The sequence below is a fragment of the Dreissena polymorpha genome, chromosome 1 (assembly GCF_020536995.1).
Source record: "Dreissena polymorpha isolate Duluth1 chromosome 1, UMN_Dpol_1.0, whole genome shotgun sequence".
NCBI lineage: Eukaryota > Metazoa > Mollusca > Bivalvia > Myida > Dreissenidae > Dreissena > Dreissena polymorpha.
This window is the reverse complement of record NC_068355.1, coordinates 119,037,881-119,109,969: the sequence shown is the minus strand read 5'-3', so window position 1 is coordinate 119,109,969 and position 72,089 is coordinate 119,037,881. Positions and strand designations below refer to the sequence as shown.

At 36.0% G+C, this 72,089-nt stretch overlaps 4 protein-coding genes and 1 non-coding gene across 6 annotated transcripts; 1 reads left to right on the top strand and 4 right to left on the bottom strand.

The window, feature by feature from the left end:
• Positions 1-1,281: 1,281 nt before the first annotated feature.
• LOC127846899 (peroxidase-like protein) lies at positions 1,282-12,404 on the bottom strand. Its single transcript, XM_052378343.1, has 7 exons — positions 12,363-12,404; positions 8,961-9,217; positions 7,916-7,999; positions 7,179-7,322; positions 2,254-2,420; positions 1,876-1,975; positions 1,282-1,530 (listed from the first exon to the last, which is right to left on the bottom strand). The coding sequence occupies exons 1-7, from the start codon at positions 12,402-12,404 to the stop codon at positions 1,470-1,472; spliced, it is 855 nt and encodes a 284-aa protein (XP_052234303.1). The 3' UTR covers positions 1,282-1,469.
• Positions 12,405-25,305: 12,901 nt separating this feature from the next.
• LOC127846767 (matrilysin-like) lies at positions 25,306-44,907 on the top strand. The gene is made up of 11 exons (XM_052378303.1): positions 25,306-25,482; positions 32,615-32,739; positions 33,126-33,268; positions 33,790-33,865; positions 34,144-34,286; positions 37,844-38,089; positions 38,997-39,200; positions 39,588-39,780; positions 40,004-40,146; positions 41,888-42,036; positions 42,415-44,907. The coding sequence occupies exons 1-8, from the start codon at positions 25,306-25,308 to the stop codon at positions 39,686-39,688; spliced, it is 1,215 nt and encodes a 404-aa protein (XP_052234263.1). The 3' UTR covers positions 39,689-39,780; positions 40,004-40,146; positions 41,888-42,036; positions 42,415-44,907.
• A 7,599-nt stretch (positions 44,908-52,506) lies between these two features.
• LOC127866888 (uncharacterized) lies at positions 52,507-56,055 on the bottom strand. Of its 2 annotated transcripts, none has more exons than XM_052407728.1 (2): positions 55,621-56,055; positions 52,507-53,814 (listed from the first exon to the last, which is right to left on the bottom strand). In XM_052407728.1, exons 1-2 carry the CDS (start codon positions 55,699-55,701, stop codon positions 52,897-52,899), a joined length of 999 nt encoding a protein of 332 aa, XP_052263688.1. In that variant the 5' UTR covers positions 55,702-56,055; the 3' UTR covers positions 52,507-52,896. The 2 variants fall into 2 exon arrangements, with proteins under 2 accessions (XP_052263688.1, XP_052263697.1); XM_052407737.1 differs by lacking the exon at positions 55,621-56,055 and adding an exon at positions 54,296-54,578.
• Positions 56,056-58,131: 2,076 nt separating this feature from the next.
• Positions 58,132-60,968, bottom strand: LOC127846920 (nacrein-like protein P1). The gene is made up of 4 exons (XM_052378328.1): positions 60,892-60,968; positions 60,522-60,610; positions 59,395-59,724; positions 58,132-58,289 (listed from the first exon to the last, which is right to left on the bottom strand). The coding sequence occupies exons 2-4, from the start codon at positions 60,583-60,585 to the stop codon at positions 58,267-58,269; spliced, it is 417 nt and encodes a 138-aa protein (XP_052234288.1). The 5' UTR covers positions 60,586-60,610; positions 60,892-60,968; the 3' UTR covers positions 58,132-58,266.
• An 8,699-nt stretch (positions 60,969-69,667) lies between these two features.
• Trnas-aga (transfer RNA serine (anticodon AGA)) lies at positions 69,668-69,749 on the bottom strand. Its single transcript has one exon. It is a non-coding gene; the product is annotated as a tRNA-Ser (tRNA).
• Positions 69,750-72,089: the final 2,340 nt, after the last annotated feature.

Sequence of the window (72,089 nt, the reverse complement as noted above, 5' to 3'; positions counted from 1 at the left end):
TTTCCGATTGTTATGAATTGTACACCTTAATATCAACCCCTTCCCATCTGAACCATAAGAAGACTGTAGCCATAGATTGATTGGTCCATTGTAAAGATGAAGATAGACCATGTATTGAAAGAGATTGATTGTTTCAATGCGCAGTGATAAATTGTGTTGCGAAAAAAGTGTGACTTCATGATCTAGCTTCCAGACAAACTTCAAACACTGTCGGATCAGATTGCAATTCAAATATCAACTAAAGTGCGTGTTATAGATTTGTCTAGGTCAGGATAAGTTAGTGATGGATACTGTCGGGTCACATTGACATTCAAATATCAACTTAAATGCTTGCACTTTATGTATCTAAGCTTACATAAGTTATGGATGAATATTGTCGGGTAACATTGACATTCAAATACATCACCAAAATGCATGTAATACATGTATCTAAGCTTACATAAGTTATGGATGAATATTGTCGGGTAACATTGACATTCAAATACATCACCAAAATGCATGTAATACATGCATCTCGGTCAAAGGAAGTAATTGATCGACATAATAAATTGTTGAAAAACTTTGTAATGCTTTATTGTTTGGGTTATCGAACGCCCTTCCACTCGCCCGTCCGTCTGCCCGTATGTCTTTCTTCCGCAGACCTTTTAATTCTTCAAAATGGGAAGTGAATATATTGTCGTACTTCTGTGGTCGCAATGCACTAACGTTACTATCTAAGTGACATAGCAATATTTCTGAACATTAAATGGACAAACTAATCATCCACACTTAACAATTAAAGTAACGCAGTAATGTCCCCTCACATCAAAACCGCGGTTATTCAGTTATGGTTTACTATGCGCGGGTGTAAATACGGTCACCCATTACTTAGTGCGCCATGGTAGATAATTCATGATTGATATGAAAGTGTGTGATATCAAATTATATCGTATCATATAATATATCCTATCATAGCATTCCGTATGGATGTTTCTCGTAGATCTGAGCAAATAATGTTATTCTCATAATATCATACAAAGTAATAGTTTATGTCTGTCGTAAATGTATTATCCTTGTTTTGATCACGTTTCAAGTACCTGTCTGTATTTGGACGTTGCAGACAGTCTTTACGACCGCGATTTTTTCTTTGATGAAGGCTATACTCTAACATAAGCATTAATGAAGTACATAGATAAAAAAAATCTTTATAACTTATTGTAATGTTTCTGATATTTTAATGAATATTTCTTGACTTAATTATATTGCGGAATACACCACTTGCATTATGAATGGAGGCAACTATTTGAATATATACTTTATTGCGTGGTTTTCAGCTATCAATACTTAAAAATAAATACACATTTTTAATGTATTTGAAAAAAAAATGAATATAGCACAATACATTCTTAAAATATTATCTTAGCTTTAAGTTAGAAATTGAGATGTCATCGTTCTATATGACTTGTATTAAAGATTGCAATCGATAATTTTCACGCGTGTGTTTTCCAGAGGTCCATGTTTAATTTCGGGTACAGGTCGCAAGGTTTCTTCCTGTAAAAACAAGTATTAAGAATTACATTACATTTCAAACATTAACATGGACAAGTATTTGTAATTAAGCCGTACTCAGCCGAGAGTTTATAATTGTTTACATATTTACTAACTATAAGTAAAGTTATTTGTACGACAATCTGTATTGGTCATTTCGTATATATACATCTTAAAACAGTCTGTTTTCTGATAAAAAAAACACAAACTTAATATTTGTGTATTGTCAACAATAACGACGTAATGTTATATTATTTCATAAAATTTAGTATACTTTTTTACCCAACTTAACAACACCTTTATTGAGCAGGATTTATAACCGTAATAAATGGAAACAAAATTACGTACATCTGGTCAGTCCTGAAAATGTTTTCTTGAATTTCGAGCATGTCAATGGTTGCACAGACCAATGCAGACATTGTTATCTTTCTAATTTCGTGTAGTTGGGCTGAAAAATAAATATTTTGTTTTATTTTGATATGAGACGACTTGTTGAAATGTAAAATATATACCAGTGTAGTAAACAAAAATACAGTATGCCATGCGTTTAAAACTGATCATTTAAGAATTATTTACCTAAGTGACAGTTCCCAATGCCAGACATGAAATTAAATCGGTACACACTATCTACTATAGATGTAGATTTCAAAGTATTTTTATTTTACACCAAGTAAAAATGCGAAAACTGTTATTAAATGTAAAAAATAGAATACAAAAATATATTACAAGGCGTGAAGCCAAATTTTGGGTCCGGTCGCTCAAAGAAGAACCTGTCGCCGTCTCTGAAACGCTTGAACAATTTGGCGATAATACACTGGCCCACAGGTCCCACCCATGCGTCGTCGTACCTTCTCTCTGATATTATGGCTGTGAAAATGTCTATATCGTCTGTGCAACTAAATATTAAAAGAAATTCTGTAGTTCATAGATACAGAGAAAAAATAAAGCAATAATAAAATGACGAAAGGATTCGTAGTCGAAATAGATGCTTTGCGTATTTTCACTGCTTCAGTATAATTGCCTCCCTTAGTTTTACATTTGCCAGGGAAACAATATGAAAATGTAACTTGTTCTTCATAAAGTAAGTTAATTGTATGGCTAAAATTATGTATTAAGCATTTAAAGAGTATTTGATATTTAAGGAATGTTTCTAGTAAACCCTGCGTATATATTCGGCTTGTTCTGTGTTAGTGAAGGAGAAATGCTGATCGGTAATCTCCGTAGAGGGCGGAGGGAATTCGGAAACGTCGGTAGTTTCCGGATCGTGCCTTTCCGTTGGCTAGGTGGCGCTCTGTTCGCCAGTTGATAAAGACGCGCAGATCGGCAAGTTAGAGAGTTCTCTTGCGGATGCTAACGGGACCACATCGTAAGAGAAAGGTACAGTACTCGCATGAACAGTATTCTGGAGCAGTTGGGTATTGACGTTGGCTGCAAGCTTTAAACGGTGCTGCCCGGGCTGCAGAGTTCCTGTTTCTTGTAGAGGGTTTTAAGAGTGTTGGAGACTACGGACGGAGGCTTCACCTAAGGCCTTGGGGTGACGAAGAGTCAGTGGCTTCGCGGAAGACAGTAGCCTCACGGAGGCGGTAGCCAGTAGCTTCACGAAAATCGAAGGGTTCGTTGAAGGCATCGTTTCCCTCTTTGGTCGCATTGTATATATCTGAAGCGACTCGATTAATTTTAGTTCATAATCAGAAGGCAGGTAGCCTAAGGAAAATTATTAATTACACTGTTTATTGTACTGAATGAAATAGTGAGCCTTCCGAGGACTTCGGAAGGCACATCGTGAGTTTGAGGTCGCGCACACAGCGCTCGGTAGCGGCCTCAGGAAGTCGGCGGCGCGCGCTACATATCTAGGTGGCAGCGGTGGGATAGGTTACATAAACCTACCGACAGTTCTATCCTGTCAACCCAAGCCTCAAAATGGCTAAAGGAGGTGATGCAAGTCTTCGCGAAGAATTGGAGGCTTTGAGGCGGAAAAAATGAAGCTCTCGCCGAAAAATGTGACACATTGGCTCTGAAAAGGCATTTAGAGTTATTAAAGCGTGATAACATGCGGACTGGCTTGTGTACTCCTGTTCCTGAACGAGAGACGCCTGTACTTCAATCAAAGCCAAATGATTTTGAAGGAAACTTCACATTGAAGAAGACTCCATTGAATCCTTTGAGTATTGTGAAGGCAGCTACGTATGATGGTCAATCATCGTGGCGAGATTATAGAGCGCACTTTGAGACGTGCGCTGAGATTAAGCAATGGGACTACAAAGACAAGGGATTGCATTTGGCAGTGTCGTTGCGTGGCAAAGCGCAAGGGGTATTGGGAAACCTTGCACACAACTCCAAAGATTATGACTCACTGTTGCAAGCCTTGGGAAGAACGTTTGGAGCCTCCTAACCAGACGGAACTGTACAGAGTGCAGTTACGTGATCGCAGACAAAAAAGCATCGGAGACGTTGGGAGAGCTGGGGCAAGACATTCAAAGATTAACCAACCTGGCATACCCATCTGCAACGGCAGACCTGAAAGAAACATTAGCCAAAGAGCAGGTTTTTTTTATGCTCTTCATAGTGCAGACATGAGACTACGCATCAAACAGGCCCGACCAGTAAGCCTCAATGATGCCATCAGGTACGCTGTGGAGCTCGAAGCTTTTTATCGTGCAGAAAGAACTAAGTCTGACGGCCATGTGTCTGCGGTAGCTACAGAGGGCAATAAGCCAATGAAGCGCATGAATGAGCTTCAAAAGATGATTGACATGCTCATCAAACGGCTTAGTCAATTCATGGATACTGCGGAAACCTCAGAACCCAGATATGGTTCATGGTCAGGCGTCATGGAACGACGATGTTATACATGTGGCTCAAAGTTTCACTGAAAGAGGAAGTGTCCTGATTATGGACGTGAGTCTCGCGGTGAAGAAAGGACGACTTCAGAAAAGCCAAGTGTCTTTGACGCAAATGTCTTTTTGCGGGAAAGGTCGTCATTGAAGGCTTTAAGGGTTGCTGGTGCAGCAGTGTTTGATAGTCATGATTCTCCATCGGCCCATGCAGAATGTTGCTGTTCCTCGTCACAACAGATTAAGAAGCTTGGGATGGTGGTCGAAAGACTTGAGCGAAGATTGGGTGATCTTATGAAGAATTTTGGATGCTCAAGCCCTGCGTATAGGCACAAACGAAATGACAGGGAAAAAGATCGAAAATGCTATCTGTGTGGTTCACAGAAGCATCTGAAAAGACAATGCCCTAATCATCGGCGAAGAAAACAAGGTCAAAAGGTGACGACTTCATCGAAGCCAGAAGAGCTTCATAGAGACATTGTCCATACTGTTGGGGGCATTCGTGTTTTCAGTGGAAGCCAGATGGTGTCAAATCTGGATGCATCAGCACAGGAGAAACGGATCCGAGGGGAAAGTCGGATTGAAGGAACCTTTCAAGAAGGCGGTTCAAATGATAATAAGCTGAGGAAAATGAAAAAACCTATGCGGTTTTGCTGGGTGATTTGAAGGGGAATCAAAGCACTGTGATTCCGAAAACTAAGACCTCAGTACAATCTCCAGCAGACGTTCAATGTATACACTCCTGTGGCATGTCTGAGGAAGTCAGCTTGAGGCCAGATGATCAAAGAGGCTTCATGAACGTTACGACATGCAATGAAACGTCGGTAACGTCTGGTTTGCCGGTCAAGGCAAGAGGTAGAGCGTCCGGAAAAAAGGAGCTCATAGTTAAGGTGCAGGCTGCAACTGAAGCCGACCTTCAGAAACGGAAGATTGTGATAACTAACGAAGGTTATACAGTCTATGCAAGAGAGACCTCTAGTAACTCAGTTACAGGTGAATGGTCAGCATGTCTTGTGCGGAGGCACGGCAAGCCTCGGTGACATTATCATTGGGTATGATAACGGGGGCTTAGTGTTTTCGGTTCAATACGAACCATGTTAACTTGTGCCTAATAGTTTGGCACTGATTCTGATACATGCATTATCTCAGGAAAAGATTCGTTGTTGTATTATGTTCTTTAGTTCTTTTCAAAGTTTGCTTGTATACAGTTTTATGTTTTGTTGTATTGTTTGATTGTATTAGTTGTGTATATTGAAATCATGAGGGGACTCATGTCAAAAGATCTTTGCGTATTTTCACTGCTACAGTATAATTACCTCCCTTAGATTTACATTTGCCAGGGAAACAATATGAAATTGTAACTTGTTCTTCATAAAGTAAGTTAATTGTATGGCTAAAAATAATGTATTAAGCATTTAAAGAGTATTTGATATTTAAGGAATGTTTCTAGTAAAATCCTGCGTATATATTCGGCTTGTTCTGTGTTAGTGAAGGAGAAATGCTGAACGGTAATCTTCGTAGAGTGCGGAGGGAATTCAGAAACGTCGGTAGTTTTCGGATCGTGCCTTTCCGTTGGCTAGGTGGACGCTCTGTTCGCCAGTATATAAAGACGCGCAGATCGGCAAGTTAGAGAGTTCTCTTGCGGATGCTAACGGGACCACATCTTAAGAGAAAGGTACAGTACTCGCACGAACAGTATTCTGGAGCAGTTGGGTATTGACGTTGGCTGCAAGCTTTATACGGTGCTGCCCGGGCTGCAGAGTTCCTGTTTCTTGTAGACGGTTTTCAGAGTGTTGGAGACTATTGACATCGTACAAGGCAGTGACGGAAGCTTCAACTAAGGCCTTGGGGTGACGAAGAGTCAGTGGCTGTGCGGAAGACTGTAGCCTCACGGAGGCGGTAGCCAGTAGCTTCACGAAAGCCGGAGGGTTTGTTGAAGGCATCGTTTCCCTCTTTGGTCGCATTGTATATATCTGAAGCGACTCGATTAATTTTAGGTCATAATCAGAAGGCCTAAGGAAAATTATTAATTACACTGTTTATTGTAACTTCGGAAGGCACATCGTGAGTCGCGCACACAGCGCTTGGTGGCGGCCTCAGGAAGTCGGCGGCGCGCGCTACAATAATATTAAAATGATCAAGGTATTTTGTAAAATATATTATTTTAATATTGAATATCGTTCGATTTTGTTGCCTACAACGAGTTTCCTTTCCCCTAACGTCAACATTGTGTGTACTAAATCTTAAAACAATTTATAACTATGAATGAAAAAACTGATAATATTATAATCCATTAATAGTATAGTTCCATAAATCAAATGTTTTGTAATATCTGATTTATATGTATAACAACCATGATGGTCTTAGCACTACGCCGATACTGACTCGTAAATTCGTTTTGGTTAAAGAACGAAAGAATTGTGTCCATTTGTCGAATTAATAAGTTTCCACATAATATTGGGTGGTCCTAACTTTGTTTGTGTTTTTGCATGAATGACAACGAACATTCGTCGTACGTGTATAAACTCTAATTTCGTGGATGATCTGGCTCCTTGATCCTGATTTTATTATTCCAGTTTTTTATTTATCAACGATGACTCTGAGTTGAAATCCTCTCAGTAAGATAGTAGATACAGATAAAGGTCATTTACGTATATATAATTCAATTCAACAATATGTATATACTATCTATAATTTACACATTAAAATGCGTATTAGTATGTTCTAATACGCTTAAAATCAAAATGATTTGTTTGTTTTGTTCGGTTGATATTTTTATTTATTATATGTGTAGTGGCACATCCGAAAACATGCATTTATTTGTACAATTTTTTCAGAAGCATGGCAGTGTCCGGGTCCATGTCTACAAGGCCTCCAGGTCCTGTACCGAAATGACTTGCGACGCTGAGGCCGCACACGTGACGGTAGGCGTTGTATCCAGGCAACCCGTGATCACGACCTCTGACAATAAATAGTTAAAGTAATAAATATTGATCGACATACTTATTTAAATACAGATCAGATTATCTTTTACTTATTCCATGTGATAAAATAACTAAGCAGCTTTTTTACAACATAAACGTAACCGGTCAGGCTAGCAATGGTGATACAGCGCATAACTACACATACGGGGATCGTACATTCGACAGCCTGCCCTGCCAAATAACTTTTCAGTATTGGTCAGATTCTATTCTTGCACACAATCTTATTCAAGTACAGCAGTAACCAGTCACTGCATTACTTATATACACGAAGTGTTTGTAAACAAACCAGTTAATCAAGAAAACTTTCCATTATGTTTACTAATTGTAATACGCTTCAAATACGCTTGAAAACCGAACACAATCTATCGGTTAAAAACAAAAGCAAAAAGAGCTATTCTTGAGTAGAATATATCGTGTATTTTTTATTCTGAGTAACAAATATTGCATAAAAAATGCTATCATAAATATTTCAATCGAATGATATATAGTTACTTCTGATTTTAACATGTTTGTGGGTTTTTTTATTTGTGGATGCCCTTTCTTCATATTTGACTATTGATATGCTCTAACCTTTGAATATTTAAAGATGCAAGATCCAACACCTCGTCTGTTTCGTCTTTGTACAAAATCTGTTGCACGCTCGGTTCTAGATATCTGTAATAGCAAGACGATTAAAATAAAATTCGATTTTTACAAAAGTCCTCCCATCTGCATACATATTTCGGAATACATAAGAGTTTATCAATCCTACTCGCTCTCAAAAAAAATCTTTTCAAAGTGTTTACTTTTATCTTTGTTTGTTTCCGATAGTATGATTGACATGTACAAGTGCAGCAATTTATAATGAAATGCCCCTTTGACTAAACAAATTGTTTTGAACAAACGAGTTATTAAAGCATAACATATGTTAACATTCAGCGTAGTCGATAAAAATGTTCAATTATGGTTATATATTTAATTGTTCATATCTTGACATGAGTCGTGTTTTGAGAAAACTGGGCTTAATGCATGTGCGTATGAAGTGTCGTCCCAGATTGGCCTGTGCAGTCCGCACGGGCTAATCAAGGACGACACTTTCCGCCTAAACTTGATTTTCGGTAAGGAGGGACTTCCTTGAAACTATAAATAGCATAAAAGCGAAAAGTGTCGTCCCTGATTAGCCTGTGCGGGCTGCACAGGCTAATCTGGGACGACACTTTACGCACATGCATTATGACCAGTTTTCTCAGAACACGACTCATGTGTATAAAATACTGACACAGAATAAATATCAGACGCTTCTTGGGTCTACAGTTAACCCATTTATGCCTAGTGGACTCTCCCATCCTTCTAAATTGGATCAATTTCTTTCCAAAATTAGGGATGTCTAGTATATTTATTTCTATATTTACAATATTTCTTACAGAAATTCTTTTAAGCAAACAGCGAAGACCCAGATGAAACGCCGCATCATGCGGCGTCTCATCTGGGTCTACGCTGTTTGCCAAGGCCTTTTTTCTAGACGCTAGGCATAAATGGGTTAATTACATTGGGATAACATTGTTTTGGAATGTACGATTGATTAGGGATAATAATATAAAATGTAAACATTAAACATTTTTAATTGCGATCAAACCTGTCTAATCCGGAACACTTAGCATTAGAAGTCCAGCGCAATATATCGTCTATTGCCTGACCATTGAATGCATGGTACAGAGGAACCTTGAAGAAGTGATTATACAAAGGTTCCGGTGGGATTGGATTCTTGTAGTGTTTATCTAGAAGGGCTATATCTCGCCGAACGGTCGAATGACCCCATCTGAAGGCCAGGCCACCAACGTTCAGTGTTGTAGCGTCTACAAGTGGGTTATACGTGTCCTTGTAACCTTTCGGCTGAAAATAGTGGGTATTGTATTAGCTCAGTGTGGTTCCGACAAATTCGTTCAAACTACGCAATATAAATTGTTCAAACAATACGAGTAAACATGTTAGCATACGCTATGACTTTCTCGTTAGAAATTGCACTGAAGTAAACTCTATTTGATTGATAGTACCGTCTAAAAAAGTAATGATTTTATTAATATATGATATGCATTTGTTGCTTAAAGATACATACTTCAAAGTAGGTCATTTAGGGAAACTAAAATTTAAAAAAGATTTTTAAATCGTTAAACAGAAAATCATGTAATGTGTTTGCATGCAAATGGCTATTTCACATTACTTGAACAAATCTGAGTTAACGTTTCAATAAATATGACATTCGACGGATGTGTTTTACACATCTAATATAGTCTAGCAACAATTATGTTCTCAAATTGATGGTAGGCATGTTTACCTTGTTTTGAAACATACACAAAACTTCTGATGATCCAAGATGGGGACGTCTTTTTCCTTTCAAACACGCAACATAATTAACGGACTGTACCACCTTACCACTGTTTTAAGTGTTACCACCACTTGTCAGTGCCCGTTACGATTAACCGATGAAACGAACACAGCCTTCAGGTATTTTTCAGTGTTAATCAATTCAAAAAAATTAACCACATACCGCAAGCTGGATGTTATTGCTGACCATCGCAGCCAGTCCAATAGTTTGAGGAAGGTACTCCCCATAAACGATATTCTGTCAAACACCAATCAGGATCTTTCTGGCAATCTGATAAAGCATCTCGTCTTCCCAATGAGGATTGACTTTGGACAAGCCAGTCGCAATACTATTATGTCCTCGCATAAATATTGTGTGGAAGGATGACATGATCGGCTGTTCATTTACTCTCGGATCACCTTTACAAAAAGCATAATAAAATAAGAACATGTTGCCTGAAAATAAGCAGTATTCGTATGACAACATAGACATCGATTTAAAAAAAAATCAATTTTTCAAATGCATTTTTAATTCATCCCACCTGATAAAGGACAATAATTCTTCGTGGGATGAAGCATTCCTTTGAGTTCGCACGTACTATCAGTCGGGTCAACGTCAAGCTTAGTGTGGATAGACTTCAGCTGACCTAAACACAAGTATAGGTTGTTTAAAAAGTGAAAGAGTATAAAAGTTGTAGCTGCCTATAAGAACACAAGCAGCCGAAATGTGTGTGATGTATACATATTCGAACAGGGGCGAACTTATATGTTCAAACTATTATGTCAATGATTCCATAAGTAATTAAATTAAAACAAATAATAGGACAAGTTTGTTGCTGTTAGTAAGTCTTTTTCGAATAAATTTGCGTTATTGTTATATCTTATTTAGTATAAACATAGCATTTAACCTGAACATGCACACACTATTGCTTGCTTCGAATGTACTATTTTGCTGATGTATAAACGTTCGCCTCACAAAGCATGTGTGTAAAAACATGTCCAACAAAAAAGGTAATATGCAGTCAATAAAAATGTGTCATTTAGTGATGTTTATGCAACTTCTGAATGACAGACAGAAAAAAGTGTAACAAAAAAAAATAATATAATTTATTTATGATATTTTTTTATTTGTTGTTCTTAAATATATCGCAAACTCTTTACGTATATATTGTTTTGCCTACCACCAACAAATGTCCTAAGGTCACGTGCCGTTTCTTCCCTCGCTCCATACAAAGTTGACAAGTCCACATATGATGTAGCGAAATTAATCTGCTGACGAACCTCTACAAAAAAAAACATTTGATTGATTTAACTTATTTAAATATATAATACATCCATATGCTAAACATTGTTTACACATTAAATACTGTAAGGTGTATATCCTCAAATGTATGTAACCGTGGAGCACACGAAAAACAGTTCTATCTGGGCGTTAGTTTACAGATAAAGAACAGTCTAAAACATTAACTGTGACTGATCGTCTTTATGTCATCTTTAGTTTTATTAATAGTGAAATAATTTGAATGAACAACGTTCAGAAAGAAAACATCGGCCCCGTATGTCGTTGTTCTCTTGTTTCTTTAGTTAATTCCCTCCATTTGCTTTGAAGGACTTGTTCACAATTTCGAAAAATTACGTTTTTAAAAAATGTCAAATATTGAAATACTTAATATATGTTCTCTTTTTTAAACTAATGGAACAATCCTGGTAATGACATATGTTGGGAATTCGTTAATGGATTATCAACATTTAAAATCGTTAATATAAAAAAGATATGAAAGCTGTTTATACCAAGGCTTCATTGTTAGATCCCAAGGAGGGTTAACTGTTTTATTTACAATTATATAATCACTTTCAGAATAGTTTAAAACTACCCGGTAATCCGAATTATACAGTATTGTGACGCGGAATTGTTCGAGTTAATCCATTTTATTGTAAAAATTTTGTACTTTTGCTCAAATGACATTGTCTATACCAAACTTAAATGTAAAACAAGAGCGTGCTATTAAAAGTTAGTGTGGAAAAAATTCTTACTTGAGCAATCATATTTGGCATTTGATCTGGAAAATGACATGCACGGCTTCTTCATCGCATCAAGCATTGGTAGAGAAATAGGGAAACATTCAGGGCTACAATTAAATGACGTTAGAAAACAAATATATTTAATGGCCAATACATAGAAAATAACAGGTTACTGCTTGTTAGCCGGAGTGACTTACTTATGCCTAAGTGGAATGAAGAGTTCAAATAATTTTTGTCAAATGTCTTCAAAATTATATTCACTTTGGTTAGATTCAGTGGAAACGATAATGAAACGGACAGTTTGACTGACTTCCGGGCACAACTGCGATCAAAGGGAATGCATATAACCTGCTGACTTTTCGCAGATTTGTATGTGCTCGATGTGACAACGCATTATAATGTATCTTTAAAAAATGGACGTAATTTGAATATTAGAATATAGTTGGAGCTTGAATGGTTATTTTCAGCGACACGACACTATAAACAATTAAATTAACTAAAAACCTTATAATATTATGAACATACAATTTCGCCTATGCTTTTTCAGTAAAGAGTCTCAGAATAGTTACATCTCTGGTATTCCCTCTCAAGCACATGTTTGCTACACGCATTTTGAACAAAAATGTTCGATGTCTTATAATGTAAGTCTTACCATTTGAGTCTTGGTGACAGCACTCCAGGAGTTCATCGTCATCCCCTAAACATTTTAAATAATAGATGTTTTTATTTTAAAGAAACAAGGCAAATCATTTGTTATCATGCATAATGGTAAGTTGGATACTAGTTTATTTGATTTCAATGTAAAACCTCACGTACAAGTTTTGATCTTGGTTTTTACAACTGCTTTCCTGTCATTTTTAAAACAGAACATTTGTTTTACATCGGCAAAATCAAGTGAAAATCAAAGTAATTGATGGGCTCCATCTGTTTATAACATATCTCTAAAATAAATAACAGCAAAACGAATATCATATGAACTAATCGCAAACAGTCACGATAGCAAGAAGATCTCGTTTCGTATGAAGAAAACATTGCAAAGAATGCTCGTTTTGTTTGGTTAGCGCAGCTTGAACAATGTTAATACGAATACAAGCTTTTACAAATCAATTTTATCTCTTCAAACGATTTGGCTGTGTAGATTATTCAGGTTACATACGTTCCTATGTAGACATTTAAGACAACATGGCGAGAACTCACAGACTGCAAAACGCCTAAGTTATTAGAGCAATATTGGAGCTGCGTTAGATGATGAATCACGTGATCCGACCCATCCTCGACAGTATTGGGCCATGGTACGCACTAAGTCAAGTGCAAGAGAATTTTCCTTGTTCATGAACATGTTTTTACTCGTGCTTTCGTATTAAAAACTGACAAAAATAGTGTTAATACAATGGTACACTATTAAATTCAAGTGTTACTTGAACGAACCCCGTCAGAATAACACTTTTTAACAACTGTTTATCGGCAATGATGATTTAAAACCATACTTAACAAGGCATAAACTTACGTGTAAACGTCTTGGTACGTATAAAATCATGTGCAAGAAACTGCCCCGTTTGCATGACCATATAGGACAAGTTCATCTCGATCCTCATCACTGGGCCTGCCGCGTGGACCTTGTTACTAATTACACGGGCTGGTGGCAGCTTGCGCCCCGAGCAAGATGAGTACACACGAGGAATTGAATGGCCTGAATGTGAAATGCGTGATTGTGTATATATTTTCAGCTTTTATTAAATTACAGAACACATTTCGATTGCACACAATACATTTAACATAAATCTAAGATTTATATAGGATTCAAATTTAAGATCAATGCATACTTAAAATATAAAGTGAAGCCGCTATCGAAATACAATTTGTGGTTTTTCAAAAAAAATATCAATAAAATGCTTAGTTTAGTCGTTCATTAAAAGTATATGACACGTGACTTTTTAAACATTCACCTCAGTTGCCATATATTGTAAATACAGTTGCTTTATGAATTCAACTTACTGTGTGTTATAATCAAACAAAAATAAAGACGCAAAGCCAATGTTATTTAACTAAATACTTACTTAAAATTAATAAGCAAAACTAGTTTATAATAAACGCATCTTAAAGACATATACATATATTAACAAAATACTTACCGTCATGGTAGGCATTTAGAACTATACGCCTCTGCATTGCACCATAGGTTCCCCATTCCGGGTGTAAGAGATTGTTGCAAACGCCGGTTGTCGTCCGAAAAGGATACTTTGGATCACATTTCGCTTTCCTGGGTATACAGCCATTTTTGAGAACTTGTACACGGGGACAGCCTATGGCTGCTGTAAATGGACGACCAGCAAACCGTCGACAGCTGTACATTAAACATCGCGGTCTGAAAGCAAAATTTCGTCTTGCGGAAGAGGCATAACCGCCTAGTTATGTTAAGGAAAAAGTTGAATGTTTTTTTTCTGCCCATGGACACAGTAAAATGTTTTTTTCAACCGGCATACAATTTATATGTTGTATTGAACTTACGTGTTATTTCCTCTCATCAACTGCATCATACTATAACATGGTCGTGCGCGGAAGTGTCCAGTCCCAATCATGTGCATCTGATTTGTTCTTATACCAATTCTTCCACCTAAAAAGCCATGATAAGACAAATGAACGTTCCCAAAGAAAGCATCTTAGTTTTCCAAATGTTAAAAAAGATAATGCTTGGAGGCTATGTACGCCTTTTTATATCCCGCCCAAAGTTGGTGGTGCTGTGATTTCGTCATACTAGTATTTGACTGGTTCAATGCGACGAAAGAACCACATCCCCCATATACATTATTTAATAAGCATAGCAGTCTATGCATGGCAAACAACAACAAGTACCAGAGGATAGCGCGTTTGACTTTGACATTATCCGTAAGAAGTTAAGAAATGTTTACAATAATAACTTGGTCATAATGTATGATAGGAAATGTGCATACAATAATATTTAATATAAAACACTAGTTATACAATTAAAAGGTGTAGCTTTAGAAACCAATTACTGTCGTTTAATAGCTAGCAAAACCCTTGAAAGTTTAATATAACATCAAACAAAATATGAGAGGGCGCCGACTGCTTCAATAAATAAACTTATGTCTATGCGCTAGCTATTTATAAAAACAATCATATTAGCAAAACTGATAAACGAAGGCCGTTATATCATCTAGAATATGAGAAAGTTGACATGAATGTTTCTATATTTTTATTTCAAAATCAGAAACTAAATATAAATGATACATGTACGGCGTTCAATAAATTTTGCAACAAATTAAAATTATAATTGCTTTAAACTGATTAACCATTAAATTAGTAGCAAATCGTTTCTTTTTACATGATTGAAAGTTCCCAATGGAAAGAAAAACAACACACTAATGTAAATGGTACAAACATCACATTTGAAAAAGTCCAAACTTAAAATACTGGTATGTTTTCACTCTCAAACACATTTAATAGTAACATGTTAGTTGTTGCTTAACTAATGACACGTATAATCTTTATAGTTCATATCGACAACAGTGTTACGATTAAAACTCCTTACGCATCATGCTCAAGTAAGCCGCTTGTGGTTCATTTACACAGCTACGTTGAATGCCAGGTGATGCGCATGCGCAGTCCAGTACTAACGCAAATGCGAAGAAACCACTTAATGAAAACATGAGTCCATCCATGTTGTGGTGGCTGAAAATTTACAGAAAATAGATATGAGCCGCGCTCTGTGAAAAGGGGGTTAAATGCATGTGCGTCAAGTTTCGTCCCAGTTTAGCCTGTGCAGTCGCCTAGACTTGATTTTTGCTAAGTATAGACTTTCTTTAAACGAAATATATCATAAACTCGGAAAGTGTGGTCCCTGATTAGCCTGTGCGGACTTAACAGTCTAATCTTTTATCCTGGGTAAACAGTTTTTTTGCAAACGACAACAACAAAAAATAACCATGTATTGACTTGTGGTTGGTAAATTGCCTTATTTGCAACGACATTTTCTCTTTTAAAGAAATTGCTCGCGAGGTACTGTCACGTGAATACAAAACAAGAAATATCATTTAAAGATATACGGCGTTTATTGTGGTTGGATTTGGTGAAAGGTAAAGAGTTCAATGAATGAGATCAAATATAGCGAATGTCTTTTTCTGTGCAGTTCTTAGCTGCATCACACGCAGTACGGGATGTTACGCGGAGTTTTCGCGGCTTATTTTACATTATTACATATTGCTGGTCAAAAACCTATAGATACAAAACAGAAAACCAAAAGAAGAATGGAAGTGAAACATTAAGTCAACCGGCCACACGCGAAGTATCCGTACATATTTTAAATAGTTATACGCGCGTTCTTCGAACAAACCTTTTTTAGTGGTTTGTCGATAATTTACAGTATCGAGAATCATCGCGCTCATGCTTAATACATTAGTCGATATGGTGGAATAATTCTTGTTAAATGAATCAAAAATATTATTTATCATGGTATTGTTGAAAACACATTAAGAATCTAGTATTGACATACTATAATTATATCGCTGAATATTTTCATTAAACATATTTCTGGTCTAAAGAAAATTCCTCAGTCCAGGGTATATGCCAGATTCTTGAGTCAGATAGACTTCAGCCCTTATCAGCAATACAATAATGGTCTGTAGCTGTTAATGAGATAACATGCTGAGATTGGCCCTTTGAGAAGGTTAATCCGAGAACGTGATTTATTGCTGCTGACCACAAGTCTTCCAGATAACCCAAACACTATACCTAGTTCACGCGATAGCGTCTATATTATTTAACGATTATTTCACTGGCCGCGAACTGTACCTGATACTGGCGCTGGCAATCCTCTGAAAATAAAAGGTGCACGCACAAACTGCTTGATGTCGAGAGTTGAGTGTAAAACTGTTCTATCTATCAAGCCTTTTCATTAGAGATAAAATTGTTTCATGCAATAAAACAGTGTTACAAAGACGCGTCCATGTTTCCAATTTTCTGGTTGTATGTTCAAATCAGCCAATTGAATAAATGAAGTGTATTCATTCGTACCTAGCCGCGGGAAATTTTATTTGAATTTTATTGGACACTTACAAAAGGTCAGGTAAGGTGAAAAGCTGGCTTATACAGCTATGCCGAAAAAAAACTTATGCAACCAATGAAACAATATATCTTATCAGGACACATATTGATCTCACTGAGAAACCACAATACACCAGTAGTTAGAATGCTGATGTGTTTCTTCAGTACCAAATACGGGCCTGTTCAAGTTACCCTCTTTCACAGGGTTGCATGTCGTGTCTGCAGCTATTCAACTTGTCAGAAACAAAGACAGCAAATAAAACGAGAGCGCCGATGGCGTTAAAAGCATAGGTGCACGATACAGGGAAGAATGGCGTCACGTGGTATAATGTAGTTCGATATCGCCATCCGCGAATTTCTCAAATCAATATTTTCAAACAATTACCGACTATTTAAATAGATAATCTTTCCATTTACATCAGTGTTTGAAACACTTATGAAAAATAATTACCCAAGCCTTTCAAAATTTAAGCACTGACAGAGCTGTATCGAGCTATTCTTTTCACAAATGAAAATAGACGCTACCCTATTCGTCTGCGTCAAGAATTTGTCGTAAAACTTGTGGTAAGCGTTAGATGCAGACGTGCACAACAGATTGAGTTCTGAATACAGATTTCTGAATGCAGATTTTTATAGAAACTCCTCACAGCAGTTACTTCCCTTGCTTCGCCCGATCAGTAACTTCTAGTGTAAGGGAGGCCACTGCGTAGGAGATTGAGATTTATAGTGCAGATAGAATTGTTTTACGAACGAAATTTGTTTAAGAAGATTTTTTGACATAAAACGGTCTTAGAAAAATTCACTAAAAACGGTGTCAGCAATATTCTTGGAAGAAAACGTTAGAAAAACGTTTCCAAAAAAAATTGTAAGAATGACCATATACTAAATTAAATAGATATTTCGTCTGATTTTTGATCAGGTAAGGCTTCATAATGGGCAACCGATCGATGTGGATTTCGAAATGTGGTATATACCATAAGCATAGGTGCGTAAACGCACCTATGCTAAAAATGAAAGGATGATTTTGATAGGAGACCAATAAAGGTGTAATACATGGGTTTCACGTGCGGTACGAGCACCTGTTTATTTCAAATACATTCGACAAACCTGCAAATGTCTTGCGTATTTATGTGTTTAAATAAGGTGCGAAAGCTTATGATAACAAAATGTTTTGATCAGACTGGTTAAAATGAATTAAAATATCGGGGACAAACATCTATACTATTCGCATATATCTATTTGCACGTACAACATGATTCAACCGTCCCCGCACGTGTATAAAACGGCGAAAAATAACTGCCTCTGCATGGACGTCGCCATCTTGACTATCACGTTATTACCACATCTAAGTTTAGGGGACACAAATTGTCAAATCAAATGGCTTCATAATATTTGATTTCCCTTTTTAAATAATCCACCGCTTTTGTATTCGAATATCCAAAAAATATACAACTATTGCGTATCCGGTGTTAAAGAAAAACTAATTGCGTACAACTAAACTGCATCGTACGTTTTAAATGTGTTCATTTATATAAACGCGTTCGCAGTTGACAATGAATAAATGCCCGTTGGCGATTCTACGCAAGACCTTTTAAATCCATTTATTATTTGCTATTGAGTTATTTTTTCGTATCACAAATGAACAAGGAATCTTTTAAAGCAAAAAATAAAATGGTCTTACTATAAGTATACACACAAGAACAATATTTGAAATAACATTCGTTTGTTTTTTTTTTAAACTAATTATAAAACCGGAAAAACTTACCGAACCAAACTCTTACATAGCCCAAACTAGAATAATTAAATTGTGTCGCGACGTATTTATTAAACTTTTTTGTTGCACATGCAAAAGCAGTTCCACATGTCAACTATTTGTTGAAAATAAATCAGTAACGTTAAAAATCAATCACACAAAAATGTGCGTATGTATCAACATTTAACAACGATTAATTGCCTAATTATGTGTTAATACCATTAAAGTAGTAAATATGTATGAATGAAAATAGCGCTCTGGGGATCGGGGCAATAATACAGAATGTTAAATTAGCTGAAACAACTATAATTTTATGTATATTCACATGGTCTAAAACTGTTGACAGCTGTGTGAGCAATTTGATTGAAATTGTTCAAATACGTTTTACGACTATTTGACACTGCTTATGACTCCAGTTTTTAACATCGACAGATAAAGGGTTGGTAATTCGTCTTTTTGTTTCATGTGGCATTTATTGAGATGTATCGTTCTTCTGATGGTGCATTTTTAATACTTTACGCAATGGAATTTGCTTATTTTGTACAATCGGCATAACTTGTAGCAATCAGAAGTTAGCCCTTTAAACCTATTAATATGCATCACTCCACGTTGTAGACAAGAAGCAGTGATACAACATTGTATATAGTGCTGTCTTTTTTACAGTAAGAAAACCCCGTTTGATGGCTTTATATTTTGCCAGCAAAACATCACTACATAAAGTGTGATTTTTTAAGTACGTGATTAAGGCAATATCGATTGACGGATTTTCATTCTGTATCATCACGATGCCCAAATTGTTGTGGATCTTAATAAATCTTTATTGCAGGGATAAGTACTACCTTGACTAGTGGAAATAATTGCTTTTATGTGACATACAATTCTAGTGATTTGTTTAAAATGCTGAAATTAACAAATCAGTAAGCATGTTGAAGTTTATTATAAATGCCCACTCTTTGGCAATTAACAATATTGTCGAAATGTTCATAAAACAGCAACCTGTTAAAAATAGTGTCGCCCCATTCCCTTTTTACAAATCTTCAAGTTTACGGTAATATCCAAGTTTATTAGTTGTGCTGAGTTTTCTATGAGCTTTTAAAGAAAAGTTATGTCACGTTTTTATCGTGATTTGAATGCTATTTAATTGTTACAATTAATCAATAATCAATACGACCGTATATCAGACATGTTATACAATGCAACATCAACAATGCCTACGTAGGCGGTAAAGAGGCTCGTGAAAATGTAAAATGACTGTCCGATTCGTTAAGTTTATTTTTGCACAAAACTATTATAAACGCGCGGATAAGAATACACATTTGACCAGCTGTCTTGAGGATGTTGACTAAAATATTACAAACCATTATCGCATAAGAAGTAATTTATTTCTTTACTGTAAGTTACTAAAAACAAAAGTGTTTTGGGGGTTTTGCTGTGTTAAGTGTTTAATAAAGATCTTTGCCTGGACAAACATGCAAAACAACTCGTCGTTTTAAATGTGTTTTCTAAAGACGACAGGACACTTGGAGATTACAGGTGACACAAAGTGGATTTTATTCATAACACCGCTTTTGGACATGTACCACTATGTACCACTTTGTACCGCTTATAGTCTCCCTTGCGTGAAAGTCTTTCTCAATGAATGATTGAATGAATGAATGAATGAATTAATGAATTAATAACGAACGAACGAACGAACGAACGAACGAACGAACGAATGAATGAATGAATAAATATGAACTTATGGAAGAAAGAAAGAAAGAAAGAAAGAAAGAAAGAAAGAAAGAAAGAAAGAATGAAGGAAAGAACGAACGAACGAACGAAAGAACGAACGAACGAACGTACGAACGTACGAACGAACTAACGAACGATAGATTAATGAAAGAAAGAGAGAATTAATTAATTAATTAATTAATTAATTAATTAATTAATTAATTAATTAATTAATGACTTAATGAATGAAGGAAGGAAGGAGGGAAGTAAGGAAGGACGGAAGGAAGGAAGGGAGGAACGAACGAACGAACGAACGAACGAACGAACGACGAAACGAACTAACGAACAAACGAGTAAATGAATGAATGAATGAATGGGCGAACGAACGCATTGAATGAATGGATTGAATGAATTAATTAAAGAAGTACGAACGAATGAACCAAACGAACGACAGAGCGGACGAACAAGCGAACGAACGATGAACGAACGAACGAAAAAATTGACAAACGAAAAACGAATGAACTATAAGTGGCCGTCCTTTTTCGGCGTAGCTGTATACGCCAGCTTTTCACCTTACATGACCTTTGTAACTGTCCAATAAAATTCAATACAATAAAATTTCCCGCGGCTAGTTCAGAATGAATACACTTCATTTATCCCATAGGCTGATTTGAGCATACCATCAGAACATTGGAAACATGTCCGCGTCTTTGTAACACTGTTTTACTGCGTGTTCAACATGAAACAATTTTATCTCTACACTCAATCTCGACACCAATACAGTTTGTGCGTGCACCTTTTATTTTCACCGGCAACTGCGTTTGTACTTAAAGGCTATGTTCTCATATTTAGTACTGACTTTCATATTCCTGTCAACATGTTAACATGTAAAAGTATAAAGAAAGAGCAGTGGAAGCGTGGCCTCACTTTAATGCATTGCATTTCAACCCGCGAGGTATCAGGGTCAATTCGCGGCTAGTGTGAGTGAATGTCAGAGTTTATTTACAGGTCATCGCTGCGTCTTCGAAGACGCTTATGTGACCTGAGTTCGCGGCCAGTAAAATAATCGCTGTATAATATAGACGCTATCCGTTAACTAGGTGAACTGGGAAATGTTGTGAGACCAGAAAGATGTTAAATGGAGATATTCAGCGATAGAATTATGGTATATTAATAATAGATTCTTAATGTGTTTTCAACAATACCATGATAAATATTACTTTTAATTAATTTAACATAACAAGAATTATTCCACCATATTGGCTAATGTATTAAGCATGAGCGCGATGATTCTCGATACTGTTAATATTCGAATCAAATAGCAATGCCCGACAAACCACTAAAACAGGTTTGTTCGAAGAACGCGCGTATAACTATTTAAAATATGTACGGTTACTTCGCGTGTGGCCGGTTGACTCATATGTTTTTATTTCACTTCCATTATTCTTTTGGTTTTCTGTTTTTTATCTATAGGTTTATGACCAGCAATATGTAATAATGTAAAATAAGCCGCGAAAACTCCGCGCAACATACCGTACTGCGTGTGATGCAGCTAAGAACTGCACAGAAAAAGTCATTCGCTATCCTTGATTTCATTTATTGAACTCTTTACCTTTCACAAACTCCAACCAAAATCAACGCCGTATATCTTTTTTAAAGATATTTCTTGTTATGGTTTCAGTTCACTATAACATCCCCAACCGCGAGCGACTTGTGCAACCTAACCCCACCACCCGCAATTCACCTCTCGGATAGGCGCTCCTACTATTTATATAGCACAGCGCTTCAATATTTACTCACAGTGACTTTGACCCCACCTTCCACAAATGCAAGCGTGGTCTCGATGAAGGGCATTCTTGTAGGAAGTTTCGATGCAATAGTTCTATTAGTTATGTAGTTATTGAGGATATTAGGCATTGATGCATCGAATATCGTTTTCGTAAGGTTAAATAACGTTGCGAAACTCAAAATCAGGACTAATCAATACATAAATAAATTTAGTAATATTAGCTTAAAGATTGTGATATTTATTTGTTAATCAATCTTCATATTGTAGTTAACGTGTATTTGCTTATTAGTTTATTCTATGCATTCTTTCCGCCCTTAGCAGCAGCACAAAGATACTTTCACCACACGTACTTCTTTGCACTAAGAGAGTTGATTTCAATGGATGCATAAATGAATTAATAATTCAATAGTTAATTAATGCACGCCTTAATGAATGAATAAATGAATGAATAAATGCGTGAATGAATGAATGAATGAATGAATGAATTAATGAATGAATGAATGAATGAATAAACGAACGAATGAATGAATGAACAAATGATTCTTATAATAAAATATTTACGAATAGTTATTTTACCGATATCAGATAAGACATAGTTTACACCATAAGCGGTCCCGTCGAAAGTTAGAATACGGAAACCCTGGAGACCATTTATGAATGTTATACTTGGAAGTCAGTTTCATAGTATTTACCGCTACTTCTCTTATGTTAAGAATTGAAAAACCCGTAAACCGTAATAATTTGTGTAAGAACAGTCCTCAGACTATACCATAGTCGTGTCTGAGTGAAAAAAATCTACAAATTTAGGTAAACAATCATCAATTTCTTCTTATTATCAGCCAGGTATAGTTTAGAGAATTGTCTTCGTTTTAATGTAGAAAATGACACTGACTTCACAAGTGGGCGCTTTATATTTAAACTTTATTTCCTTCTACTTCATGCTCAATATGGTATGACACACGTGAACCATACTTGTTTTTAAACAGCCATTTGCGTTTGTTTCTCATTAAATAACACGAACACTTTATTATTTATGTGCTATATTTTTCATAAGTTCTTTACAAGTTTAATTTCACAAATATAACAATGCAACTGATTTGATAACTCAGTAAGTTTAACTTACTATATTTGAAGCGGTATTAAAATACAACAACAGTTTTTTAGTACGAAATGCAAAACTTATTTGACCTGAAAAATTCGAGCAAGGAATTACAACAACAACAGTGCAAGGACAATCTTATTTGAAGAAAATGATGTACTATATTTACACAATCAATACAAGTATTTAACGCTTAAATGCCTGGTAACGGACCTGGATATATTGCCGGTATAGGGGCACAAGTCGGTCGCGGGCGTGGCGTTTAAGGGAACTGAAATCATATCAAAGGACGGCTATTATATTTCATTCAATTATTCATTCATTCATTCGTAAATAAATTCATGTGTTCTCTCTTTCATTGTTTCATAACCATTAGTTGGTTGATTGATTGATTGATTGGTTGGTTGATTGAGTCAGACAGTCAGTCAGTCTGTCAGTCAGTCACAGTCAGTCAGTCAGTCAGTCAGTCAGTCAGTCAGTCAGTCAGTCAGTCAGTCAGTCAGTCAGTCAGTCAGTCAGTCAGTCAGTCAGTCAGTCAGTCAGTCAGTCAGTCAGTCAGTCAGTCAGTCAGTCAGTCAGTCAGTCAGTCAGTCAGTCAGTCAGTCAGTCAGTCAGTCAGTCAGTCAGTCAGTCAGTCAGTCAGTCAGTCAGTCAGTCAGTCAGTCAGTCAGTCAGTCAGTCAGTCAGTCAGTCAGTCAGTCAGTCAGTCAGTCAGTCAGTCAGTCAGTCAGTCAGTCGTCAGTCAGTCAGTCAGTCAGTCAGTCAGTCAGTCAGTCAGTCAGTCAGTCAGTCAGTCAGTCAGTCAGTCAGTCAGTCAGTCAGTCAGTCAGTCAGTGAATGAGTCAATCAGTACGTGAGTGAGTGAGTGAGTTTGTTAGTTAGTTAGTAAGTGAGTGTGCGAGTAAGCGAGTGAGTGAGTCAGTGAGTCAGTAAGTCAGTCACAGTCAGTCAGTCAGTCAGTCAGTCAGTCAGTCAGTCAGTCAGTCAGTGAATGAGTCAATCAATACGTGAGTGAGTGAGTGAGTGAGTGAGTGAGTGAGTGAGTGAGTGAGTGAGTGAGTGAGTGAGTGAGTGAGTGAGTGAGTGAGTGAGTGAGTGAGTGAGTGAGTGAGTGAGTGAGTGAGTGAGTGAGTGAGTGAGTGAGTGAGTGAGTGAGTGAGTGAGTGAGTGAGTGTGCGAGTGAGCGAGTGAGTGAGTCAGTGAGTCAGTAAGTCAGTCAGTCAGTCTGTCAGTCAGTTAGTCAGTCAATCAGTCAGTCAGCGACTGACTGAATAAATTAATGAAACAATATTTCTAACAAATCGCACGTGCAAGATACATGTACACAAACGTATTTATAAATGTATGTACGTGTTCGTGTCCATTAATCTTGCTACGTGTGATTTGTCAGAAACCATCGATTTAGGAAACATTTTAATTGTAGTGTAGATCTTTATCGTTGTATATTGCATTACATGCTATTAATAGATAACTCCGTCAATAGTCGGCCAAGTATAGCCTCGAGCTGATTGGTTAATAGTATTGTGAGAGTAATTATGGAATGCGTTAAATATATTATTACAACGAAAAAAACATAACATGCCATTAAGAAGTCTATGAAAGCTTAGCACAATTCGTTTATGTTTATTACGAATGTTAATAATAATACAAATCACAAGCTTATAATTGAGCAGCAAACATTTATTAAATGTGAAAGACATAAATTCATTTTTCATGGCATTTATATGCGCCCGAACCGCTGAGAAGTTGCCGTTACCCATTCGAACGCCGTTAACCATGACTGTTAGTGCACTAAGAGGTCGTTAACATATGTAGCGTTCACCTACCGGAAAACATAAATACGAATGGTTCATTAAACATTTACGCAACAAGCCTGCTTACAAGTGCGGCACCTGAATAAGCAACGGTTAATGATTATATTGAACAGAAACCGCTCCCTTCCTAACTTGACTGTCATTTAGTACTTACATCAGCACGTGACACATGTCTTAGGATCGTTTCACTCGTACGTGGTGGAGTTGTGGTTTTATGTGATATCTATAGAACTGACAGACAAAAGAAGGTAACGATAAAAATCGCGGATGTTACCTGAAGAGCTCAGATGAAAGTTTACTATGAAGGTAGTTGCTACAATAATGGCTGTTTTAATGATAGTGCCGATATGTGTTGTCTTGATTCTGATCATGTCGTCGACCGGAATTACAGTTGGGAAGCCTACTGACACACCGTCAGTTTCGGCGCCACCCTTCACTGGAGATGTAGCGGTAGAAGACGCTGTACCCGGTCCGAGCGGCGACAGGCGGACGGACGCCCTCGGGAACGTGCTTCGAATGAGGAGTCATAAAGGCTTTGGCGTTGACGTAAGTCTTTCCATTGTATATATTTTTCTCTGACGTTCTCTCAAAATACTATTGATAATTAAGGGATAACAGAATATTTATCATGGTTTGTGACAGTGTTTCTATGCACACCTATATACCTGGTATATATTATACTAATACACACACAATTAGACAAAAGATGCCCAAGCAGTACATGGACCCTATTATTGCGTGTGGTCCTTTATTTATGGTAATCAAAAGATTGCAAAATAAACAGACACACAAGATTTATTTGACAAAACACACAAATACACAACAGACAGACATACAAAGATATAAATAAAGGTACAGTGTTGGCATGACATCATGTACATGTTTTTATCATATTTTGTTAGTTGTGGAAGGCTAATTAAGAAATGAACAATCCTTCGTCCTTAACAATTCAACGGCGGCACATAGGAGAAAAGGAAATATTTTATTTCGCGTGATATATTACTTACCCACGCGGAGGGTATAACGCCATATCTTGTGCGTGCGCACGCGATCGCTATTACACAAAATTGCAAGTTGAATATCTGAGAGCAATGAATCGTAAACCGCTGTTGCAGATGCACCACGCGGTGCAATTCAATGTGTGAAGTGGATCTGAGCATCTGAACAGAAGACCTAGTGTGTAAAGCCATTTGTCACACATTGCCGTTTTCGAGTTGAACGAGTCTTTACTTAAAGTTTCCGAATGTCGGGATAAGATTTTTAAAAGCCTGGCTTAAACTAATTGTTTTATGAAACGAACGAATATTCCCTGACAATTTGCCCCGATCATTTGCTTTGACAAATTGAATAAAGAACTGTATCAAATGAAAAACCTTCTAGTGTAAACATTATTTTATCTTATGGACAAAAAATGTTGTTTCCACTAACTTGAATTCAGCTGAAAACATGAATGTCATAATTTTGCTTGTTGCATGCCATAAGATCGTTGATTCCAGTAACTAAAGATGGGTGCACATGACAATATTCAATGCATTAACCCATTTATGCGTCTAAGTGATGCGGCGTCTCATCAGGGTCTGCGCTGTTTGCTTGAAGGAATTTCTGTAAGATATATTCTAAATATAGAAATAAATATACTAGACATCCCTAATTTTGGAAATAAATTGATCCAATTTACAAGGATGGGAGAGTCCACTAGACATAAATGGGTTAAACCACCTCCATGTTACATAAGTAATGGCACACCAAGACGCACATGTAATGAAACAATATCGAATGTGTTCGTAAATCACAACAATAGCAAATTCCAAATTGTAAATATTGTTTAAAGCAAAAATGTACCAACAATGAAAGAATTTCCGTCTTGCTGAAGAAATATTCATAAAACACCGGTAAATTGACTTCCCATGTTTGAATGTTACGAGTTCAGAATTGTTTATGTATTTATTTAAACGGAAGTATAATGGAAAAAAATGTCAAGATAGGACAATGCCCAGTAACGCATTGACCTTCCGTCCATTAGTACATGCATGTATGAATGCGGGTTTGTAACATTGTCTTCGTGGACATTTCGTTCAACGACCCGACTGGAGTGTGCTGTAGCTATTGAATTTCTGAAAAGTGATCACCCAATTTTAGTCATGATAACACGAAATCGCGATTATGTTGTCTCTATTTGCTTTATAAAAATTAATGTCCTTTAACGAGATTTTCACTCTCAACAAATGCAGTTTTTTAGTATCATACCCACGTCACGATGTTAAACGCCGAACATGATCCGGATGAAAAAAATAAAGATAATTAGAGGGTCTAACATACATGGATCACTTTACCGATTTCAATTATCGAAATGTTGCAGTTAAACTAACTTAACGTAAGTTTAATTTTAAAACTTATATTAACCATACTATCCGCGTGATTGTCTAGTTTTTAAACTATAGTACGGAATACCGTGAGGGCCATCTTGGTTTCACATTAAAATCCAGAGGGCGACAATGCGATAGTACGATGGCGACAATGCGATAGTACGATGGCGACAATGCGACAACGCGATAGTACGATGGCGACAATAGTACGATGATATCCGCCAGAAATCAGCAAACAACCTTTAAAACATAGTTTTTGGAATGACAATGCCCGAGCTGATGACTAAGACAATATTACAATTTTCATCCTTATTAACCCATTTATGCTTAGTGGACTCTGCCATCCTTCTAAATTGGATCAATTTAATTCCAAATTTGGGATGTCTAGTATATTAATTTCTATATTTAGAATATTTCTTACAGAAACCATTAAAGCAAACAGCGTAGACCCAGATGAGACGCCGCACCATGCGCCGTCTCATCTGGGTATTCGCTGTTTGCCAAGGCCTTTTTTCTAGACGCTAGGCATAAATGGGTTAACATTGTGAAAGAAAACATTTACCTACAATATAATGGAGACAAACGAAATAATGTACGCACCAGATTATGGTATTTATACCAATGGCGCGTAAACAAAGGAGATAATTTGACGAAACAATAGGCACCAATGTGCTAGTTTAGGCGACGATGTGTTTTGTTGTAAAAACACACGCAGTGTTGTAAAATGCTTGTAATTCAATAAGCCGCTCTAGCGAGATTATACGATTTTGTCAAATATTTATTTTTTTATATAAAACGTGTAAAAACTTATTAAACATATTTTCGAAAATGTCTGTACAGTCGAATTTGCCAGCATGTAAATCATGCATGTACGATGTGAATCTAAATTTAGTGAATCTAAAAAAGACGAATGTTTTGGTTATTGTAGGAAAACATGTACGAAATATCTTCGTCACAATCGGCTCGGGGCGCTTATTTGTCTTTGCTGCATTTTATGAAATTCGTCTTCAATGTATAATTTTTCTCGCCTATTTTGTGTTTTTGTAACATATTTTATCAATATATTACAATTTAACACATACCAAAAATCGTTTAATCTCGCTTTAACTCTATCAATAATTTGAAATGAAATCTTTGTACTGCGCACTGCCTGTGTGGGGGAAAATTGCGTTATTGACAGCACGTTATTCAAATTAATTTGTTGATGCACAGCTACCTTTCAAATGTCTGGTGTCACACTGATTCTGCTCCGTTGCCTCCCTATAGCATTAGCACGCGCTTAAGTCCGCCACACCCATTCGACTGCCAGTTTAAATGAGTAGTGGTGCCGTTTTGTAGTTCTGTCAATGTTATTTTTAATGCGGTTTTATGATTTAAGGGCAATGTCTATTGTAAATAGCGTATGCTTCCATTGCGGATAAGCTGGGGCTAGGTCCATCGTATCGTTTTACTGCTCTTTCGTATGAATCTAGCGTGTCGTTTTAATGCACTTTCGTATGAATCTAGCGTGTCGTTTTAATGCACTTTCGTATGAATCTAGCGTGTCGTTTTAATGCACTTTCGTATGAATCTAGCGTGTCGTTTTACTGCACTTTCGTATGAATCTAAATAGCGTGTCGTTTTACTGCACTTTCGTATAAATCTAGCGTGTCGTTTTACTGCGCTTTCGTATGAATCTAGCGTGTCGTTTTACTGCATTTTCGTATGAATCTAGCGTGTCGTTTTTACTACACTTTCGTATGAATCTAGTTTTGTGGTAGTTTTACTGTTATTGTGTTTTTAAGATATTTTATGTCAAATAATATCTAAATGTTCAAATTAATGTGATTTGTGATCAGGTTTAGGTTTATATGCTTGTGTTGTTAAGTTTTGTATTTTATTCGAAATGCTTTATAAAAAATACAAGTGTGTAGTTCAATTATGCATTATAAAATGTCCAAAGTACACATCAACATACGTAACTAGTATTCCGTATTACGGATAACACATTATAATTTCTTATTAATCAAAGCAAGACGTCTAACTGTATACGCGTGTTTGTTAGTATTTGGTGTCCAATAGGCATGGTATTTTTATTCTGAATAATGGACATATTTAAAAACAAAACAAGCGTCGATACTTGCCAACGCATCTTCAATTGGAATACTTCGTATGACAAACACAAGTTGTGTGTCCGTTAATACCCTCAATTAACTTTTATTTTCCGATGTTGAGTGTTCACCCTTTTTTGCTAAATTCACTGAAATAACTATACCGAGTGCAGTAATGTATGCTGCATTCAAAATTTTTCGATAAATTATCTTCTAACCAACTAAACTTATCTATAGATACGGTCTAAAATAGAGATTTTGAAGATTTATTCATGCCATTCAATTCAGTGCTCACGCTGGTGCCAGACATTATCGCCAATGGCGATTATTTCATCCATCTGGCTATTATTTCTTAAAATTGGCGAGATAAAATGGCGATTATTTTATCCGACTACATCCAAATATCAAAGCGCTGAAGGCACTGAAGTTGTTCGCTATTGTATAATTAAAGACGCAATTCATTTTCCAAAATTAATCGCAAGTTTGAAATGAACACACGCCATTCAAATTTATAATAAGTGTGTCATAACGCACGGATCAAGCTTTGTGTAAACGTTTTATCATCCTTTTTATTTCATAGAGATAACTTAGACAAAATAACAACAACATTGCCCTCTTTGGACATTCTGAAAGCATAGAAAGTATGATGAAAATGGTAATGAGAACTGAATATAAAGATAATTTGCAATCACCATCATATGAAATGGATATTGCTGGAATATCAAAAACCTTTCTCACTAAGAATATAATTTCATGATGAAAATTCCCTGTACAAAACTTTTGATTATTGACACCATATACAAATTCAAAATGTACAATAAGATCATTAATGAAAATAAATAAAAAATAAATCTGCAAGCAATACTTTTTACTCACGAATTAGGTAGTCATCAAGACAGCCCTGTTCACCCGTGCATTATTGTTTATGCATTTCTTGTTACCCGAGCAGTTCACACGGTGTCAACAACTCTGACATAAACATCGGCATAGAGCACTTATGCGCTTTTTCGGTGTAGCTGTTTTACTCAGCTTTTCATCTTAATGACTTTTCATAACGCCAGCAGACACGCATGAATATTTTCGAATATTTTATAGGCTGATTCGAGATGCAACCTCTGAACTTTGGCTACAGCACTGTGTCTGTGCTCAGCGCAAAGGATGTAGCACTGTTCAGTAGAATTCCGGACTACTCTCTGTATATTCAAACGACACAAGTTGTGGCCCAGTTACAATTACGCGTTAAAATCCATCTCGCAAAATTTCAGTTTTGCTTTCAAGATGAGAAAACAATCATTACCGAAATAGTATTGTGTCACGATAAGAGGAAAATCGTTTAATTATCCAACCACAATATTTGCCGTACTTGGTCAGCACGTCTGAAAATCGTTCCTGAACGCATGGATAGGCTGCCCTTATTTACAAGTTTGTACTGTGCTAAAATGTGCCAGTTACAAATCGCTATGAGATTTTTAATGACCCTCGTCGTGCGAAAATGGGTCTTATTACATATGCGCCCATATGCGCCTATCGTATATATAGCCCACTCAGCCTGCGCATCTCTCAGTCTGGTCAGGAGATACATAATTAGACCATAACATATTGAGTGATTTTATAGCGAACAGCATCGCCTCTGACCTGACTGCGCAAATGCACAAGTTGGGTTTAAGAAACGCTGGCCGAAACGCATAAGGCCCATTTTCGCATGACGCGGCTATGAAAGTGTGATTTAAATGTGTCGAAACTGCGTTTAAATCAAATATTAACATTCGATATATTTCGATAGTGAAGAAATATACTCATAATAAGGCATGTGAGGACACATATGATGTGCACTCCCGTAGTATATTTTTATCTACTTGCACTAATGTGTGGTTTGACAATGCTAACACACATTTAATGCGGTGAATATGCAACTTACAAGTGAAAAAACACAATAGTTAAACTTTTGTTTTCGTTTTATTTATTTAGAAAAGTAAATTGCAAACTTTATTCCAAAGTCAGCGTTTACGCCGACTACATTTTAAAAGATTTTCTTGTTATATTTAGTTGTTTTCGGTTTTTGCGATTATAAATTATTTTTGAGGTTGTCTATAGTAGGCCTGTAGTAATTGGTGAACTCATGTCCAGCGTTTTATTAATTGAGAACTGTGAATATAGACAAGCTTAACCTTCTATAAAGGCGTTGTTAGCACCCGTTAATACAAAAGATCGCCGCTATCTGTTAAGAACGAAAGAACGTTTCCCAGAAATCCCCGCTGTAGACGCGTGAACGATGTTACAAAACAGATCATTCGTGTTATATTTAATTGTTTGTTATATTCGGTTTTAGCGATTATGAAGCAATTTTGTTGCTGTCTATCGTATCCCTGAAGTTATTTTTGAATTCTTGTTCAACGTTTTATAAATTGAGAATATAAACAAGCGTAACCTTATACTATTGTGTTTTTTTCCCGAATCTATTAATAGCCTCAGTTACGAATGACCTGTACTACGTCATTAAGACGCAGCAGAAAGTGGACTATTTTAATCATTCATAAACAATCTCTTCCGTGACACGTATAATACAATAATTGTTTATTGATTCTTTTCTATATAAGCTCCGTTCGGAACTAGAGTCCATTTAACACGAAATTTACATTATGTTTCGATTTGTGAATGAATATAGTTGATGACCTCAAACCTCTTGCATAAATTATACAACTCTTTGTTTTAAAGATTCCCAATTTGATAAAAACATTGAATGATTCCATGTTCTTATCAAATTGGGAATCTTTAAAACAAATTAATGACAAAAAGTTAAACCGACGTACCCGTCCTACTTGTTGGCGATGTAGGGGGAAACAAATACCAGTAACTATGCTCATGCCAGAAATCGAATATCATATAGTAGCAAAAAACATGTGCAAACTGACTTTATGTTTCGAATTGTTCTATATACAAAGTATAGAATTAGCTAGCCAAGCTGATATCGAATGCCGAAGTAGAACATCTATTACAATGTCTGTCTGTTACAAACGCAAATTTAATGTCGGTGTTGAAGGAAATATGTAGCTGTGGCTGCATGAAGATGTACATGGGACAATTACTACCCATTTACCCAAATAAATGTACTTAAAAAATCTTATTTACTAGACTAGTTATGAAGAACGTATTTTCAGGCCTATATAAAGCAAACACGGGCAACATTTATATAGACGTATTGTACCAAAATCTTATTTTCAGGAATACCTGGAAAGGTATGGATATTTAGTGACTGTGCGGGCTTTGTCTTCGAAATCTGCGACTAAGGGGGCCAAGTCGCCAGGCGACACGAGGCACGATGAACAAGACCGACGGTTTGCCATTCAGTAAGAATAATAAAATGTCATTCTCATATTGTTTATACTATAAACAAAAAAGTTTCAGATAAAGTAAATAATATGCTTTTGTTAAGACATACACAAGTATGTGTGCATAATCTTTATATTAATAGTAATTGGTAACAAGCTTTTCCAGAAGAATTAAAATGCAATTAGAATTTCAACTTTCTTTTTTACCTGATTTTAATATGTTTTAATTACTGATTCACATATAGAACAAAACCAAAATAGAAACGCTTAAATTCAAGAATCATTCGAAATGGGTCCTTTTTCTTAGATATACCATTTTTTAGATAGTCGTTTATTGAAGGAAAGTGACAAACATTAAGTCCATATGCAAACTCATTTCTTACGTGTGCCTCGTGCACTGACAGGAAGTTCCAGCAGTTCGCTCAACTGCCGCAGACGGGCGTTGTAGACGAGCAGACGATAATCAAGATGCAGCAGCCGAGATGTGGAGTCCTTGATACAGCCGGGTCATTCCACGACCCATCTCGTCCTCTTCAGTTCAATGCCGGTATGTCAACGCCGTAGAAATCCCGATCTTCACTAAAGTAGGGACAAAGTATAAATAAGTGGACCTTTTTCACAGAATGATCCCTATCGCAAAGGAATCGACATATCAGAAAATGTCAATCGTCCCTTCTGAGAACAATAATCGTGTTGTTGTTTTCTTTCGGGTATTTACGTTTTTTTTCCGCGCCGTCATTATTGAAGATTATAAGCAGTTAACACAACTTTAATTATTAATGAACTATAAAACGAGAGAACTCAGTTATGTTAAATTGTACTTAATGTCTACTGTCCATAATCACTCGACAAAAATGGTGAGAGTTTACCGGTTGGGCAATTATTTTCGCAATGAAAAATTACTTTATACATACAAAATAGTGCTAAGGTAATTAACAAGGCAAGCTTAGAGATGATATCGAAACATTTTCTTGCCATTAAATGTTGTCAGCTAGACAGAAATTTTATACTTCATTACAAGTATTTGAATCTATTATAAAATTTGGTAAGTTTACTGGTATTCTTCAGGTGGTAAATGGCTGAAGGATGTTGTCACATGGAAAGTCGCGGGGTTCAGCGACAAACTGCCTGTGGAACAACAGAGGTTTGTTGACCCTTCTCTTTAAAACATCTAGTTAGCAAACTAACTTTGGTAAACTCAGTGAATCGACCATACCGGTGAATCGTATTTACGTCAATACCGTACAATCATAAGAGTTTCCTTGGATATGTGTATGCATCCCTTTGTATTCCTTTATTAACGATGTTATACGAAATAGGTATTTTCCCAATTTGCAAAATATTAAACTAGACAAATTAAAAAAACTTTTTTTGGAAACTATTTTCCTTTGTGTGCTGATAATTTGTTAAACTGCTTGGTAGGATTGCCATAGTGAATAGCTTCCGCCATTGGGGCGAGGCCAGTCGTCTGCGCCTTGAGGAGACGGAAGGGGATGCAGACATAGTCTTAAATTTCACTTCCGGTAACCATGGAGACGGCGAGTATAACGCATTCGACGGACCAGGTTTGTAGATTGGTTACCATTTAGTCTAATGTATGTTGTCTGGAATTGTTGTTTCCTACAGAAATAATGCAAACAACAATGGAAAAAGTTTTTATTTTCATCAAATGCGCTTTGTTGCACTGTCTTTAGTGAAAACAAGTTAAATATGCAACGCAGCCACGAGTCAATTCCTGCATAAACATGCTCGTGTTTGTACCGAATATTGGGAATACGTACGGCAGTGGTGGGCCTAAAAGGAACTTGTACCGAATGTTTGGGAATAAATGCGGCAGTAATGGGCCATACGGGAAATTGTAGGAATATTGAGAATACATACGGCAGTGATGGTCCTAAAGAGAACTTGTACAACATATTGTGAATACATAAGGCCGTGATGGGACTTAAAGGAACGTGTAAGAATATTGAGAAAACATACGGCAAGTCAAGTCAAGTCAAATCAACAGTTTATTAAAGAAACAGAGGCCTCCGGCCCAAAATACATATCATGTAATATACAGAAATTGCAAAGTTGTGCCATAGTAATATTGTGCAGATGTACATGTTAATACATGTATCTAGTCTTTTATAGAATTCATACGATAGAAAACATACACTGCTAATTTTCTAATAGTTTCAAAGTCATTCGTTGACAATAAGTCATAGAAGTTATTCAGTTCAGTATCAGAGTCATACCAGTTGAACAGAAACTGATTTCTAATACTTGTATACTTAGCACAATGGAAAAAAAGCATGATATTCACAATCCACTTTAAACAATCTGAGATCTGACTCTAAATGGGAGCTACGAAATTCACGAAGAGCGCTGTATTTTACCGACTTTAAATAGTCGCACTCGTCATCCCACCAAGGTGGTTGTGATGAAAAATACCGAAAATTAACCAGCATTCATTTACCGGCATCCTGATATATAGCCGTTATCAGATCTACCGCAGAATTAACATTCGAATTTATGGTATCAAGCAAAGTGTAATGCTGACTCTGCAATAAGCCCCTTAACGTCAGTACAAACTCGTCACATGACGTATTACGCCATCGAAATTTCTTCAATGTGTTAAGTGGATACTCATTCATATTATTTACAAGATTATTTGACCTGTATGGAAATTCAAACACACAAGAAACCGGAAAATGATCCGAATTATCCCTGTCTAAAACTTTGAAGTCTTTACTGTATTGAAAAAGTAATGATGAAGCAATCATATAGTCTACGACACTTGCGCCATCATTTGAGAAACATGTAAACTCACCACAACTATTACCAGGGAAATTGAGAAGGTGTATGTCAAATATACAACATAAATTTACCAGAGATTTACCATAATTATTACCACGTACAATATCTTTATTAATGCGCGGGATGTCAAATGTGCTACCATCATAATCTATATTACCAAAAATATATAAAAAAAGATCATCGAATGGGATATAATCCAAAAAATCTTTACCTCTGGAATTTAAATCACCTGCAATGTACAACAATGCTTGTGAATAATCGCTAGTAATAGTTTCTAAATTATCAAACATTTGAGATATGCCATTCTTCTCATCTTGATCATTATTATAGCATGATCCTTCGAGAGATACATACGTAAAGTACATTATAATACCCTCACAATCATAAAAGGTAGAGTATTCACAGTACAAAACAACACAGTTTTCAAATTGGTCATAAATTCGTCTAATAGGTACTTGCTTATGTAATTTACTGCTTATATAGACACGAATTCCCCCACTATTTCTGATAGCAGTATCTTTCATCTTTCTCACAAAGTCATACTGAAGATTTCATAAAGCCATTAAAATCCCCAACATATTCAGCCCAGGTTTCACAAATATGTATTATATCAAATAAACTTAAAAAATTAATAGCCTCGGCATTTTCACAATATTTGTTTAATCCACATATGGTCCATGAAATAATCTTAACGCTTGAATGTTTGTAAACAATGTTCGCATTAAGACCTTGACCTTGTCCCTATTCGGATAGAGAGTCATCTGACTGCCTGTTCCGCTCCGTGAATTTGTGTAGCTCCATTGATTGGCTGAGCGTAGCCATGTGACCTGTCATCGTCATCGTCACCGTTCCCGCGTTGAGATGTGATGGTTCTAAAGAGAACTTGTACAACATATTTGGAATACATACGGCAGTGATGGGTCAAAAGGGAACTTGTTAAAACTTTGGCAAAATTACATTCAGTATAGATTATATATATATGCATTTAATTCAAACAAGCAAAAAACACTTTGAATTAGTAACACATGCTAAACATATTTTTTTTAATCAATTAATATATATGTATAAACACTGGTATTAAATGTTTTGTTCGGTTCTAATACTGCGTTGGAACTACCATTCAAATTCCAGAGCTTTCGTGGCGTAGCGAGTTTGGTTTTGCTTGCAGATACTCGACCCCCCCCCCCTTCCAAATGGGCCGACACACATTTTTATTTTATCCTCTCCCTGTTAGAATAATAATTTGCAACGAAATTCAACGAAACACAGTTTTGGATATACATTCAATTTATTGGTCAAAGATGCAAAATGTGAAATTTTACTAAAATAAAACAACGATTGTATAAAATTCGTATAATAAGTTTCACACTGTGACAATCAACCGCATTAAGATGATTCACATAGTTGTTTGTTGTCTTCTTTCAAATCGAAAATATGAGAAAAGGTCTGCTTAATTATGTGTAACACGTTACTTTCATTGGGGACTAACATGGGTTTATTGTTTGTAATAAAGTAGTCACTTAGGGCTAACCTTTAGTCTTGATAAAGGAGACTCGTGACATGCAAGTTGTGCAGCAATTTATTCGTGTGTCTTTGGTACGCGTTTTTGATAATGATTGGTTTTCGCTAAAGTATGCAGTGCGCGTGCGTAAGATATTGTCAATTACATGCTTTTGGTAATTGTTAGATATATTTTGCAAGTTGTTTTTATACTGAGGCTAAAAGAGCAGTGTAAACAAACACGACTCACAGTCCAAAATGTAGCCACTTCACACAAACTCACAAATGCACGAACGCTCACTTGGACCTGTATTTCTTATACTTCAAAAAACAATATGGAATAATTTGAAACTTCATAATATGTCCTCTGATAGAGCAATTTTAATGATAATGTTATTTCAATGATTTTTGTAATTTTATTGAAAAGTCTAAATGGTTATGCAATTTTGTCATAAAGAAGAAAACGATTGTTTCACTTAAAGGGGCAACTTTCTTTATCGTCTAGTTGTTCCCGATAAGCGATTTACCTTGGTTACACGTCATGCAAGTAACCAGAAGTCCTGGATTTTGTTGATGCACATCCCACTTTTCTTTCCTTTTTGTTACTGTTTCTAAAAAAAATATTTTTGTAATATTTTCTAATTATTAATTTTGCGAGGATAAATACATTTTAAACACTCACCAACATGTAAAATGAACCACCCAGAAACTGAATGCCTACGATTTCAATCATTCAAAATTAAGAGTTTTTTTATTATGACCCATTACACCAACGAGGGTCATGTGTAAACATATTTAAATGTGTAAATCATTCTGTCTGCAGGCGGGGTCCTGGCACACGCCTTCCTGCCCCCGAATGGCGCAGCCCATTTCGACAACGAGGAGAACTGGGTTTTCCACGAGCCTGTAGGGGCTGAACTAGAGACGATCGTCACGCACGAGATAGGCCACTCCCTGGGGCTGCTCCACTCGACGGTGAGGGGCTCAGTGATGGTGCCATTCTATCGCGAGTACAGCCGGAACTTCAGCATACACATCGACGACGTCGCCGGACTTCAGTATTTATATGGTGCGATATCAGCGGTCCTGTCAGTAGTAAGGACTTTATAAGGTTAAAGTGTTGAAGCTGGTAACCAAAAATTGGTCCATTACAATGGGGGTTTATATGGCAGAAAGGGTATAACTCGGTCATACGGAACTGTATAATTGTTTTGTATTTTGTAACCAGTAAATGGTCACTAAAAGTGTGTCTACGTGTATACGTATATGGTAGGCAGTCATTGGTCTCGGAGCAGTATTGTACTTGGTAGCCATTCAGTCAACAGTCAAACTAAAATGGGCGTCATAAAAAATTGGTCCATTGCAATGGGGGTTTATATGGCAGAAAGGGTATTACTCGGTCATACGGAACTGTATAATTGTTTTGTATTTTGTAACCAGTAAATGGTCACTAAAAGTGTGTCTACGTGTATACGTATATGGTAGGCAGTCATTGGTCTCGGAGCAGTATTGTACTTGGTAGCCATTCAGTCAACAGTCAAACTAAAATGGGCGTCATAAATTGAAAAGTCAATTATCGCGTCATGATGGTCTTATTGTTACGGTTTATAAATTTTTCCAAGTCGAAAGTCATTTCAAAATGGTCTATTGTACATAGTAGGCTGTAAATTATCCAGGCATATGGGGTTCTATTTACAGTCGTGTTCTTTATTGAAAATTTGCCCCTACTTAAAATATAGGCGGTCAATTATTTCTAGTATTAAAGGCCTGAATGATCAGTAATGTAATCATCAAGAGTTGTTATTAGTATGTGTTAATATGTAAGACTGGCAATTTGAATTAGAGCCCAATTGGGGGTACATATGGTATACTATCCAGGCATTTTACATGGTGGTTCCGAATGGATTGTTTGCTGGGAGTGTATCTCATCCATTTTGTCGTAAATGATGTCTGTTTTTCTTGTCTAAATGATTAAGGGAGAAATGAGCCCGCTGTTGTGGGGACATTTTCGGCGACAAGTGCGACCACAACTTCACCAATTGCCAACACAACTCCACCGACTTCCGCGATGACGTCAAAATTGTCAGTGACGTCACTTGCAGTAACAGATGTGCCCTCTAGAGACCAACAAACGATCGTCGACAAACTTTGCTTCCAACGTATCAGCGCGGCCTCGACTGGTAAACTAGTTTAAATACAAATAAACTAAATGTTTTGAATATGCATAAAAGAACTCACTGCTTGTGACCCTAAGATTAAGAAAGTGTGTTACAATCTCAAGTTGAAAATATTGTGGCAATAGATACTACTTCAAAAAATTGCTTTGATTTTTGTTTTCGTATTTTTTTTAATATAACGTACAATGAGTATCCGAAAGAAAACACTACATAAAAAATTAGAAGACCAAAATACAGGTGGCAGGTAGAGTTTGTTTATTACGCATTGAATCCAGCCGCCTCAACCATCTCTATGCGCATAAACAGAGAAATGAAGCAAGAACACTATCAAAATAAGACAACCATTTCAGGATTGCATTGCTCGTCATGAGCTTGCTTGCATATCTTTAGACAAAGACCGGAATACGCTGCTCTTTATCGGTCCAGCACGTGTACAAGTTCTACGAACACTGCATCGGTCACGCCTCCTGCCTTGTTTCCGGCTATCCTAGACTTATCACAGACGAATACGAACACGGACCCAGTAAGGTTTCCGCCGCCCTGTATATACCTGACCATAGAAAGAGAACCTATCTGTTAAAAGGTACGATACATTCAAAACTGTCTGAAGGATATCTAATATTGTATATAGATGGTAGTTTCGAAAGTCAATCACATTGATCATCACCGTGTCGTTGTCCATTTTCGCGTGTCATTATACAATGTAGTTTCGAAAGTCGCGGTTAGTGTCGTGTGCCGACATCAAGGTTTGGCATTCATTCTTACTCTGAATTCCGTAAATTACATCAGCTTTGTTTACATCACAGGTCGGAAGTTATGGCGTTATACAGGGAGTAAACTCGACCTAGGGTATCCTCGCCAGATGAACAAGAGTGATCTCCCTTATATGCCGACAGCGTCTTTCCTACACAAGAACCAGTTCGCAGACTATCAATGGTACATTTTTGGGGTAGGTAGCTACGATCGTAATTCTTTTAATTATTTTACACAAAAGCTCTTACAAATAACCAACATTTAAATGTATTGTTTCTGTCATCGATAATGAGTTAATCCGCAGTTGCTTTCATGCATGTTTGTCAAAATGCAAAATATATAGAAATGTGCAACCATAAAAGTATTAAGATTATAATGTTATAACTAAATTGATGTGCGCCTTAAGTATGTCTTATTACTGGTGAAAGATAAAAGTAAAATAATAACTTATTAGTTGGATTTTCATTTCAAGGTGGAGAAACGAATCATTCATACATTTACTTGTACCATTCAAATCAAGTTGTCATTCGCCATCATTTAGAAGATATGTTTACGTGATGTACCAATGTTTTTCTATGTGTGAATGCTGGTATATCAGTGATGAATGTTGTAAATTGGTGTTCGATATTATTGTTTACAAAAGTGTAAGTTAGTCTATCATCAAGGACAATTATTCACATGGCGTATCAATATTGGTCGAAATTAAGTGGACATTAGTATACCCATGATGCACTGTATATATTTTGAACGCAGAACAAACTGACGCACTGTATTTGATATTTGGAAACGCGCTTTGTTTCATTTATTTGTTTTCATCGTGTAAAAGTTACTCCTTACGGACATGATGCTTAGAAATTGAATATCGAATCGATCAAATGGATTTGTATGCGCATTTGAAAATGTTAAATTTTCACGACCATCAATAAAGACAGTATAATTCCGTACATCAACTACTATGTGGATTGTTAGTATTTCGTATGTCACATAGTAGTAATATTCTCTTGCGGCAATTTCCCTTGTTAGGTTTAAGGAGGTGAAGGCAAAATGTATATGCACTCATGCTTAAAACTGTTTGTATACATGTACAATTTGTGATTAAAATATTGCTTGTAAGCGATAAATAGAATTAATGAACTATATTGACGTCGTTTATATAGGCTAAGCTATAAATACATACACACGTTTTTTGTAACCTTGCTTTTTATCCCCCGCCAAAGTCGGAGGGATATTGTTTTGGCGTTGTCCATCCGTCCGTCTTTCCGTCCGTCCGGAGCCATATCTTGGAAGGGCTTTAGGGGATTTCATTGAAACTTGGTATGAGTATATATATGGATAAGAGGATGATACACGCCAAATAGACGTTGTACACCTATCTGTTAATAACGGAGTTATGGCCCTTTGTATCTTGAAAAAAATGCATTTTTTGTGTGTGTCCGGAGCCATATCTTGGAAGGTGCTTTGGCTGATTTCATTGAAACTTTGAATGAGTATATATATGGATAAGAGGATGATGCACGCCAAATGGCATTGTACACCATCTGTTAATAACGGAGTTAAGGCCCTTTGTATCTTGAAAAAAATGCTTTTTTGAGTGTCAAATATATACTTTAGTGTCCAGGATCATTTTGGCGGGGGATATCAATTCAACGAATTTGGCTTGTTGTCTAAATTACATCCGCGCAAGACAAGTAAGAAGTAATGAGCAACACATGTTCTTTACCTATTAACTTGTTACTGTGCAACTCTAGTAAATTATCATCGCGCAATATCTCAGTCTTTAAGTCATGTAATACTAGTTATCTGCAACCGTGTTTAACCGTCCTTCTAGTAAGTTATAACAGCGCAACACTATGTAATGACCGTATAACCATGCGATACTTGTGAGAGTTGGGGTTACCAGCTCACCATATCATACACGGCTCGTGCTCCCTTCTCAGGGCCAGTATTTCTGGGAGCTGCGCCTCGACTCTGAGACTCTGGCAGGCGAGGTGATGAAGACGCGGGTCTTCTGGGACAAGATGCCCACAATGCCGGATGCGATTGTACAGACCCGAGACGGCTCCATATACGTGTTCAAGAAAAACGTGTAAGTAGAGCGGCTTATGTGGTGTGTTTGGCTTATTTACTGATCATTTTAGTTTAAACGCGTTTCTTTAAGCTTAACAGCGGCTTATTGAAACAAACTCTAGTACATTGCATGGTTTACAAAGAAAAATACTTTCACTGTTGATCGTTCTATTGTATGGATAGAATTCACGATCTCTCAATCACATAATCCACTCCAATATTCATATAAGAAACACTTTATTATTGTTTCAAGAGCGTCGTCTTCCTTGCTTGTAATTCGACTTAAATGACCACGAACTTTATCAGTAATCGTTAAAATGTACGTTTTCCATTTTCTAAATTCCAACAATCACTCCGCTGGATTTGAGGTCTGTTCTGTCTCTTGTTCGAATTTCAGTTACAATAAATATGACCACCGTCGTGTATTACTGGAGAAGAGGAAATCGCTATACGAAGATTTCCTAGGAGCAAAGTGTCTAAACCAAGCCAGGTCTCAACGGAAGCAAAGAAGAAGGAACAACTAGCGGGAAGACGTATTAGTATACTGTCGATCTTCTTCGAAAACCGAGTCATTTTCGATCATTTTCTGTAGACAAAGATACTTATTATCCAGGAACTATGGCGTTTTATAAATTGATTATAAATGCGTGCACGCGCTAAATACTTGCCCATTTACATGTAACAACATGCAGTGATATTGTTAAATTTTTATCAGCAGTTTGTCCAGAATTTTGTCACATTACCAAAACTATGCCTTATGATTGGACATCATGTTAAGTATTTTCGCAGAAAATGTGTTCACATAAAATCATAATGTTCGCGATTTTCGAAGAACATGTTATCTTATTTGAATATTTCGCATTACTGTAAATGTTTTAAATGTAAATATATTGCCAATGAACGGCATATTATTTAAACATTGTTACGTCACTAAGTAAAGACCGGTGGTAAAACAACAAAATGAACGGTTATGGAGATCTCTTTTTAATGTATTTGCATTCTTTGGTGATTCATATTTGTAATTATATATATTGAGTCATTTACAATTCGTAGATGAGAATGCGTATTATTGTGTATTATGCTTTACTGATGTATATATTTGACTATCTTATTATGTGATTCCGTCTCTCACTCCCAATTTTGTCGCGCGAAACTAAAAAAAAGTGTTGGTGCTATAAACTTCGATATTTTGCTTTGGATGTATTCGATATTTCCGGCTCTGAATAAGCAACAACAAATACATTTATATTTTTCTCGCGCGCAACTCAAAAAACATTGATGTTAGAAAGCTGAAGTTTTCGAAGACAGTAACCAGCACGTGAACTCTAGCACTTCCATAGTTGAATGTGCAGGTTTTCTTTACAACTGGAATTTCGACCGTTTTTATATTAAACAAAACATTTTTTCACTTGGAAAACTCATAAAAAGTATTTGCTGATAGAGGGCTGAAACTTTTAAAGTGATTTTACAACAGATGTGAAAATTGTACACCTTCATTTTATGTTTTCCACGCAACCGGAGTTATTGCCCTTTATTAAAAAACTACGTATTTTTTACATAGATCCCAAAGTTTACAATTTGCAAACGTTTTTATCATCATTTGACATTGCGCACCTCCATATTTTAATAAGAATGTTTTCTGCAAAGATATTTTCACAAAAAAAACTCTTTATTCTTGTGAAGCGTGTAACTGAACGCATATTGCTGCTTGCCGGTTAAAAAATTGAACAGCAGACCTCCATTCATTGTTCCAGTCTGCTCCGACATATGTTGAGTTTTCTGAGAAAATCTGGAAAATCCCTACCCAGACACAATTCTTATTAATATTTTATGTTAACATGATGAACAGAGTATTACAGGGATGCTGATTTAATCATTTTATATATTTAGTCATATGCAATAGCATGAAATTAAAGGGTCCTTTTCACGTTTTGGTGAATTGACAAAATTATAAAAACAAATTGTTTGAGATTCGCAAATTTACGTTATTGTTATGATATGTGCGAGGAAACAGTCATACTGAACATTTATCATGCTCTAAAATATATATTATATATATGCATCTTTTGACGATTTAAAATCTGAAACTTATAAAAAGGTTTCAATGCGAAACGATCGAAAAAGTTTGGAGAGTTCTGTTATTGTCGTTATATTTTGTGACAATACGATGATTGATTATATAAAGTATGAAATACGTCTCTGATTCTATGAGCACGAATGGCAAAGTGGTCTAAGCGGTAGACTTTTACTCCAGGGGTCAGCGGTTCGAGCCCAGTTGAGGGTTACTTTATATTTCTTTTTTTAAATATCATTCTTGTGTTGTTGTTTTTCTGGAAACTTGTAGATCCAAGTTTTACATTTATCAATTTTAAGCATTTAATGACAAGCTTAAATATCTGCCAAAATTTGTGAAAAGGTCCTGTAATAACTTAAATGGATTTCAACTAAAATTTTAGAGAAGGCCTCTATTTGTTTACTTTACTACGCTATCTCAATTTGCGTTTAAAGTTTGTTTTGATGTTGTTTTTACAATAATTAGCATCGTTTACAACTTCTTGTCATTGTATTCCAAATAAAATGTTTATAGTTATATTATTGCATAGTGTTTTTCAACAACGTGTGTTCAATAGACGTAGTGGTCGCCGATAACTATAATCGTATGGCGTGTAAAATGGATTATATATATAAGAAAACTATAAAATACCCCACCCCAGTTCTTACACCGTACAATACTAGTATGCATAATCCGTATAAAATCACTTCAAGATTATAGTAATTTGTTGCGTCTAATAAAAAGAGTTATGCGTTTTCATTTTATGAACATTTAAATGTGTTGATTTTGATTGTATTATCTATATTTTTCAATATATTATTCTTTTATTTTTCTTTGTTTAATCTGAACATGATTTTGCATTAGTGTTTAAATTACTGTAAAAATGTTATTTTTATGTTTTACGCAATAAAAATGATGTGGACGAATGTACATTTATAATGCTCCGCATATGGAGTTTTCTCCTAAGCCTGCGATGTCCACCACATCACAAACCATTATAAAACGTTAAATTGCTTCATTAAAGAAATCGTTGCAATTTGCAATCAGAAATTCGTCCTTACTTTCGAGAGTCTCTTATACATAAATTAGGAAGTATTGTTGGGACACACTCCGGATCCTCATAATTTTGCAACCTCAGACGCGGAAATATCTCAAAGACTTCGAAAAGCACCCACGCAGCATTCATACGAACGAACAAATAAACGCATACGAACGCTCTCACCGAACGTGGTTGACGTGGTAACCACACGTGATCTGGTGGTTTAATTGGGTAAAACGTTGCATTATAGTGCCGTTACGTCGAAAACGCGCCTTCAACGAGTAACGTCTGCACTGACGTTATTTGTTACCGTTTTTGAATTTCATCTAAACATGTTAACACAAATACGTTTTAAGACATTTGTGCTCGAGTTCATATGGAACCGTTAATTGGTTATCGGAATGTTCTGTCAATGAGGTACAAACTGAGTTTATGTATCGTCATCACCTAACGAGAAAACTCTATATCGTGCGTTCAAGGAAGCAACATTTTAACTACTTAAATATATGCAACAAAGTTTCAAAGTAAATACAGCAACGCGTAACATGGCATAACATGTGGCTGGCATGCTCTGGAGTTAAGTAGTAATGAGTCATGTTCACGAAACGCTGTATTAAAAAATATATCACGTAATGTCCTTACTGCACAAGGATATACCGTTTCACTGATCCAAAACAACGGAGAGTAAAGAAATATTGCATACGACTATGCTCGAAGCCGAAACTAATCAGATCAAAACGATTTTCAGACTTAATACATGTTCCAAAGCTCATGAGGTCCTTCTGGGTCAGAGGCCGCATTATGTGAAGATCCTAGGTGTGTCCTAGCACTAGTACTTAATATGCATGCTAGACACACGAAAGTTGCGACGAATTCGGAATTACATGTATAGCTGCATTGTTCAGTGTTTTAATGTTATTGAAAGTAGTTAAATTTTGGTGTGTCCTTATGCTGTGCGTGTGAGGGGGTGGGGGTGGGGGGAACCGGCGTGCCCGGCGGAAACCCACCTGTCCGGTATGGTTACAACCTACCAAATTCACATGCGCCGGGAGCGGGTATTGAACCAGGATCGCAGAAGTGAGGAGCGCATGCACCAACCACTGCGCTTACCGGACGGCCATTTTCATACTGTACAGGGGCCAATTTAACCGTAGTATGTTTATAAGTTATTTAAAAAAAAAGCTTTAGGATAACATTCAAATGGAATTTTTAATCATGTTTAATTGTCTGTTAATTGACCATAATATATTCAATTTATGCGTAATAGGTGTGTATAAAATACTATAATAATCACGCAAGGATATCCTGAGAGTTAAGAACTAGAGTTTAGCAACGCGTTGTTAGAATCGTTCGGATAAGTTTTATTAAACATAAATGGACAATATGCCACAACAACTGACTGAGCATTATTCTAATATATTTAAAGCGAAAACCGTGCTTTGTACATACTCGCGAAAAAAATCTCTTAAAGATTTATTTGGTTTTGTTTCGCACTTGATGCAAAAAGGCAACATGGCTTTATACACGAAAATTGTATAATTAACTGAGGCAAAAAAGAAAAAGACATACCATTTATTACATACTCTTGACATCAATATTCTGTAGCTCTAGACGTACATCTGTATATCGGCATTTCCTTAAGATACTGTGTGGTATGAAAGTATGAAGCGGATACAAGATTATAATATTTTGTTGTCAATAAAATAAAGTAGTTTCATGTTTTGTCATTCTAACTGGACGTCATGCACTTTTCCAATTTCTTTTGTAATCTTACTTCATGACGACAAAAAGTAACTCAGCATTCACCACATGCACTGAAAATTCCGGTGCCCAATTAACGTTTTCAAATGTTCAAGTGGTAAAAGACATATATTAGTTGACATCTTGAAGTGTGTTTTTGCTCGTATGACGCATTCTCATGATGTGAAACGCTGTATTAAAATGTATACTGCTTTAAACAGTGCAATGTTAATTACCGTATTTAACCAAGTAGTGTCATAAATTCATAATATAATCTTAATGTTGCGATGGAGTAACTAAGTTAACTACGAAATTTAATTATACATTGATTGCTAGATTATTGAATATATTAAACAAATATTGTATAAATAGTAAACAATTAGGGCACCTCGTACATTTGATATCAGCTTTTTTAAGTGTATGTCGCTTCAACTTGCATGATCTGTATTTTCATTACATGAACACTTTCTAGTGCGTTTTCCTTTGTATAAATATTAAATAATATAATATTATGGTGTGTGAGACTGTCATTACTTGACTAAATGCAACAGACGCATTACTGCGAAAATAAATTGTGTACATTTTATAAATACATTTTAACGTTTGTTTAAAGTAGTCTCAAACGTTTGGTTTGATATCGAATACCATGTCTAACCTTTTAGCTGACAAAGATCACTATTTACCTTGATTATGCAGCTGGTATTTGTACAATAAATTAGCAATAAAAAGCAAATTGTATGGAGCAATGTCGCAAATCAAGTTGCTGTCCAGCAAACTTTGGTGTTCGACCCAAATTGCGTATTAAGGTCTTCATTATTAAAAGTGAACCATTTATAAAATGTATATAAATACGATGTCGAGTAATAAATGAACACATTTTTCCTTTTGAAGTATAACTACCTTTGAGCGTGTTTTCCACTCAATATCAAATACAACTCCGCCAAGGACGGTCCCAAAGAGGAGGGTTGGGCGTAGGGCTAGCAGTCCTACCCTGTCGAAACCTTATTCCTACTGAAACGCCAAAAAGAATAACAACATACATCACGGACCTGGGAGAAGGTGGACCTCAAGCTGGAGGACGTATGTCGCCGGACGGTGAAAGCCAGTATCAACTGGAAGCCTTCAGGCCGAAGACCATCATCTCCACCAGGACCACAACCACAATTGGTACATGGAATGTCCGAACCATGTATGAGACCGGAAAGACAGCACAACTGGCCGTATGGATGAGGAAGTTCAACCTCACCATCCTAGCATTCCTAGGGATCAGTGAATCAAGACGGACTGGCTCTGGGCAGAAGCGACTGACTGCCGGTGAGTTACTGTTGTTCTCGGGGCATGAGCAGGAGGATGCAGCACACACCCAGGGAGTAGCCCTGTTGCTTTCCAAGTCGGCACAGAGAGCGCTCATCGGGTGGGAGGTACACGGACCACGGATCATGACGGCCTCTTTCCTTACAAAGATGAAGAGGATCGACGTGGACATAATCCAGTGCTTCGCCCCGACAAATGACAGTTAAGAGGATGAGAAGGACAACTTTTACAATAGACTGTCAACCATCATACAAGACAGACCAAAGAGAAACATTATCATTCTAATGGGTGACTTCAGCGCAAAAATCGGCAGTGACAACCGAGGATATCAGGAGATCATGGGGAAGCAAGGTTTAGGCGAGATGAACGACAACGGGGAGAGATTCGCTGACCTGTGCGACACAAGTAACCTGGTCATCAGAGAGAGTATTTTCTATCACAGAAAAATACACAAGGCAACTTGTGTGTCACCAGACCTGTCAACAGAGAACCAGATTGGCCACTTGTGCATCGCAATGAAGTTTCGTCGCTCTCTACAGGATGTACGTGTCAAGCGAGGAGCAGACGGGACTTAGGACCATAATCTCATTGTCACCCGATTGAAACTAAAGCTGAAGAAGAGTTGGCCAGGGGAGGGGGGCAGCCAACACCAACGGTACAACACTGTCACACTGAAAGACACCTGGCAGCAAGAAGATTTCAAGGTCACTTTCTCCAACAAGTTCCAGGTTCTAGAGGAGCTGCTTGAAGAAGAGACGATAGAGCAGAAGTGGCAGAACGTGCAAGAAGAAGTGACTTCCACATGCCTAGAAGTATTGGAATTCCAAGTCCTACACCCACAAGGAGTGGATATCAGCAGAGACGCTTCAGAAAGTTGCGGAAAGACGAGAAAAGAAGGCAAGTTTAAACAACAGCAGAACACGAGCCGCAAAAGTGAAAGCACAAGAAGAGTACACCGAAGCAAATAGGAGCGTAAAGCGAAGTATTAGAACAAACAAGCGGAACTACATAGAGACGCTTGCAACAGAGGCGGAAGAGGCAGCCTATCAGAACAAAACTAAAGATCTGTACTCCATCACTAAGAGATCAGCAGGACAGTTTGCCAGAGAGGCCAGTAAGGGACATAAATAGTGGAGTTATAAGTATAACAGATGACGAAGGGCAGAAGAAGAGGTGGATTGGGTGCTTCCAGGAGCTACTCAACAGGCCAGCTCCTGCGAACCCACCGGAGATTATGCCAACTTAAAGCGATCTGCCAATCAAATTTTGCACTCCCACAAAGGAAGAGATCAGCAGCACCATCAAGCAATTGAAGCACGGCAAATCTGCAGGACCTGACCTGAGCATAACGGCAGAAGCGCTTAAGGCTGACGTGGAGACCAGTGTGGAGCTACTACACCCCCTCTTCAGCAAGATATGGGAAGAAGAAGATTTTCCAAAAGAGTGGGTGGAAAGAAAGTTTGCAAGCCTGCATCCAATACGACAAGGCAATCCCTTACATGGAACAACCAAGGGAAAAGGACGAGAGGGCGGCCTAGAAACACCTGGCGCCGTGACCTGGATGCAGGTGCTAAGCAGATGGGCCAAACATGGGGGAAGAAGCAGATGGGCCAAACATAGGGGCAGCTGGAGAGACTCGCCCAGAACCGAGACGCCTGGAGGAAGCTGGTTGGCGGCCTATGTCCCAAATGGAACCACAGGCGTAGATGAGATGATGAATATCAAATATAGAATATAGACGTATTGAATGTAGAATATATGAATTTGAATATAGCAACATGGGAGGCCGAAGTCATGTTTACAATGTACAATTAGCATATGCAGACATTACCAACCCGAACATATGCCATCCCATTGTGCACGCAATGGACCATGATCCTTTTAACATTAACTTATTAATAGAACTAGTTTTTTAAGTTTGCCGAGTGACTTAAAAAACAAACAACAAAAGTACATTTACCAGTACGAAAAGATTACCTCAAACTTGCCAAAGAGCAAATTTATGATTAACTGGTAAGGCACTTGTTTTAATTATTTTCTATATAAAGTATCCGACAGAAAGTTAAAACTATAACTTGATAAATCTGATCTGCACGTTATTTGTGAAATTAACGTACGATTGTCAGATTCATACCTCGTTATGCAGATGCAAAGTATTTCCTAAAATTGTAAATCACTTACATTGCCCATATATTTGGATATCGTTTAATTTAGTAGATACTAGACACATTCATTTGTCCGATGATTTTGTCGCGACTGCTTGTGGTCAGCTCGATATAGATGTCACACATACTGTTCTGCGTATTTGCGTATATGCGTTCGAGCGTTTGTCCGTAATGAAACTTTATCATTAATCGTTCAATTTTAAATAGCTTAGCACGTATGTTCACAATGTGGGTTGTCACGAGTTATGATTATACCACACACGACCACTCTTAGTGATCATAAGTCAAATATGGGCACGATGCAGATTGACCGAACTATGTCTTTGGTTAAAAAACTTACCAAGGGAATAACCGCTTTGTGACAACTTGTTGCGTACAATCCCTTTAACCCTGATTCAAAGGTAAATGCTCAATAATGATAATTACCAAACGTGTAAATACTGTAAATGTATCATTCAATTTTCAATTGTAAAATGACTCAAAAACTCACAATGCCAATGTCACATTTTCAGCGAATTGTTTTAATAATTACACTTCACAACGGTCTTGACATCAAATTAACAGTCATCTAGTTTTGATGGTTTCCGAACAAAAAATGTACAATCAATCACTCTAACATAAATCTAATTTATAAACGCTAGGCAGATTAAGAAGGCGGAAGCGCTGTACATCCTTTACGATGTCTACCGCTTCTAAGCATCGGCACTCATGCTTAAGTTCTTCACTATTGCACGTTTTAACTAAGTGGTCGGACAACTTACCCGCTCCAGCTTTGCTTATGGGTCAACACTAATATATGGGAGTAACGGCTTCCACAAAAAATCTCATCCAGATTTCTTATTAAACGTCTTGGAAAGTATTATCATCGTTTTAATACTGTATTCGTGACTTTGCTTGTCTATGGCTAAGCGGTCAGCTATACTAAACAGATCATGCAAAATTCGTTTTAAAAGCGTAAATACAATTCAAATTGTGAATCACAAAGTCTAACTATAACTGTCTAGTTACGTGTACATTTATATATAGTTTGGCGGAAATCATTTATGTGGTTGGTAATGATTTGTTCTTATTTTCTCGTCCCAATGAAAAATAGTCAAGGTGCACGATTTCTCGCCTCGCATTCTGTATACATTCTGTATACAGAACAGAACACAATTGTTGTAATAAATGTTTATAAATGAGTAAAAAAGATTTGCGTCTTCCTTCCATTCTTTCGAAAATACCATTTGATAAAAAAATTCGTTCTATAGTATATATATGGACAGTGCTCGTGAAAATGGGGATGAATGCATGTGCATAAAGTGTCGTCGCAGATTAGCATGTGCTATGCTGTCTTTTGATCTGACCCTGACAATACCAGAATTAACTGAGGTAAAATCTGACAAACGTGTTCCGGTATTCAGATTGTTCCAACATCATTGGGTGGTGGAACTTAAAGTTTCATTGTTAAACTTTCCCTACCATACTGTAAACGACGACATCGCGATATTAATTGTGAAATATGCTGTAACCTCCACTGTGAACGTTACTTGACCTATTTTCTAAACTATTGTGTGAACTATTACTCGAACTATTCCCGGATCTCAACAAGTCCGCAATAAATAATTAAAGATGCATTTCATTAACTCAAACTCACTGAAGTCGGAGATTCGGATGTGCTGAAATGGACCGTAATGCCCGCCTTAAGCCATGCCAGTTCTATAAAATGAATAGGTCATCTTAAAGGTTTTAATCTAGTTGTTTCTTATTCAGATATGTTTTTTTAATTCTCAAATCGTGCTTTCATTCTTTTGCTATTTCGTTTACAATCTTTTTACAGTAACTTGTATGTTTGATTTTATTGATTAGTTTAATCGTTTTTGCTCATTTAAAATATACACGTTCGCTATTTTTATTATTAATTCAAAGCGATGAACACGTAAATACTTTATGATCTATATACGGATACGGATATTACGAACTTGGGAATTCATAGCGACTAGCTATATTGACGTTTGGTGAACTATATTGCGAAATTTACTAAGTTCAGCCAATTATAATTATAGTGTCTAAGATATTTCAAACAAAAATGTTGCATTCTCCATCCATGTAAAAATATTTGCTTTTTTTTCTAAAGAAATGTAACGTTCATGCTTTTAAAAGAAACTCTGATGTTCTCATAAGACACGAAACAAAATATTCATACTATTTTTATCATGTAAATTGAACTGTAACTTTCAAACAATTTCAACAAAACAAAGAATAAATAAATAAATACACATTCGCATTGATAATCATGATAGGTACTCGCATGTCATGCATGTTCTAAAATTGGATGAGCACGGCATATACAACCCACAAACACATCACATATAATATTATTATGTACGCAACAGGTCGCTTAACAACGGGGTATTTTAGTTAATAGTATAGTGACCATTTAAGTGTAACAACGTTATCACAGTCTCACACTTGTTATGGTTATTAAGTCATATTACAAACTCTTACACTCAATATCCATTTCATTGTATTTTTAAAGTTGCTTTCATTCACGTGCAAGACAAAATACAAATACCTTGTACATGTACATCACTTTTTAGTCGTTGTTTCATAATAGGAAGATATATTTTCTTTCATAATCACCTCACCAAGTTTTGATGTTCTATCTTTGGTTTTCACAGAGTTTTCGCCGTTTTCTTTCTCGACTGGACTTGTATTACTTTGAAAATGAACACCTCGGTTATTTTGTGAAAAGTCTTTCTCGGAGTTAGGGATGTAAAGAGGGGGAACGTTTTGCTGCGGATTGAGCCCCATATGCAGAAAACCAGGTTGGTATCCACTGGCTACCAGGTACGGTGGTGCACCTAACTGAGCATTCTTTTCTAAGAATGGCGGCGCTAAATGTTGGTGCAGAGCGACTGGAGTGTTCGTTTGCGTCTGCAAAACATGTGTCACACTAGTATCGTACTCTGGTTTCTTCGTAAGCAGTCCTTTGCCTTTTTTGTCTTTTAATTCTGGTTCATTCTTTTTACCATCCTCTTTCTCTTTGGCAGGAATAGTATAGAGTTGAGAAGAGTTCAGTAGTGTTGGCTGCAAATTAGCCAAACCTGCAGTGCCGTTACCAAAGTATTCACCGTTGTCGTACCGTTTGTCGGCTGGGACCTCCTGGGCGCGGACACACGTGTATCCTATAATGAAATCTCGATTGGGGCAGTGAGCTCGGATGGGATGGCACGCGCCGGAAGTGACGTACTGTACGCCAAACTTCGTGCTGCGGTCAAGATCTATGCAGGAGACTTTCGCGACGTCATAGAGGTTGGCGTAGTGGCCGCTTCCGTCATTTACGTAGGCCCACGGGCAGCTGGAGCGGAGGTTGATTTGGTTCTGGTTGACCGGGTTTGCGATCAGCTGCCAGAGGGCAGCCCATGAGATCCCAGTCGCCGAGGAGACGGCTGAAGTTCCAGTATTGGCGCTCATCAGGCATAGGTACACAAGGCTGATAAACAGCTGCAAACAAACAGTACCAGAGAACAATCAATGCATTGTAATTTGTTAGGTATATACACTATCAGATGTTACTTAAGTCTTACAGAATTATTGATTGCAATTTGAATGCATTTCAAAACAACTCGAAAGCCTTTTCATAAGCTTCGGCTTCCTATGCAATCTAGATAAAATAAATAGGTAAAAAATTAACTATTAATAAATTTTAATTGTTTTTGTACATAGTTTTAATTGCACTAAATTGCAAAAAAAACTGTACAACTGCAAGAACTTAACGGTATGTTTATGCAAGATGATGTGATTTGTGTAACATGCTATATACTAGTAATTGATATCATAAGAAAACCAGTATAAAACTGAAATTTTGGTTTCCTATCATCTATTCATCATAATTTCAATGAAACGCTATTAGTGTGAGTGTACATAAGCAATCTTATTCAACAATTTCACCAGACAATCTCGACTGTGCAGTTCCGCTACCGACCTTTAAGCCAAATAAATGGTCCCGAACGTGAATGTCTAGCATTCCTAACAAGACTAACCGCGACTCTTTTAAAATAGTAACGTAAAGCCTTTGAAATTTATTAGCTCCATATCCGCGTCACTTTCATTATCAACTTACAACGACCGATATTCTCGAAATAAACACAAATTTAACTCCAATTTAAATGCCAGTAAATTACGTACGTCATTATTGATGTGATTTTAGTGCCCGGGTTCGATTATCTCGATAATATGTTACAAGAATCGTGTTTATCTACTGTCTGTCATCTTTGCTACGCATCAAGTATACTTGAATTAATATTATCAACAAATATCTCTGTCACTCTGGGGTCAATGAAAGCGGTCTACCCACGTGACTTGATGATTTCTAAAAAAGGAAACATACTTCTAAAATACGCATTTGCGAACAAAAACAGACTAAGAATTGACGTTCCGCCACAGATTGCAGCTATCGCCAAGTACGCAATATGTTTTTACTGAGGCAGAGCATATGTGTATATAACTAGATACTCAGGAAATTCTACATAACTCTACGGCTATTTATGCAGTTTCACTGATTCAGTCATAAAATATATGTGATGTCGGCGATGTAAGAGAAATGTTAGCCCTTAGCCTCGATAAATATGTTACGCGCATCAACAGGTTATGCATGCATCCGTTTTCACTGAATGATAAAGATAATTCATTGATTGGTATAAGATAGATCAACGTATTTGTTGTATATGTACAACTTTTTTGTATTAATTACTTTTTAACCTAAATTATGAATGAGTTTTCAATCTTAATCTCCTATTTCAAATCGTTATAGTGTTCTATCCATTAGATTTTAACTTATAATTGTTTGCGACCATCTATTCCCTTTTGGCAGCTGTTCATTTGCGATTTAGGTGTAATCATTTCCACAATTAATGATCTATAATGTCTTTAATGATTACAATATGCGTCTGATGAGGTATTACGACTATAATTAGGCATACATCGTGGATCTTGACTTGTCGTAATTTCATCATATTTATATATATATATATATATATATATATATATATATATATATATATATTATATATATATATATATATATATATATATATATATATATATATAAGTTTGTGTACAAACTTGTATATATATTGTATATATGTATATATTTTGTATATATATATATATATATATATATATATATATATATATATATATATATATATATATATATATATATATATATATATATATTGTATATATATATATATACAAACTTTATACATATAACAGAAAAACATAATATATTTAATAATAATCACTTACCTTGTCAAGAAATAATAAATCTGTGAGTTTTGACATTTTAAATTGCACATTGAGTATTGTCACATTTATAGACAAGTTCATCCAAATGCCCGTATTACATCTCAATTTATACGAGTTTACATTCCTAAAACAGCAACAATTTCCATGAAGGATGAGCAGCGCTGTATTAATGAATTAATATTGAGTTCAACTTGCACATTTTGAGCTTATTCGTCAAAAGGTTCAAGGTTGAGCCGCGTTAGGAAAATTTCTTTAAGGAAATCATTATGAAACAGAGATCTAGCCTCTGATTGGCCCGTTTACTAGATCGGCAGGTTACATTCTTCTTTGTAACAACATTTGTCAATTAGGCACACACATTTAGCTCTTGGTCCCATATTTAATTTAATCCCGAAATAGTTTCGTACGACCTGCAATATAGCCGTCAAGCCCTGTCGATAGCCGTCAAGCCCTGTCGTTGTTGGGTAACAGAATGCAAACGCACGGATTAAAGGGGCTTGTCCACAAACTTTAAAAATAACGATTTTCCAACTGTTTTGTCAGAGATTCAAAGATAAAAAGAACACCATGATTCAGGGAGAATACCATTAATGACGTAAACATGTATTTCAAATGCAATTTTGTTTATAAGGTATCGACGTTTGAAATTGCAAAAAAATAATAAAGCGTTACAAACGCAAAATTATTTAAAACTTAATGAATTATTATGGCCGAGTGGTTCAGACATGACCCTTTTATATCGAATAGGCACTGTTTCGAGCCCCATCGTGGAATTTTGTATTTTGCTAAAGTAAATGTTTGTGATTATAATGAAGCACTATAGGGCCTAATTCATCTGTTAAAATGAAGCAATCTAAGTTATCTACAAACAAACGGCAAAAGATGTCCCACTGTTTGAACAATTCCCTTTAAGACGGTAATAATTTTAATAACATATCATGTTAGGTCGAATCATCGCGCCACATTGGGAGCACAACATGACGATACGGGAACGCGGGCTGGATTATGACAATGACGTCATACGAGTCACAAATCTATCAAAATTATTTCGGTGTTAATGCCAACATCTTAAAACCACCCTTACAAATTTCAAGTGTTATGAAATCACGATAGTTCCATTCAACGATTAACTTTAAAGCTACTAGTATCGCCCTTGTAACGCGTGCACGTCATTAATGCGTTGTGTCAATTGGGCGCGTAAGTTTCCTCTCCTATAAATCAGCTGTTCATACAAATAATTGTAAACACCTACTCGATGCATGTGTTTTAAATGCACCGAGGCAATTTATCTATGACTACCGTATACCAACATTAGCCATCCTACACACTGAATCTATTTGAAGTTTTTTTTCAGTAAATAATTCGAAATCGCTACGTATCTCTTATGCCAATCTCTATGATATCATTTCTATCGCAAATCTGAACAATACTTACCCTAAGCATTAAATTATAAGAGTATGAATGACGGAATTTAGCTAACCAGTGAGACATGTTGATATCTATGGATCATAGTTGTGAATTAAGTAATCATCGACACAGTGAGACTTCTGTCCAGTATCTTAAAGGGGCCTTTTCACAGATTTTGGCATTTTTTTAACTTATTCATTAAATGCTTTATATCGATAAATGTAAACATTGGATCGTAAAAGCTCCAGTAAAAAATCAAGAATAAAATTAAAAAAAGGAAAAGAACATTGCCCGGACCAGGTTTCGAACCAGTGACCCCTGCAGTCCTGCCAGAGTCCTGAAGTAAAAACGCTTTAGCCTACTGAGCTATTCCGCCGTTTACTTATACATAATGTATTTTATACGTTATATAAGCAATCTTCGTAGTTTCACAAAATTTAACGACAAAAACAGAACTCTCCAAATTATTCAATCGTTTCGCGTTGCAACGCTTTATAATTTTTAGGTTTTAAAATCGTCAAAAGATGCATATAATGGCTATATTAGACCATGGTAAATGTTCAGTATTACTGTTTCCTCACAAATATCATAACTATAACGAAAATTTGCGAATCTGAAACAACTTTTTTCAATTTTGTCAATTTACCAAAGCGTGAAAAGATCCCTTTTTTAAGGCTGACATTTTAAAACAGATAAACATTCCACGTTTGAAATATTGTCGATACTATCAACTTGAGTTAATACCCCTTTCTTCAATATTTTAATACCTTCTCCCATAGCCATCTGTCCGTTGAACCGCGATTATTTAAACGTAATAGTATTGTGCCATTATTAAATGAGGTTCTGTTGTGATTGACAACAGTACTATTTTGAGAAAAAAATCACAAAACAACGTTGTTTAACAATAAATGTTTGTTTTATTTGAGAAATATGGAGTTTTTTTTTTTTTAATGTTTTTAAAAACGTTTGTGTACGTTTATACAGTTTCGCTCTTTCACGCTAATAAGACCTGAGGAATTTAGGTAAAGGCTAGTAATTACATTCACATATCAGTTAGGACAATTCATAACGAATGCAAGATAAAGATAAATGCAATTTATTTCACGCATAGACTTTAACCCACACACAATGACACACTATAACACGATGAATGAATGAATGATTTAACAGTGAAGTGAAGAGACTGTGCATGGGGATCGTGCTGAACAGTGCGCTGATTAAGTTGAACTTAATAGGTCTCTACTTGCCGTAACGGGTCCCGCCTGAAAATAACACACACGAACATCATGATCAACAAATGAATGGCATTTCTGCATGCACGTTATACTTTACAAGGCAAAATTCATCACGCACAAAAGAGAAATACCGCCAATATGTTTAAAATGAAATGAAATTGCTATTAATTGACACATTACGGGTTGTAATGCTTTCATTAAAAGTTTCGAAACATTCGGATAATTACAAAGATAAGACTACCCACTTGCTACAAACCCTCTACAAACGTATTGTGTTTTTTTTGTAAATAAAATCTAGTTGTATGCTTTATTAATTCAAGTGTACGAAAACATCAATACAAGACAAGCTCTTTATTTATATATCAGTTAATGACATTCTGGCTTGCAAAGTTTTGTTTTATTTGTGAGTACACATTAAAAATTTTCTTCAAAACATATTCATAAGGAACAAATAAAACCCGCAATTATATATAATATAACAATTACTAGTCAGTAACTATAAACGAATACTAGCCAACGATTTCTAAACTCTTCTAAAGCTACGCCTTCAATGCACCGAATTCTTTCGAAGTATTATTACATATCCTTACCGTTTTCTATCAACACGAGACTATGATAAATATTAAATATTGTAGAATTATACGGTTATATGTGCATCGATAGTTGCATATTATAGGACAGGCACTTATATAGAACGACGGTATCATGCTGCGCGAAGCATTGCTCTCCACCTACGTCTAAAGTCTGCTCTCTCTCTCTTGGGTACGGGATAAATACCATTTAGAAAAGACTCTATCGACTATATTTTTGAAGCAGCAGCAAATCATCGCCATTGGAGACAATCAAGTTGGCTTCTTTAGGATCATCCTGTCTGCTGTACATTGCATGGGCGTCGCTTGACGTCACTAGTGCCGCACTTCTGCTTGCCTCGCCCAGCGCATACGCACTAGTGACATCAAACGCTACCGACTGACTCGCTAGTTTTTTAGCATCGTCAAATATACCCTCAGAGGCGCGGGTTGGATCATCTGCATGTTTTAAACGTTTAATTCGGATTATTCAATAACACAACAATAAGTATATAAGATCTAAGCTAGATTATTGATAACTATTTACGTATCAAGACAGTTACCTGTTCTTCCTCCTGTGATCATCCCAATGCCTCCGTTGTTCAAGTTCATCACATTGAACCTGTTGTTCATCCCATTGAACCCGTTGTTCATTCCATTAAACCCGTTGTTCATCCCATTGTTAGAGTTCCAGCCGTTGTTCATTCCATTCCAACCGTTGTTCATTCCATTCCAACCGTTGTTCATGCCGTTATTCCCGTTGTTCATACCATTCCAACCGTTGTTCATGCCATTCCAACCGTTGTTCATGCCATTCCAACCATTATTCATATTCATGCCGTTCAACCCATTGTTCATGCCATTCAAGCCGTTTATAATATTCGAGTTCATGCCTGTTGATACACAATATAATTATTTTAAAGACAGAGCCATTTGAAAATACCATGAATGTTTGCTGACATATGAGCATTCAGTATAAGTCAGTCACAATCAAATGTATCCATTATTTTATCCAAATCGTCATGCAAAAATATAACCTTTTTAATCGCTTGTGAGTTGGTCTCAATTAATGGGCATTAACCATTCTACACAAGTAAAGGATGAGTTGACGTTAAAGTCCACCAATGACCATAACGCCGTGAATGAAATACATGATGTATGCTTATATGAGTGGTAATTGTTTTTTACTATTAACGATCATACACACATGTTGTACACGTGAACAAACGTATGTACAATAAATTACTTCACAAAGATTTCAACTCCGAAATAAAAAAAACATGTCAATGTGCAACATATAAGTTGCTAATACAATATGACTAACACTATGTGCATGTACCTTTTCGATGTTTTCATTGTTTAGTTGTTATTTAAAAAAAATCGAGAATTGAATGAGGATTGTTAATAAAGTGAACAGTTTAATCGAATTCCAAAATCAGGTAATCATTTTATCGACCTCAATCCGAAATTAATATCATGTTCGAAAAAAAAGACACTCATGTTTTACTAACCATTTCCTTGTATATGCATGACACCGATGTTTTGCTTACCATTTCCTTGTTAATTTAAGACTAATATTTCCGGTATATCCTTCTATCTATTTAGCAAATTTACCTTAATGATCGCCGAAAAGGTATACGCAGAAGTTGGCTTTTAATGTTAAAATACAAAATTCAAACTGTGCACTTGCCGTTCATGAGTCCGGATACTGCGACCAGGACGCTGGCAACACACACTGCTACTTTCATCATCATGATTGTTGTTTAAGATGTTGGTTTCCTAAAACAGAGGTTGGACACTTTAACCTCCGTGTTGGACCATTTGCTTTCAAATAAGTGCGGCGTTATTTTGAACTGGCTCTTTAAAGTAATGCTTTAAATGCACCGAATTCGTTTGGATTTCTCAAGTTATTATTATCGATGCAAAACACTGTTGCGAACTCCAAAAGAAACTATCGATATTCAATATTTACGTTATCTAGAATATTAATAATATACATGCTCAATAATGAATATGTATGTATGTATAATAAAAATTGGCAAATTGAAAATAAGTCATACCACGTAACCTGGCTGGGTATACCGAGCGACAGAACGGTCAATGAGCTGACGTAAAACTGACTGAATACGTCGCCCTTATATAGTTATTCGGCGCGATTGATGACCGCTTTATAGCGACGCCAGTATGTGTGTTTACAGCAATCATGGTACATGCACAGGCGCAATAAATATTTAATAACTTCACGCTTATGATGTTTGTACTCGTTTCAAGTGAACATTTATTGAGTGAGGAAGTTGTAAAATGAGTAACCCTTTGATGGTTGATTGTGAAACGTTGTATACTTGCATTGTCAAACATGATGTTCTACATTCCCCGTGTGAATTTGCGGATATACTAGCAATTATATTCGGATTTGTAAAATATCCCGGGTTGTCTTATAAATCGTGATGTTGATCTTGCATTCATAAGCATACAAGAATAAACTTATTTTCCACGCCCATTCTGTTTAAGGGAATGTTCCTTCGTAAGTCGCTACCCGTCGGTATCGTTTACAGTCCATTTTCAAGACCGTTATCCATATTATTCTTTGATATCGGGACACACATTAAGCGAAAATCTTATTTCAACCGTAACGTTGCAAGGCATGTTATTTAAAAATAACCGTTAACATGATTAAGTCAATGTTTGTAAAAACTTATCATGTCCATAGTTTGAGTGATAACTTTTAAGCACGCTGGGTATGGCCATACTTCGATAACGGATGGCACTTCGATAACAGAGAAGATAAGTTCCTCAGTTTTCAAACGTATATCCTATATGATATTACATATCATATTATGGGAACACATTTTTTCTTCTTTCAAATGTATTCTTGATTTCTCTTTTACAGGAACTAAACTCATGAATAAGAATACTCTGTCGAAGTATAGATGCTTCTATTGTACAGAACCCACATACAGAACAGATGAATATTCCGAAAATGTGAAGCATTGTGTCAAAGGCCCCAAGTGCCTGACTTTAAACTATAGAGAACTAATTGTTCAGAGCGAATCTGAATTGCTCTTGTATTTCCTGCTTACTTCACAAGTAATCTTCCGCGAAGTTGCATTTCTGTTTCAATAAAAAGAATGTGTTAAAACTGGTAAAAAGTGTCGAGTAATCGGGAATAGCCATCTGACTCTATAGACATTTGAATTTCCTCAAGGACGTTAGTAAAATAAAATGTAACATGGTGAACCATTAATGGATATATTAATCTTTTATTTCGATTAATAAGCACGTTGTGATTTTTTTCGAAATATTTTTATTTTGTTGAAATATATACTGATCATCAAGCTCATGCTGCTTATCGATGGAATTGTATAGCGTTTTTTTGTATGTAATCCACCATTCTTCCGGACTGTCTATCTTTGCAATACGAAGTGATATACCATTCATCGGCCAAAAATGTTCCGCGTATGAACACTAAATGAACAGAACATACATGCAAAAAGCTTAAGAACGCACCTCTCACGTGTGGCATTCGTTGTTCTCTGTTATCAACCTCGACCTTTGAGCTAGTGTCACTTGTTGTGCACGCATCAGATCGTTTAAAATCATTTAAAAAGTGTCCGATGACTGTTGATGCTACATTCTGCACAAGCTGTATGGCATAAATAAATATTTGACATTAAGTGTATCTTGATATTTGAACCAGGGATACGGGTCACCGTTTCTATATGTTCATCATGTACGGCCAGTTAATTGCAAACTGCTTGATGAACGATGATGTAACACTCTCGACATGCTGTTTTATGCCAAAATTGCACCTTTGACCCCTACGTGCAAATTGATCTTTGAGATAGAGACTCGGGTCTAACATTCCGTCTTAACATCTGAAGTTACTAGTATATCAAAGTTTCATCATGAATTATGAAGTTGCATGCCAGCCAAACTGTATTACAACCAAATTTTACTATTGACTTCTAAGTAATAACCCTTACTGTCAAAATCATTATCACAAGAGTTCCGCGGTCGGAGATGACCGCATTGAAGCCGGATTTTTTATTTAAATGACAGGAAAGTACCTTTCGTGTTTTTGTCAATGCAATACTTAAATTACTGAAATATTGTTCAAAGGTCAAAATGAAATGTAAGTACTTTTCAAGGCATGAGCAAACCTTGTGTTATGTTTTGAATGCATGCATATACATGAACAACAATAACATTTAAGGTCACAAATATGAACTTGAATTGACAATTAGGAAAGTTTGATCTCAATTTTAACATTTTAACATTTAAGTTCACAGTGACCTTGACCTTCAAATGAATGACATTGAAATGAATGACCTTGAAATGACCAGTGGTCATCTAAGTGTGCTTGCAAACCTTTACGTCAAGTTTGAGATTCTAGGTCCAAGCATACCAAAGTTATAACAATTTTAACATTTTAACATTGAAGGTCACAGTGACCTTGACCTTCAAATGAATGACATTGAAATGAGCAGTGGTGATCTTCTAGTACTGGCCAACCTTTATGTCAAGTTTGAAGACTCTAGGTACAAGCATACCAAAGTTATAACATGGAATAAGAACTTTAACATTTTTACCTACCAAAGTTATAAGAACTTTAACATTTTTACATTCAAGGTCACAGTGACCTTGACCTTAGAATGAATGACCTTGAAATGACCAGTGGTCATCTAAGTGTGCTTGCAAACCTTCATGTCAAGTTTGAAGACTCTATGTCCAAGCATACCAAAGTTATAACAATTTTAACATTTAAGGTCACAGTGACCTTGACCTTCAAATGAATGACATTGAAATGACCAGTGGTCATCTTCTAGTACTGGCCAATCTTTATTTCAAGTTTGAAGACTCTAGGTACAAGCATACCAAAGTTATAACATGAAATAAGAACTTTAACATTTTTACATTCAAGGTCACAGTGACCTTGACCTTCAAATGAATGACCTTGAAATGTCCAGTGGTTACTTACTAGTTCTGGCCAACCTTCATGTCAAGTTTCAAGACTCTAGGTCCAAGCATACCAAAGTTATAACAACTTTAACATTTTTACATTCAAGGTCACAGTGACCTTGACCTTCAAATGAATGACCTTGAAATGTCCAGTGGTTACTTACTAGTTCTGGCCAACCTTCATGTCAAGTTTCAAGACTCTAGGTCCAAGCATACCAAAGTTATAACAACTTTAACATTTTTATATTGAAGGTCACAGTGACCTTCACCTTCAAATGAATGACCTTGAAATGACCAGTGGTCATCTGTTAATCCTGGCCAACCTTCATGTCAAGTTTGAAGACTCTAGGTCCAAGCATACCAAAGTTATACCATGAAATAAGAACTTTAACATTTTTACATTCAAGGTCACAGTGACCTTGACCTTCAAATGAATGACCTTGAAATGACCAGTGGTTACTAACTAGTTATGGCCAACCTTCATGTCAAGTTTCAAGACTCTAGGTCCAAGCATACCAAAGTTATAACAACTTTAACATTTTTTATATTGAAGGTCACAGTGACCTTGACCTTCAAATGAATGACCTTGAAATGACCAGTGGTCATCTGTTAATCCTGGCCAACCTTCATGTCAAGTTTGAAGACTCTAGGTCCAAGCATACCAAAGTTATACCATGAAATAAGAACTTTAACATTTTCGAGCACGCCGCCACCCCGCCCGCCCGCCCCCCCCGCCCGCCCGACAACATCAATCTATAAGCCGAGATTTTTTCGAAAAAAATCCTGCTAATGAAATTAACCAAACTTAAAGGGGCCTTTTCACAGATTTTAACATGTTTTAAAGTTTGTCATGAAATGCTTTCTATTGATAAATGTAAACATTTCCTCTAAAACGCTCCAGTAAAAAATCAAGAATCAAATTTTAAAAAAAGAAAGAAAAAAAGTAACCCTCTACAGGGCTCGAACCACTGACCCCTGGGGTCTTGGCGTAAAAAGTCTCCAACTAAGACCCCTCGACCATCCTTCCGAATACAATGATGGCGGTATTTTATATTTTATAAGCAATCCTCGTAGTTTCACAAAATATAACGACAACAGAACTCTCCAAATTATTCAATCGTTTTGCATTGTAACACTTTATAATTTTCAGGTTTTTAAATCGTCAATCGTCAATAAATGCATATAATGGCTGTATAAGAGCATGGTAAATGTTCAGTATTTCTGTTTCCTGACAAATATCATAAATCGAAAATTTTTGAATCTGAAACAACTATTTGAATTTTTGTCAATTTACCAAAATCTATTATTAGCCTTTGTGACCTTGACCCCAGTGACCTCATCAAAAGGTAGAGGACCATGCAAAGTACCTTACATGCCAAATATATAAGAGATCGGTCAAATATTGAAGGGGCTTTGAGAAACTGTAACCAAAGTTTGACCTTGAGAAAATCTATTATTAGCCTCAGTGACCTTGACCCCAGTGACCTCAAACCTCATCAAAAGGTAGAGGTCCATGCAAGGTACCTACATGCCAAATATGTTAGAGATCGTTAAAATATTGAAGGTGCTACAATGTATGAGAAACTGTTACAAAAGTGTGGCGGAAGGAAGGAAGGACAAACTGGCAACTCAATGCTCCCTTAATTTGGGGAGCATAACAATGAATGTTTTTGCAAATTTATGAGACTTACTATTCATAATTATTAATTGACAAGTATCTTATTTCAAATTTAAAACACAAGTGCTTTCTTAAATGACAACATTACAACATGCTCCCAATACTGGACTACTGATGAATGTATTTTGTGGAATAAAGTCACTTTTAGTAGCACCTAACAAAACATGTAACAAGTAGTGAAGTTGCAGACAAGCAATTCCTTTAAGTAAAAACACATGTTTTTATCATTTGATTTTATGAAAACTTTAGTTATATCTGAAAGTAACTTTCAAGGAAATTGTGATCATGTAAACATGGTAATAACATATGTACAGAAAAACAGCCAAAAAATTGTCCTGACCTTTACAAAATCAATTCTTGGATGATGATTGCAAGGATAATCAAATATCGTTAAAGATGATACACAAGTAATGACATTCTGGCACACATGAATCAAGTAGATGCAAAGACTTTCTTGGAACTCTTTCCCATTTTATGTTACAGCAACATCATTTCAGTCTTTCTTTGAGTGATGTTTATACAATATGCTTGCTTTAAAACTTCAATGTCTGGATCCCATCAGAAAGTGATGACATTTTTAACAATTCATCAACTTATATTACAGAGAATTTCAAGTGTGACGACTCTCAGCACTTCTCCAGAGGTGCATAGTTTAACAACTTTTCAATGAGGTCTACATGGGCTAACAGCATTCGTCTACAGCAATAGCGTTTCAGGCCCAGCGCATCAAGGGCATCTCTGCAATCACAAGAATATAAGACACATACATAACTCCTTAATGGATCACAAAAACATGAACGTTTGTGAGTAATATTCAACTTTGTAAAAAAAATTATATTCCATGTTTGTTAACTTTAAGCATGTTTACAAATAGTATACTTTTAAATTGTTATACCTGGTGATGTTACACTATTATTTAAAATTCATTTGCAGTTTGTTTGATGATGGATTCAAAATATGAATTCTTTTATCATATGAAAACATCAATTTGTGAATATTGTATTTCTTTATTCCATAATTATCCGCATAAGCACATTAAAAGTACCTAAACAATATTGTTGCCTTGCATAAGTATGTCAGGGTCTAATAATTAAATAGCTGAAAAGGATTACATTTCTTTTTGCATCATTTTGGGTTTGGTGCCAGAGCATTTAGGATTGGAAAAAAATCACATTATTTTTCATCTAATGGGAAATTTTGTCTTTTTTTATTATTATTTGTTTAAACCTTCAACTGGGAATGAAAGGCAATCACAGAAAAAATATTTACTTTTTGCAGTAGGGTATGGGGCAGAATTTCGGCTTCAAAATTGAAAAACAAAAACAATACTGGATTACTTTTTTGTTGTTGAGATGCATCAGCTAATTAAGTACTCACCCTTCTGTGTATTCGACCTGCAGCAAGGCCAAGTATGCCTCCCACTTGTTGCCAATCACTTTACCACATGTAAAGCAGCGGATAGGAATAATCATGGTGGCTACAGTACCGACACTGGAAAATATAACAAGTACTAAGGACAGTGAAGTATTGAGAATTGAAGCAAGTTAATATTTGTTAAAAAAAAAAGAAGAAAAATGTTATTTTAATTGGAGATTTTAAATGCAATTATGTTTGGTTCTTCAAATACAATATCAAGGAAGCCTCTGAATAGATGAGGAATAAAGCATACATTTAGAACAAGTCATTATATTGAAGGAAATTCACTGGAGCGTCATAAAGGTCTATTGTTTGGACATGAAAATTGTAAATAAATTTTTTAAACAGGAACTTAATTATGCTATATGCTTGTTGAGTCATGGGTAATTTTCATAAAGTTATAACATCAAAAGTATTTTATAAATATATGACTATGAATCATTATAAACATACATAATAACCTTTTTTCTTAACATTTGTTGCTTTTTTTACATGTAAACCATTTGTTATAATAATAAATAATCGATTGTGTCCATGGTGTCATGCCGCCATCTTAAAAATAGGTTTTTAGGTTGAGCCGTGCTTCTGATTGGGTAGGCTATTCCAATTTCAAGATTTGCATACTATAAATAGCCTACACAAATGACATTACATGGTTGATTAATTTCTTGTGAAATAATGTTAACAGACAATCTAGTATGGAAAATACTTATAAAGAAACAATTTTGTGTTACTTAGAAACACTATATGAACAACTTATAAAAAGGAAATAGTGGATAAGAGCTCCGATAAATTACAATATTGACATGTTTTGTCACATTTATCATCAGCAAAACGATGGTGACCTGGTCAAAACTTTTTTCCATAGCAACTGCACAATGTGGGACTGTTCTATCATGTAATTTCATGCAATCTCTATAAACACGACTCTTAAAGAACCCATGACTCAACAATTAACTACTGCCTGCCGAATGTCACATTCAAACCAAAGACATAGGTTGAATTCGTAATGTCCATGTATCTATATAAATTCAACTAGAATAGAACTGATTTAAGGTAGCGCCACTGTAATGGGCACCTGTCCAAAAAAAATCTAATGTATTATTTTCTTAATCAGCATCATTTCACTGTACATGCAAATTTTTAGGTAGGCTTTCCATGCTTTTAAAAAAATATACAGATTTTTTCAAAACCACCCCCACGCTAGGCTTTTGTCCAGTTAATTTGCACCCCTGGGATATATGAAAGTTCCATAATTAATCCAAATTTCTAAATATGGGCATGCGGTTGGTGTGTACAGATGTAGTAAAGGTATTTAAAGTTTATACAAGATGAAATAAGTATTCTTTTACAGACATTTATTTTGTATAACTTGTTATCTATGGAAGAGCGCCATAGAGTAATGTTATTAATTTTAGCATAAAAGCATATCTGATTCTATGTACTGTAACTGAAGAGGCTATATCGACAGACGCTGAAGTACCAACATTTTCACAATTCAAGCTAATATATATGTACTATCTACTATGACAAAAGCTTCTATTAAAGTTTCTATAACGCTTAAAATCTACGAAAATTTCGTAAAGTATTTTGTAAAATAAAATTAAAACCTAAACAATCAGTGTTCCTTTTAGTTTTAGCAATAGCCACAATTTCAACGCTAGATGTGGTATGATTACATAGATTTGTGTAGATATACAATGCTCGTTTTTATTTATTTGTGGACACAATAAATTCCATGCTAATTTCCTGCGAATATATCTATTCGTACGACACATGAACACTAAAATGGTACCATGTTAAAACCATAATAAAAACGATCATTTTGTATCCACAAACAATATTTTACCAGACAACATCTGGCGTTGAAATTTTGGCAATTGCCATAAGGAACAATGATTTTTAATTATTTAGCTTTATTTTACGAAATATTGTACGAAATTTTCGTTGATTTTGAGTAGTAATGTTACTTTAAAGCGGGTATATACGATTTTGTCAAATATTTATGAATTTATAAAAAATGTGTAAAAAACTCATTATATATATATTTCAATATAAACTAAAATAAAAGTTAAGAAGAACATGTGTCGAAAAATGCTAAATAAGCCAGATATTTAATTCTGAAATCGAAAAAGGCTGTACAGCCGAATTCGCCAGCATGTATATCATGCATGTACGATGTGAATCTAAATTTAGTTTAACGGTTCATTTGAAATTCCTGCAGCGATATCGATTCATACGACACATGAACACTTACTAAAAAGACGAATGCATCGGTTGTTGTAGGAAAATAATTACGAATTATCTTCGTCACAATCGGCTCGGGGCGCTAATTTGTATTTGCTGTATTTTATGAAATTCGTCTTAAATGTATCATTTTTCTTGCATATTGTGTGTTATTATAACATATTTGTATCAATATTTTACAATTCAGCACATATAAAAATCGTATATACCCGCTTTAATAACACATATTATAAAGAAGTTTCCTTATGTTAGATAAATAGAGGATATTTGTTTGTTTTTAGTGAATATGAAACATTTATTTCAATGAGAAGTGAGAAAATTGCAATATTTTCGCGAGCGAATGGCGCTAGTGAAAATATGAAAAGTTTTATACTTTGATGTAAATCTTGGTTTTTACAGGTAGTTACTGCAATTTTTGTGTAAATGCTGCAAAACCGGACTAATATTTAACAATAAACAAAGCTTATATACTACCGGGGTATATTAAATCAAATTACGTTAGAAAAGAAATAAAACATATTGCAAATAGTACGATGTGTTGTTAGCAGGATTCAAACCTGCCCGGGATGATCCCAATAGATTTCTAGTCTATCGCCTTAACCACTAGGCCATGACAACTTTACATTAGTACCTGCTTAAATTAGAAATTTAAATAAAATTCATCTCTCAGAAATAACCGATCATTTATGATCATTGCAGATCTTCAAAGAAATCGCGGGAAATCATTACAGTGGCTCTACTTTAAATGACACATGCATGCATCAAGTAGCAGTTTTTTTTTCCTTCTTTGAGACCCGCAAAATATTGGCCATTTCCCCTAGACAAATTTTTCCCCTATTACAGAGATTATCCCCCAAACAATAATATCTAAACAAAACACAAAAAAAACACCTTGAGTTACATGTATACAAGTTAACCTGATCCAGTGTAGCTATGTTAGCATTTCCGATCGCCAAAATCGCCATAGGCGATTGAATCTTTCAGCTGGCGATTAAAGTTTAAAATGTGAATGAAAATGGCGATTGCAAAAAACCCTGATATTTCTCTAGAAGTATATAATATGCCCTACTTTTAAAGAGAACTCGGTACCGATTTCCACATGTAATCGCCATAAAAGCTCCAGGTGGTAATAGATAGTCCATTGATAAGAGAAAACCGGATGCCCGTATCGTATATTCAAGCCACATAACACAGTCATGTATGCTGACGGATGCATAACGGGAAATTTTCGGGTAACTTTCCAGTCGCCAAAATGTGATATTTAACGTCCAATCGGTTACGAGAATGTTTATGGAGGCGGAGTTATATAGCGATTATTATTTTTGATTGACGTCAGTCACAGAGTAAGCGTTTATTAACAATGAATCACAGTTGTAGCATTAATACGGGATATAAAACCGGTAAATAAAGCAGTTCATTAAAGGCGGTTTCGGGCATAATCATCACACCTATTTACCGTACTGTAAACAATCATTAATTATGAGAAGTTAATTGCAATTGGTGAGCAGTGTAAAATTACGTACGGCGAGTAAGTTGTGAAAAACAAAACCCATTAATAATTTGATGCGGTAACAAATTAAATCCAGTGCATGTATATTTTATCATGTCTATTTGTAGAACTGATTTACACCGTTTTTCTACAGCCATGTGATAATAACTATTCACCATGCATTAATACCGGTATGCCATGTAAAACCCGTGTTATAAGAAAGAGCGCGAAATTATTGCTGCCGTCTGCAATGCCAAGTTCTACGCATGCAAAGCATTTTTTTTTTAAACAGACGATGTGTAACTAAGTATAGCCTAGCCACTCAGTACATGCAGTATTTAAGACTTACACATTTACCGGTACGTTTCAATAAATTATATATTGCAACTATGGAAAAAAATGTCAATTCAAGAATACATTGCAGTAAATGTATTTCTCAAGAATCAAGAAGCACCAGACTACGGCAAAATTTATTGGGAGAAGGGGGTGGCGAATAAGAGTTACGCAAGACCCACCCAATCAAAGACCGGGGCATATCTGAAAGTTCTAACATTGTATACTGTTAACGCCAGTGCATGAAAATAAATATAAATGAAAAATAAACAAGGGACAAAATTGTCACAAAACCAGGTTTTCATTGTGAAAAAAAAATCTGATAAAGGGAGAAAACTCAAACTGAACTTTTGAAATGAACAAACAAATTTAACCCCCTTTGTAAGTTTGTTTTAAAAAAAAATCTATTTTTAGTCGTGGCGACCTTGACATTGGAGATATTGACGTGATTCTTTCATGCGACACACTGTCCCATGATGGTGAACAAATGTGCCAAATGATTTTAAAATCTCACAATGAATGACATAGTTATGGCCAGGACAAGCTGATTTATGGCCATTTTTGACCTTTGAACTCAAAGTGTGACCTTGACCTTGGAGATATCGACGTAATTATTTCGCGAGACACACCGTCCAATGATGGTGAACAAATGTGCCAAATGATTTTAAAATCTGACAATGAACGACATAGTTATGGCCCGGACAAGCTTGTTCCGCCCGCCCGCCAGCCCGCCCTCATTCGCCAATCTAATAACCAGTTTTTTCCTTCGGAAAACCTGGTTAAAAAAAATAAAATTATTTGATTTCAGGTAACAAATAATTTATTTAAATGTGACTTCATTGATAATTTAATACAGTCATTGTTGATACCTATAGATTCATGATAATGATTATGTCGTTCATTGAGCAAATAAGGTTATAGTGCTGAAATTTGGCTACTAATTTTTTTTCCTTAGCGCCAACCTAGGTGTAGAAATAGAAAATTATTGCATAATTAAAATATATGTTGCCTTGAATATGTTTTAAAAACATTTAATAATGTTAATGTCGAGTATCCCAACATCGTGGGAGTTTTAACATCGTGGTATCCATTATTCTCGTGACCTCTCGTCGCATGTGTTATTTTTCCCTGGCGAC

Excerpts from the sequence above, each read along its gene's own strand:
- LOC127866888 (XM_052407728.1), bottom strand. The coding sequence starts at position 55,701 with ATGAACTTGTCTATAAATGTGACAATACTCAATGTGCAATTTAAAATG. Across the intron at positions 53,815-55,620 it reads ATTTATTATTTCTTGACAAG|CTGTTTATCAGCCTTGTGTA; the intron begins GTAAGTGATTAT and ends GTTTGTTTGCAG.
- LOC127846899 (XM_052378343.1), bottom strand. The coding sequence starts at position 12,404 with ATGACGATGAACTCCTGGAGTGCTGTCACCAAGACTCAAATG. Across the intron at positions 7,323-7,915 it reads GCATCTTTAAATATTCAAAG|AGGTCGTGATCACGGGTTGC; the intron begins GTTAGAGCATAT and ends ATTTATTGTCAG. Across the intron at positions 2,421-7,178 it reads CTGAAAAAATTGTACAAATA|CACAGACGATATAGACATTT; the intron begins AATGCATGTTTT and ends AATATTTAGTTG.
- LOC127846920 (XM_052378328.1), bottom strand. The coding sequence starts at position 60,585 with ATGATGATGAAAGTAGCAGTGTGTGTTGCCAGCGTCCTGGTCGCAGTA. Across the intron at positions 59,725-60,521 it reads AGTATCCGGACTCATGAACG|GCATGAACTCGAATATTATA; the intron begins GCAAGTGCACAG and ends GTGTATCAACAG. Across the intron at positions 58,290-59,394 it reads GATCACAGGAGGAAGAACAG|GCGGGACCCGTTACGGCAAG; the intron begins GTAACTGTCTTG and ends TGTTATTTTCAG.
- LOC127846767 (XM_052378303.1), top strand. The coding sequence starts at position 25,306 with ATGTCGTCGACCGGAATTACAGTTGGGAAGCCTACTGACACACCGTCA. Across the intron at positions 25,483-32,614 it reads ATAAAGGCTTTGGCGTTGAC|GAATACCTGGAAAGGTATGG; the intron begins GTAAGTCTTTCC and ends TCTTATTTTCAG. Across the intron at positions 32,740-33,125 it reads GACCGACGGTTTGCCATTCA|GAAGTTCCAGCAGTTCGCTC; the intron begins GTAAGAATAATA and ends GTGCACTGACAG.